Consider the following 60,948-nt stretch of genomic DNA (forward strand, 5'->3'; position numbering starts at 1 on the left):
TGTGTTGACACAGTCGATTAAGACTGCTGGTATAACTGGCTGACAAGCAATGTAGATGCCTCTACTACTTTTATATAGCTCATATAAAGCTGTTCAAGTTACTGTATGTGGACAACATACTGACTGAGTGATAGATTATAGAATGTAAAATGTAGCCGGGTGGTAAATTTTGGTTGAATAAGTGTACTGTTTCAAAGTGTTGATTTTCTTTTATATTACAGTAGTAATGCTATTGAATTATTTTGGTTCAGTTAGGTCATTTTATTTGTTTTTTACATTTAAATATGTGCAGATAATTGGTCTCGAATGCTGCACATTTTGACCACCAGAGAGCAGTGTTTCAAGGTGATTACTGTTTCCCAAGACGGGGCAGAAAATGCATCTTGTCTTCCTGTGTTGCTTGCTACATGTTGAACGTGGATGTGAACTGTTCGTGTTTTATCTGCGGGAGACAGATTTGGCAGAAAATCGGTAAATATATACATCACTTGTTGAAATATGTCGGTACATTCTCATTTATGTGATAAGCAGTCAGCATTTTAATGAGATGGTGTGTTTCAGAAACGGATGGTTCAGGGAACCTGTGTGTGCGGTGCAGGGCGGCCATTTTCTGCACATGACGATAAGACGTCTGATCGTCGATGTGCTCCAGCATTAAGAGTGAACTGAGACGTTACCGTGGAATGTAAGTGTTGATAAAATAAGCCATATCACAATTACATGGGCTCTAAATCAGTGTGGTGTAATGCAGCTCTCTGTATTTTGTTTGTGTAGCCAGAGGCCACTGCCGTATTTCTTTTCTTGTCTTTTATATACAGCGATCCCTCGTTTTTCGCGGGGGTTAAGTTACAAAACAGAACCCGTGATAAGCGAAATCCGCGAAGTAGGAACCTTTATTTTTATTAACAATTATTATACAATGAAATACTCCATAATACATTTAAAACAAAGAGCAAAACCTTTTTTTACAGGTTCAAGCATTTTTTTTTAACAAATAAAAGTATTGTATAAATGTTTTTTGTTTTGTTTTGTTTTGTTTTTTTACAAATAATTACTAGCCTATACTGAAAAATAATAATTTTAATCATCAATACGAAGTGAAGGCTTCAAATTGCGGAGATTAGCACCGCCCCACCACGACCCGAGTCATTGGATTAGAACGGAAAAAAATGATTATGAAAAATAATACAAAGTGCAGTTGGACAAATAGTGATTCACTTGTATTTCACTGCTCCTCCTGACTCCGCTCTGTCGGTGTGTTTTTTTCGAGAGAAGAACATAGTTATCCGTAGTTGTTGTCGCTCTTTTTTCTTCTGGGCAAAAGAATTCTTATAAACCGACATGCCACCATCGATTATGTTAAATCTGGCAAGCTGTTTTACGTACGTGTACATATTACCCACAAAGTTATTGACACACAGGTAGAGAAGAAGCGGAGAGACTATTTAGGCAATCAGAATGCAGAACACAATGCACGATGCAAATCCACGAAGCAGCGAGACCGTGAAAGGTGAACCACGAAATAGCGAGGGTTCACTCTATTGTATTTTCTTTTTTGTGCATTTTCTCTGTTATTTTAGAGATTGCCACATTTCAACAGTAGTTACCTAATGTTTGGTACACATATGTTCTGATTTTTGAACAAAAGTAGGAAACAAGACAGCTTTGTTTAATTTGTCTGAACTGAAAATAAAATATACTGCACATTAAGAACCCCAGTTATTGTGTCCTCTGAGGCTAAGTAATTCCCGGGCTACAGAAATATATAGAGGGACATTAGGGATACTTTGGTATTGGACAAGAGAACCCGACCTGTCAGCTTAGAAAAATACTTAAATACCGTATTTTCCGCACTATAAGGCGCACCTAAAAACCTTCAATTTTCTCAAAAGCCGACAGTGCGCCTTATAATCCAGTGCGCCTTATATATGGACCAATATTGAGCCACAACAGGTCTCGCAACTACGGTAAGCAGCCGCCGACTTCATTTTCCCCCGTAGAAGAAGAAGCGCGCGGTGCACACTGGGTTTTGTGTAAAGACCCCAAAATGGCTCCTATTAAGAGACACGCTTACGACGCAGAGTTTAAGCTCAAGGCGATCAGTCACGCAGTAGAACACGGGAATAGAGCAGCAGCGAGAGAATTTAACATGAACGAATCAATGGTGCGGAAGTGGATATATATTGTGATTGCACTAACGTTTGATTTACCGTAACAGTGTCAGACTGTTTTTTACGTGTTTATTGAATCGAGGAAACATTCCCCTCCACTATATGTTATACCTTGCTGTTGTTAAAAGATAAACTGTGTCACGAAAATACCACGTCACTTACTTTACCTCGGGGAAAATAATAAAACAGCTGTTTATTCATTTTGGGAATGAACGGAGTTTTCAGAACGCTGGTTTGTAATCTATTAATAAAGTTTGACTGACCTATCTGACTATTTTGTTGACATTCTCTTTATCGCAGTTCCATCTAATGGATGCATAACGTAACTCCAGCCTCTACTGTAGCGTCTATTCTATGCGCCTTATAATGCGAAAAAAGTTTTAAAATAGGCCATTCATTGAAAGTGCTCCTTATAATGTGGTGCGCCTTAAAGTGCGGAAAATACAGTAATTGAGACAAGTGTCTGATACCAGAGAAGCTTGAACATATAAACATTCATGCTCAAAACTGTAGGAATGTGTTATAGTTTCTGTCTGTCTTTATTAGTAAGAATACGAATAAACTGAATTATTACCCCTGGATAGTCTTGTCTTTCAGCGTGACAAAAGGAGAATGTAATTTTTAAACTGGTTCACTTTCAATTCTAATTGATTCTAACTACATCACGTCTCTTTCAGTATTGAGGCGTGATTTCTGTACCCACTTTATGTCTTGCATCCACGGGTTTAGAATTTTGTTATAGTTTACACACCTTAGCCAGGCTTATCTCTACCTGCTATCAAATTTACTTGTGCTAGTTTAAACTTAAAAGCTTTAGGGATTTTAGCTAAGAGTATTTGAACAGCGAATCTTCAATATTGCAGTTCCCATTGAGAGTAGGGCCTGTGTAAACCAAGACAATTTTATTCCTCCACATATCATCTCAAATGAACAACTATCGGAGTGGAAGATACAGCTTAACTCTGGCACACATGATTCTTCAACTTTTGGAAAACAGATGTAAAGAGAAGAGGGATGTAAAAAAAAAAAAGTTTTCCAATAGCAATTAGATATTATGGGATTATCAATCAGTGTGGCAGAGAGCAGCAATTGGTATTGATAAACTTTTACAGTGCGGTGTAATTGTAAAGTTACACAGATAGCAATTAACATATATCTACTTTGAAAGCAATGATTCTACTTCTTTGTGCAATGACAAATATTTGTAATGTAATTAGGAAGGAACTTCCGAGACACTTTAGAAAATACACACTGGTCTACACACATTCAGTAAAACGATGCAATAAAAGGCTTTACTACTTGCAAAGGTTTATAATAAAGCCAACAATGAATTTATCTCACAATCAAGAGACAGACTTCTCATCAATAACGCGTCATTCAGATCTTGAGTGAGATAGGGTCATACTCACTGCTGAAACATGCAGGTATTTTATGGAAGACGAAAAAGAATAACAAGCTAGGTTCACGTAGTTCTTGTTTAAATGATGACATACATACAGAGTGGATTAACAGAGTAAAACACCGATCAAATAAAAGTAACATTTACATGCTGGGAACAAAACTAAAATAGAATTTATTCAAACACAACTCCAAAAGTTGTTGTAGTTCAATATTTTTGACACTCGTTTCATTTATCAGTTAGATTTATTTATGTGACTGTATTAACATTTTTAACTGGGTTAATTGTCTGCAATTAATTCATCACAATTAATCAAATTTTAATCAAAAACATATTTTGACAAAATAATCACTAATTATTATTATTATTCAACCACACAGAATTTCAAGGATGTATTAAAATATTTTTGGCATAACATTACAAAAATTAAGGTTTGAAATATTATACTCTTTAATTGTCTATAAATTATTATTATTATTTTAAGATATTCTTTTTAAGCTGCACTTAGTACATTGGAGGTTTTAGTAGGGGATTCTTATACCATGCTGACAATAGATATGTGCATGAGTATTTTCAGAACAGGTATCCAGGTAACCAACACTGTAGTGCTGGTGTTATAAAGTTGTAGGCCTGTCGCGATAAACGATAAATCAATTAATCGTACGATAAATTAAAACTATCAACGTCATTTTAATTATCGGCACTATCGTCTCTTCCGGCCTTTTTCTCTTTCTGTTGATGACACTAAGTGAAAAAGGCTCAACTCTGGCGCTCTCCACTGACTCCTCCCTTCCTCATTTCCTTAGTTTAATGCCCAGCGGACACAACACGATCTTAGAGCTGCCAGCCAATTGTCGGCCCATTTTCAAAACCTGACAGAGCACATATTAGCAGACAGAAATCCTAGGTATAAGGGTTCGATCGGGTTCGGTCCTGCCGTGTGGTGTCCAACAATGGGCACAAAATAATGGCTACAAGTTCAGTTAACTAATTTTAAAACCAGGCATTAATCCATGCTTTACTACAATCTACCTGCAATTCATGTGGCTAGTGTCAGTCCTGACTGAATAAAAATCATTATAACCTATTTATGTCACGTTAAAGAAGAACAACTGAAAAGTTACCAGGTTTATCAATTTCGCTCCAACTCCTCCCCTTGTCATTTCTATATTCTTTGCACAAAATGTTGAATAAACATTAATGTTGTTTCCACGTATCATCTCCAATGTCCGCTGGACTTCGGGTTGCCGTGTCAGCTGTTTGGGATTCCCCTCTCTAATTTCCCCTTAGAAATTACGAGGATAATCCAGGCTTTCTGATTGGCTACCTGTCACATTCAACAGGCTGCCTTAACGCTCCCAGTTGGGGAAAACCCCTGATTTAGATCGGAGCGGCAACGACCATCTACCGCAGGGTGCTCAAACGTTTTGAGACCAAGATCTACTTTTTCTCTCACCAGCCGGTTGAGATCTACCTCATGACACGTGTCAAGAAAATCCGAGCTCATCCCACTTCCCCATGCTGGAGATTTAAGTTTAACAGTAATAATAAATAAAGTTATCTTTAAAATGAATCACTCAAGTGACATCTAGGCCCATCAGTAGACTTAGGTGTCAATAAAATAAATCTGGTTGTGTGTGTTGTTTTTGTCTAAAGCAAACTTTGCTTTAATTCTACTTTTTTCTATCTAATCATAAGAAATCATAGTCAGTCAGAGAGAGTCATGAAACAGGAAAAGCAGGTTTCCTGGAAAAAGAGGAAGTAAGTTTCCAGCCTGCAGATTTATAAAAAATAGCTGAGACTATTTCTTATTTTAAAGCATGAAAGTTTTAAAGAATTAAATCTAAACATTTTGGTAATTTGATAAGATTCAAAGTAAAATACTTATATTAATATTGGTTTACTTGTAATAATATTTACACGAACATTTGTGAGAACACTTACAAGAAAAACAAGTAACTGTAACTTTAGTATCAAATAATTAGAATCATGTATTATTCTTGGTTTCTTTTCAGAAAAACATCTGTAATAACTCACATTAGGATTATAATGCGAGTGATTAATAAGTTATGGTTATAAAATCATAAATGAATGATAAATCAGAGAAGCTGAAGAAAATAAATGTGATATAAGTTATGGTTATAAAATTATAAATGAATGCTAGATCAGAGAAGCTAAAGAAAATAAATGTGATATAAATGTGATTTTGACATTGAACTTGAAATGGTGTAAAAGGTGTAACTGCAATTAAACATCACTGATATGTTGTAGGTAGAGAGTAGGTGAAAGGTGAAAGGCAAGGAACTAACAGGAGAGCAGAGATGATCAACGCCTTATTTAGGTGAAAGGTTGTGAAGACAACGGACATAGGAGGTTGAGCAACCCTGAGACATTAGCACAGACATCAGGAAATGTCTGTAAGACAGTGATGGATATGAGATCATCTGTCTGAGCAGTCAGAAACCCTATAAAAGGTGGGTGCAAAAGAGGAACCTTTTGTTGGATCCTCCGGGCAGCTTCGAGCCAAGAGATGGACAAAGAACTCTGCAGCTGAAGAAGAGCCGGGGCCACGGAGCCGAAGACTGTCCTGCCATGAGGACCAACCCGTCAGCCCTGCAACATGTGGCTTCGAATCGCACTTCTCTCATCGGCTGGGTTCAGACCCCAAAGACAAAGATGAAGACAAAGGCAAAGACAAAGAAGAAGAACTGGTGCCTTTTTTCCTGCCAGCACCAAGTCCTGTGTGACCTCACCATCCATGCGGAGAAGAAGCTCATCAGACCTACAGAGATTCCTGCCTTCGCCGATCAACATCTTCCTCCTGCTGCAGCACCTTCTTCATCTTCAATCATCACAGAGATTCCTGCCTTCGCCGATCAACATCTTCCTCCTGCTGCAGCACCTTCTTCATCTTCAATCATCACAGAGATTCCTGCCTTCGCCGATCAACATCTTCCTCCTGCTGCAACACCTTCTTCATCATCAGGCCAGGTCTGGGGTTCGAAACACCAAACTCCGTCCGTCTCTCTCAAAGGTTCTCTTTTTTAGTTCTTAGTATCAGCAGTAGGGAAAGATAGACTAGATGATTGATTTTACTTATTTGATTATTTCTGCTACTGAATTAAGCTGTACTGACCCTTGCAAAACTGCCTTACTAATAAAATATTTAGCATAAAGAAAATCTAAAAGATGTTGTGGACATTCAGTTAATGAGTCACCTTAAAGTTCTTTGATGGTTGTAAAATAGCTGTGATGTTTGATTCTGGAGAGGAAAAAGTTTAAAATGTTTTTAAGTTGCTGGTAGCCCAAATTTAAAACGTCATCCTTGGGACTCGCCCGAGTCACTAAAACCTACCTGGTTCAATAACAAATGCAAGTTGTAAAATAGAGAACGAGCGACCGTTAACAGGTGTGCTCTGTGAAACTAGTTGGCTGTAGGCTGCTCAGTCTGGCTAATTCACAGGGGGAAGAAGGGTGGGACACCTGGATGTAGGCCGTCAGAAAACCAGGCGAATCGTTTCTCGAAACCAGCTTAAACAGAGTTTACTTCAGTTCTGGACAGGGTAAATCCCAGCAGATTTAGGAAACTCAATTAACCCGTTAGAAGGAGAGCTGGTAGCACATCTCCCCTCTCAGAAGAGGAAGTAGAGAGTGAGAGAATAGAGACAGAAAGGAGGGGGGGGGTGTTGCGCAACAACACACGAAGACATAAAAATTGTAAATTAAACTCTATTGACTTATTTTATATGCGAATATACATCAGTTATAGCAGAAATAATAAAGTGATAGAAAACCTAATGCAGTATATTTCTTCCTCAGTGAGATTCTCCTACCGTTTTACTCTTTCTCTCTTTGTCGTTAAGCACACCCGTTGCCGTGGCAACCGCCTGCGCCCCGCAACGGAGCAGCGGTTACGTTAAAAATTTAACATTCAGTCCGTTACTATGTCAAGTTTCCAGGCTTGATATTTATTTCTCGATTATTGATTGATTAGCTAATGTAAACTCCTGCTCTGCTAGTCAGTCGATCTTTGAGTCGCCTTTTTTTTGTTAATGGAACTGAAACGCACTGAATTGCGCAACACCTTGTTGAAACAATAATTACTGAGAATATAAATTTTAACAGGTTTTGTTGATTAAATAAATAAATAAATATATATATATATATATATATATATATATATATATATATATATATATATATATATATATATTCTTATTCTTTAATGAAGCTACAAACGTTTAGGATCTTAGTGAATATTTTGATAAGCCTGTCAGAAAAGGAAGTGCTGGTCTCATCGTCCTGGCGGCGTTCAGTTTGTCACCTACTGTCGAGACCAACTCAAAACCTTCCCGTGATCGACGTATTGAGCCCCCTGATCTACCGTAACACACCAAACACTACAGGACGATTGGTTACGAAATCGTAAGCGACAATCTTAGAACGGCCGGCGTTCTAAGATTGTCGTAAGGGGAAAAAGGGGGGCAAAAAAACCTTGTAGTGTGAACTATTGCATCAGGTAGTCGATGTGCCCATTTTCTCTATTTAAATCTAATTATTACTGAAGGGCAACATAGTATACAGACTTCATAATCTGCACTCTTTTGGTTGAATGCAGTATTTATTTCCACTTTGGCTTTATGTTGTTTAGGTTTTTTTCAAGAAAATTTTTTGTTAATGGAGACTGAGAATCCATTTTATTTTTGTTTTTGGTTGTTTTGTTTATCAGTTCCAGTGTTTAGTGTTCTTTTGAAAATAAAGTGTATCTATCTTTGGCAGGAAATCGCATGCATTATTACATCATTTCCATTACATCAGTGTAAAAAGGTCTTCAAACAATATTATCGTTTATCGCAATAATTTTTGAGACAATTAATCGTTCAGCAAAATTTGTTATCGTGACAGGCCTACTGTTGATATTACTTTTTATATGTCTTGCTTTCCTGTACTTTCGGTTATAGTCAAGACTCCATTTTACTATTTGTTCTCTCTGCCTGCTTCATGGCAGAACCTTCGACATAGCTGCAAAATACATGAGGAATTTCTCATTGGAAGCAAGCCCAAATATGTAAGAGAGGCTTGAAAATGTTCAGATACTTTTGAAGACATTCATGGCTCTGTGTGGTTATGAGAAGCAGTAAATATTAAAAAACACATTCTATTATATATCTGCCAAGGTACGGAGAAGCAGATGAAAGCTAAACCTGTTGGACTTTTTCCATTATGTTTAGCCCAGGTCTGGTAAAAATAATAATAATAATTAAAAATACTTCAATCAAAGACCAGGAATTTCAATCAAAGAAATGACTCACTTTCCTTAAGGTGTGTCAAAGAATCACCAATAAAGCTTCAAAGTGAAACTATTTAAAACCCATCAAAGTCAAGTTAACTTATAAATAACAGACTGCACCAGGGCAGCTGTGGCTACAATCCTGTAGTTTGTGTGAATGGGTGAATGACTGAATGTAGTGTACAGTGGTTTGGGGTCCTCTTGACTTGATAAATTGCTATATAATTACAGGTCAGTTACAATTTATGTACTTTTGCACTTTGTACTTTTCAGTGACTTAATAATAGTTATTATTATTATATTGTTGGCATGGTTGCTTGCTTTTTTCTCTCTTCCTGCAGGTGTAGAAGCAGACTTTTAGGTTGTTGACATGTATTCTCTCTTTATGCTTCTTCCTACACTCCTGTCTTCACATTCTTAAAAGAAAAAGTTGGTTCAATATCTTCTTGTAAATAACAAAACATTTTTACTCTGTAGTGGTAAAAAATCACCAGCAACACTTTAGTTGTCCTGCTCAAGAGAGCTTAGTTAATTACGTCATCAAATCTGTTTCCAAAATGACCAAATATTGACTTCCCACAATTTCTAAACAGAGAGTTTGTGAAAACCACAATGAAAGATGTGATTGGACAATCCTTACAGTGCTGGAAATTCCTGTTACTGGCTGTGATGCCATAAATCAAAACCACATGACCCTCTAAAAGCAAACAGCACGGCAGGAGCTCATTACTTGCCTCAGGGTGAGAAATACCCTTCTGAGCTCTTGTTAATCCAAAATTAATTGTCCACTGAAATCAATTACACTGTCTGACCACAGACACACTCCACAGTGATGGCCAGTAGAAAACAGATCATGAAATACACCTTAAAAAGATGTGTGCTTTAATATTTAACTATAAAAAAATTAAACTTTTGTATTTTCAGTAGCCCTTCAAATGCTTTGACACTCTGGCTTAGCTCTCAAATATGCCATGTTCTGTGAATTTCAACAGACATTTCTTCCGAAATTGTATTTTTTTTACACTTTTCCAATATTGACAAGAACGAAGGATTTTTCTGAATCAGATTTGATGGGTTTTTTTTAATGACCTCGTTGGGCATTTTCTCATGCACCCCAGAAGTCTGAACATGGTGACCAGATAAAGCGTGTGTCTGCTGGAGGCTATGAGAGTTAAAAGTCAGTCCATATCAAGGCTGCCTATCTCTGAAGAAAGGAGTGAAACAAAGACACTGATATGATACAAATCTAGAGAGCTCTGGTGTAACTTTGCCATTTTTCATGTGAAATATACGCACTTACAGAGCTTTGGACACAACTGCATCAAATTCAGACAAATATGGAAGTAAGAATTTAGATTGGGGGGAAAAATAACTAAGTATAAACCTAGATTCAGCAGTAGCAAGTTTGATCATTTTCAGCCTTTGAGCCAAAGTGTGAGAAAGCAGGTTAAATGAGTTTAAGTGCAGATCAAAAGGCCTATGATGCTGGATATTGATTACAGTGAATATGAACAGTGCATGACTGCCTGCTGGTGTGATGATTTTGTGGATGGGAAAGGACTAAGTAATGATAATTCAGTGCGCATGCACATATACTAATCACATCTAGATTCATCTAGAAGGGAATGAAGTGGTCAATATTTCAGACTTTAATAAAATCTTGATGGGCCTATAGACAGTTAACGTACATAAAAAATGTAGAGTCTAATGTGTCTTCTAACATCTATGTAATAAAAAATGAGTTCATATCTAGTTCCAAAAGCATATTTTATTGAATCTTTAATGCAGAGTACTTGTATTATACAGTGTAATCAATCATTTAATGCTGACACATGCTGGTTCATGAGGAATGATTTTTGCATATTTAGTGACTTGATGCAACCGGCTGAGGTTCCTTGGAAAGTAAACATTTTTCACTAACAAACTGAACTTGACTGCATTGGTGTACAACTAGTATTAAATTGGAAAATATCCAATAGAACTGAATCGAATGGACTGTTTCTTTCTACAATCTGGACCCGTTTGTTTTGCAAAGTGCATTTTTAAATTTATTAATTTATTTATTTTTTTGTGTGTGTCTGAGTTAGCACTATATAAATTAACTGAATTAAACGGAGCAACTGGTTCCAAACTCTGAAACAGCATCCTGGTAGAAACACACATCTGTTCAGAATCATTTCCTCATTACTGCGTTTTTCATTCTGTTAATGTACACCACATAAATATACCCAACAAATGCATGTTTTCTCAGAGACAAGCTTCAGCATTTCACGGTGGCTGCATTAGCACGGCGAGTGGATTTCACTGGATCTGTGAGGATTACAGCATTTCTATGGCACTTTGTGAGGCTCAGTAATACGTCAAAACAGACAATTTCTTCCCTTTTTTTTTAACAGCAACAAAGCCTCCTGTGTTTCTTTCTGTGACCTGCTCCATCAGGGGACAGGAGATTGCTGTTTTCTGTAGCTACTACAGATATTAATGTGTATAAATGAGAAATGAATATAATATTTATAATGATGTAAATATCTTTAATCTATTCTTATCTGCCTATATTTGGTGATATATTGAATAAAATTTAACAAACACATTTAAATGAACATTCTTGTTATTTGTACAAAAGTATGGGGTAATGTTAATCTAAAGCGTACAGTCAGTGTTTTTACCAGGCTAACAAAAAGCTTCAGACGGATGTTTTGTGACAGCTTGCTGTGTAATCCTGACGCCTGACTTGTTAATGCGGTATTTCTCCATCAAAGTTCTGCCGTCAAATGGATTCTGAAGGGGAGATTTTATTATGGCAGGGGAAGGGTGAATTCCTGATTCATATTCACCTCAGTACATTAAAGCAGATCAATTCTGCTTAAAGGGATCTACCCATCAATATGTATCTGTCAGAACCATTTTCAAAGTAGCCTAACATCAGTAGTTTACAACGAAGCCTCAAACTTCCCCAGTCCTTGAACTCGGTGTCATGAAACTCTCTTCCTTTATTAAATGAAGAACACAAGGTGATGGATCTCACTTTCGCTATCTACATAACCGGCATTTAAAGTCCAGAAGCAGGGTTTATCCACTGAGAAGAAATTCCATGCATTCCACAAATATGCGCAATGTCAAAAAGCGCCAGGCTTAGATCGCACTCAGGAGAAAGAGAGCGCACAAGCTGAAAGTCAAATACGCCATTTACAAAAACACAGTCATAAACCGACAACAGAGATAGCGCACAAACGGCTTGTGAGGCCTTGTGGCAGCGTACACACCTGAAATGAAGCTGACTGACGTCCAGCCTGCGGTGATAGCGTAGATTTACAGCCCACCTCTGGCAGAAATTTACGATATTGAGTTTGAAATGTACAAGGTACTTTAATGCACCTTCAAGGATTAAAAGCTAAAGCCAAAAATGCTTCTAAAGTTTGTAGCTGAGGCAGCAGTCGATCCCAAACTCCGACCAAGTCTGCCAAGGCTGAGACAGATCGATGAACAAGCTGTGATTTCATAAGCTGAAATATATGTGTGGGTGTTTAAAATAAAGGCCATCAGGAGTGATTCAAGAGCTTTGTATAAATACTAAGTGGCTCACAAAGACAGTATTAAAGGATTGAAGGCTTTTACAGCCTATTGTTCACAAAATTGAGCCATACGTGTTTTGTTTTTTTTACATGGTGAAGTTAGGAGAATATTTTAAGAAGAGTATGATTTTGATTACTGTAAGAGTACAATTGCCTCCTAAAAAAAAGCATATACAAGTAAAGATGTGTTTCTGCGTTCGCCCCGTCATGGACTCCGGGACTCACAACTGTTTAGAGGCCAATAACCTCTGGCACCGACCCCGTTCAGGACCCTGCAAAGATCGAGCTGGTGTAGAAAACAGATGGACGGACAGAATTTGATTCCAGGAAACATGTAATAGTAGGAAGCCAGGGTTTTGATATTTTTCAAAACTATGTTGAACAAAACAAAACTGAAGAATTATCTACCTAGCTTTTTAAGAAGAAGTACCAAAAAAATAAAGATTAGCTGAGATCCAGCAATTTCAAGCATGCATAGTGGCTTCATTCACAGTTATTGTACTTCAGTTATATACCGGTGTGCTGTCGGTCTGAGCTTCCCCATCAAGGAGCAAAGTTCTGACAAACGCAACGCTCCAATTTCCTGTCGTACAAATTAACAGGGCAAAATGTTAATCAGCTGACTGCTCAGTCAACAACTAAATAGTGACAAAGGTGAATGGTGGAGCCAGAAGCTGACTATTAGAGCAGGAAAAAAATAGTAACCCATAGCAACCCACTTTGCTGCTATAGTTTATCACAAAAGAAAATAATCTCCAAAATTACCAGGAAGACTGAAATTGCATTGGGCTGCCGCTGAATACGAGTTAAAGGGTCAGGTCCTTGTTTGCACTGTAAAAACTATGTTTTGTGTGCGTCGTATCCATGTTTGTTTTGAAGCACAATCTTTGATTTGTCCCTCACCAGTTAAGTTTATTTGTGTCAACATGCAATTGACAGACATGGGAGCACAGTTTGGCACACCGTAATTATAATTTTGTTGATGAACGTAGATTAGATTAAACAAATTTTTCTAAAGAATTCCAAGCTAGAGACGTAAATCGTGGATTTTCCCACTGGTGTGCAGTGGGCTAAACTACTTAACTCTTGATTAACACCAAAATAGCCAGTGATTATGTTCTGAATATGTTGTTACAATACTGACCACAAAAGAAGTATTATAAATAGAAACGGTATGTCCTGAATAAATGGCTTTTAAACTCATGTAATATTGATGATTTTCTTTTTTTGTAATTACCTTTTAAAATTTGGTGCAGAAACTAACTTCCCATTATTTTTTGCGTGTGCTACTGAACATGCTTTTGTGTGACAACTGTGCAGAGTCTGCCTCAATCCTGTCATTGCCATACAAGCTGATGGAAAACTGACATGCCAGACTGACAAATGATCATGCCAGTCCAGGAATTCAATGACAGACACACAACTGTCACACTAATGAATATTATTTAAGAAAAAAGAGATGGCGAAAATGGTCTGTCTGGCTTTAAAATATGACATGTCATGTGGCAATTTCCTCTGAAAAGTTTTTTTTTGAAAAGCTGCTAGAAGACAGATAACAAAAATTACGAGCATGGTGTAAAAAGCAACATCTCTAGATATACAGTATATGATATGCTTAGCACTTTTCTACAGTTCACTTTCCTACCCGACATGATTAGTTTGGAAGTAATGTACAGAAAACTGACAGATTTTATGTCTTTTTCCCCAACGTACAGTTGTTTGCTGTCCAACAGCCTTTGTTGCATTTTATGCAAAGGGATGATTTATGGATCCTAACTGTTTTTCTGTTTTTAATTGCCAAATTATGCACAGCTAAAAACGCAACAAGTATATATTCCATATAGCATGTGGTAAATGTACAAGTGCAACATTTTCATTCTTCATATACACAACGAATTTTCCTTTTATTACATGACAAGTTGTTCAGAATCAAAGTCAGCACTCATTCTCATTATCAACTTTCATCACTGACATTTCAAAACGTTAACACCATCACGTTTTACACTTTCTGTGAAGCACGGCTAATATGCAGTCATTAAACGTGCCTTCAAAGAGGTGCATCATAAACTGTAACATAAATCAATAATATTACAGCTCCCACGTGTAACTTGCCTTTTTTTTCTTTACAGTTCACGACCTTTTGTAAATTGCTTGTAATTTTAAGTAAATTAACTGCAACTGTATAGTTCAAATAGGTTTGTCTGCACTGCTGGGAATACAGACATAAAATTTAACATTACCTCTTACAGCTTAAGATGTTTCAAGCAATACACCTTTCACTTTTGTCACATTTTGTCATAATGCAACCACAATTTCAGAAGAACCATCGATTCCATTTTTAATTGTGAGATTTTACAATAAACACATTAATCAATTGCTGGGTTGTACCTGATTCTGATTCTGATTCTGTACGTCTACAGATGGAAAAGTTTGGCATTGTTCTGCTGGAAGGTGACCCTCAAGACTTCAATGCCTTTAGCAAGTTTCCCTGCTGTGTATTTTATACCATTGCACTCTCCTATCCAAACTAAAGGAAATCATCCACACAGCATGATGGTGCAGCCACCGACGGTATGGTCCATTCAAGTGATGTACAGTGTCTTATAGTCCCCAAAAGTCAATTATTAGCCATGAAGTTCATGGCTAATATCAATTTCTCCTCTAGAGTTAAACCCTTGGCTGCTTCTCTGAACAATGTTTTCTTGGTCCAGACTGTGAGTTGGTATGCAGTCCACACTTTTTAGCAGTGTTGTATAAAGTACTGAAATCTCAGAGTCAAGTAAAAGTACAAGTACCTCTCCAAAATACGACTTTGGTAAAAGTCGAAGTCACTGACTGAAATGTTACTTGAGTAAAAGTCTTAAAGTATCTGAAACGTCTTGTACTTAAGTATGGAAATTACTGTAAAAATGGATGTACTCAAGTAATGTAATGAAAAGTACAAGTAAAAAGTAAAACAAGGCAAGTGTGAATGACATTTCTTATATTTTGGTAAACTTGTCAAATAAACTTAAAATAATGTACCCAACCAAGTGCAGACAAAATTAAACCTGCTAATAAATTGTTCCAGTTTTAAAGAGTAGCACATGTTAATGGTTTGTGGTTTTGAACTTGCATGCCTTTCCTATATTCGTTAAATTTAGTCTAAATTGCTATCGCTATGGCTTCTGTCCCCCATTGAACTAGGGTGACCAGACGTCCTCTTTTTCCCGGACATGTCCTACTTTTCAGACCTAAAAAGATGTCCGGGGGGAATTTAAAAATTGTCCGGGATTTTGGTCAACTGCCTCAAACACATTACATAGCTTACAGTGCATTATAGGGCACGGCGCTGCGTGTCACGTAATCCCTGAGCCGCGTCAGTGCGGGCAGCACTCTTCTGTGTTCCTCCCACCCGCTGTACGGTGTTCTGATTTCTGATTTCCCCAACAATGGGAGAAGCGAAACAGGTGTATCCTATTGGAGGTGATGAACAAGCCCAGGCAAGCAGGCTACGGACTTTGTTCGGTAGCCTACTTGCTAATCAGTAGGTGGGGTCAAAACACTTTGTTTCTCTCTCTCGCTTTTTTGTAACGAGTAACTAAACCACACATTGAAAATGTATCGGAGTAAAAGTACGCAATTAAGTTCGGAAATGTAGTGAAGTAAAAGTGAAAGTCATCAAAAATTTTCATACTCGAGGAAAGTATGAAGTACTCCAAAATATACTTAAGTAAAGTAGTGAAGTATTTTTACTTCGTTACTATACAACACTGCTTTTTAGAGTTTCCTCTTTCTTTTTCAAAAATAGACGATAAAACCATGTACCCTATTTGGTTCCATTCATAATGTTGCACTACTTTCCTGCTTGTTTATCCACTGTATTTTCATGCTTCCTTCCACTTCATTCTCTTCAGGTTTTATTGCAACTGCAGTTTCTCACCCATCCATCCATCCATCCATCCATCCAGCCATTTATATATGATATGATATGAAACATACCTCCAGCTACAGCTATTTTTAAAGGTTTGCCTGTGCTACATTTGGTCATGTTTCAGCTCCATTTTCATCCATTGCAACTCTGAAACGTGCGGTACAGTTAGCTGTCAACGAATAAGCAGCATCTTCCCATCTCTGACCTTAATTTCTGAACTATTTCTGTCCTTGGTACAGCCAAATACAGTTATATCCTCTTTGTGACAGAAGCAGAAACACATGCGCCTGCAAACGTTTCAGTGTAGAAATGATTCTATAACAAAAATTTGCACAAGGACATTACATGAAAATGTTCAAATAGATGTTAGGAAACAAAAGGACCACTGAAGAATAAAAAGAAATTCCACTTTAGTTGTAATATATTATCATAAACAATTAATTGCAAGTGCTGTACTTAAATCTGCATTTTGGCTCGGTGTGTATCTAAGCATTTTAATAAGCCATGAGCTGTTGTTCTTCTGAGCTTGTATTTATAATGCTTTGCAAAAGCATTTCCCCCCTTTCAGATTGTTTTTTTTTATGTCACACTTAAGCCTGAGTAAATAGCAAGTAGAGCTTTCAAATTAAGATTTAGCTGGTGTGAGTTGTATCTTTGTCTCCATAACTTGTAGCTGCACCTGTAGCCTGTGCTTACGGTCACAAACGAATGACTGGACAATCTCCTATCTGGTGGGGAGCAGAGTTTATGGCGCCATCATTTACTGCAAGTCATCTGGATTCTGAAGCAGCTGCAGACCATCACGCTACAACCAGCTAGCTCTTTTTTGGGAGGAACTAAGGATTCAGGTCCAGTCGGAGATGCACTCCTGGTGCAAAGCTGATAGAGGTGAACAGGGAAGGTTCACCTCTGTGCAACGTCTTCTCCATTTGTGGATAACGAATCTCGCTGCGTGAGTCTCAAGGCATCAGAAATTGCTTTGCAACCCATTTCAGACTGATAGATGTCAATGGTTTTGCTTCTTGTCAGTGTTGAAATTTCTTCCTGAGAGCAGGATGGAGCGTGCTGTGCTTTGAGATCTCGACATGTAGCCAGGCACATTCTAATTAGCTGAATCACTGAGTAGTCAACTCGGGTTTCTAAAAAGAAAATGTTTGTCACATTTAGTTCATAATCTAGGCGAGCATACTTTTTCACACTGGTCTGGATAGTTTTTCTTACCGTTCTTTTTTATAAACTCACCAATCACGTTACTAAGTGAAGTAATTCATTTTAACTGTAACTCTTAAAAGCTACTCCATTGCAGGCTCTACATGTACACCTACCGCTTCTGCCTTTTAGCTTTGTTTTTGTTAAATACAGAATGACGCCTTCCAGTACGCCATTCAACGTTGTTCATCTGAGATTGTACTTCAAAAGCTTGAAAGGACTGAGCTGAATGTCATACATTTTTTATGTTCTGATAAATGAAACCTGACACCTGAAGAAGACTGAACAGTGTTTTCAATACAGCTGCAACTTCCAACATGAGCAGATCCAATACAGGAACAAGTGTAGCCTGAGCTGAATCAAAAGCACACTGATGCTTCACAAAGCCTGTCTTCTTATCTTTCTCTGGGGTTGAATGGCTTTGATTGCATAGGTCTTCATGCAGTCATTATTGATGTCTCCCATTTCAGAGCACAAGTCATCTGAACTCTTTCTTCTTTTTTTTTTGCACCCTCTCAGACCGAGCAAAAACATACCATTGTCTTTTCCATCGCTTTTCATGTTTGTGGTGTAATTTCCTGCAGTTGACTCCGTTTTCCAGCCAGCCCCTGGAAGGGACTCTGCATTTTCTACAATAAGCAGTGACCCAGGGACATGAGAAGAGGGAGGGGGAGGCTCGTGAAATGTGCAAATGAAGGGCGCAGCGCCTGCAGTCAGCAGTAAGATTCATATTTCTGTTGCTTACGCACACACACACACACACACAGTGATATCTATATGCAGTCTGCATGCACGGGGAGATAAACATGCTACCTCCTCCTCAGAGTGGAGATAGAAAGGCTGAGTGTAGCCCTATTCTCCATCATCATTCAGCACCAGTCGGCGTGGGTTGTTTCCCCTTCTCGTCTTGTCTCTACCGACATTCTTTTTACGTCTCATTTTTTTCTCCCGTGATTTATATGAAGAATTATTTTGATCTATTATTTTACTTTTTTTTTGTTTGTCTATTGTACTCGGTGCCCTTCAAAACTATACATTTCCTTTGAACTTTTTTTCCACTTTGTCATGCTACAACCACAAACTTTATGAGTTCATTGGGATGTTAGTAGATTGACCCACACAAGGTGAGTGTATTAGTCGAGTTAGGTTTTGTGAAAGCATCTCCACTGTAAACCCTGATAGTGGCAGCATTATGGTGCAGGGGATGCTTTTCTTTAGGTGAGATGGGGAAACTGGTCAGAATTGATAGCCCATAGCCTACCCTAACCCAGAGCTAAAATGAATAAAAAGCTGCATAAAACTTGTGTATTTAACCTCTAGGATGAGAATGGCCTTAAAAATACAACCAGCGCTAAAATGAAATGATTCAGAACAAAGTATATTGATCAATTCATGCATAAATGTGTAAAAAAAAATTAAATTACAACCTTTGAATTGAGGTTTGCCAAGAATACTTGGTGCAGTTTTCCTTCTCTAGATGTGTGAAGCAAGTAAAATATTTAACTACTTTTTGTTGGTTTGCTACAGAAAATCCCAATTAAAACTCAGTCAGGCCAGTAGCTGAAAGGAGGAAAATGTGTTACCATTCAAGTGGAACGAGCACTTTTGCAAGGCTCAATAATCAAAGTTGAAGTTGCAAAGTAAAAAAAAACAAACATTAAGTACCGCAGTCCATCTCCAATGAACAAATGCAACACAATCTCAGGTTGTATACTTTATTTTTTATCTACTTTACCAAACCAATTCACCAGGATCAGCAATCTAAACAGACATCCTCAAAAACCTCTGATCCACAGTCGCTAGTAAACCCAAGTGTTGTCAAGTCAGCCTTGTCATAACCTCTAACCAGAAGCCTAAAAAAACCCTCAAGTGACTCTTTTTGATTCAGATGAGTAGTTAATCTAATCTGACATAAAATGACTGAAGATCCAGTTTCATGTCAGAGGAAACTATTTCTGGCCACTTCTTTCATTCATTCGGTTTCTGACTTTATGTAAGTGCTTGAATAAAGACAAGTCACATCTGACAAATTACTAAGATTTTATAATTCCCTCAATGTCATAGCAGTTCTTCTTGGGGTTTTTCCTCTCCTAATCTCTGCTTCTGTGATATCAACATCCACTGAAACTATCTCAGTTTCTAAAGACAATTTCTGCTGCATATAACTAAAGGTAGCAAAAAGAAATTCTTCACAGCAACAGAGAAAATGTCAAAAGTTAACTTTATGGCACTGATCACCTTTGACACCTTATCAAACTATTGAAATCAAATTATGCAACAGCAAGAAGAGTGTATCTACTACAACACAGGGGGGCGCCGTCTCCCATTGATTGTACACCAAAATATGCAACAGCAAACTCATTCTACCTGGTACTCTTACGCTGCTGACGTCGCCCTGGGCAACAAGCCATAACGCCGCTGTCAAAAACCACTGAACAAATGCAACACAGAGACATAATCAGTAATCTTTTGTTGTAAATCAAAATTTAAAAGGAAGAAAACATAAGTCAGTGTATAAGCATTATTTTTAAGCTGTTTAATCAATACAGCCCACAGTGCTGCATCTGGTTTCTTTTTCCATTATAAATCTTCTGCAATGCAATAAAACTCCATGTCTGTCCGCCGGTGAAGCAGTGAGTGATGACTGCCGGAATGTGATACTGGGTCAACGTGATGAATTATTAGGCCCACCTTGTCCTTTTGAAGGAGACGTCCCCGCGTACAGCTTACAACAACACGTCCATGCCAATTCTACTCTGTCCTTCTGTTCTCAAATCACAACAATTTCAAAATGTTATTCTGATATTTCGACATCCTTTGGCTGGCCCCTGACCTCATCCTACTGACTGCCACAGGTGTAGGACAAGCTTGTGGTGATGTCTCTGTGTTTGTATCCTTTCTTTCCTGTTAATGAAAATATCCCAGGAAGACACAGACAAATACAACAAGAACGCATCCTTGTGAACCCGACATCTGTTACCAAAAACTGTGGCTCTCCTTTTAGCTGGTAGTCTAAATGCTGCCACGGCAACAAACCTAAACTAATGAGCGTACTAACTCCCACAAAAGGTGAGAGTTAGTACTCCTGTCCCAGCTGTACAAGGAAGTATAAAGGTCCCTATGGAGAGAAATTAAACTTATTCTTCCTAATATCTTTCTGTTTTTTTTTTTCCAATCTTAAACGTGTGTGTCACTCCTGTCCCTTTATGCGTTAATTATTCATCTACAAATTGACTTGTGTGTACTAGAGTTTTATTAAGTAGTGTAAATTTACTTAAATTAGGATCACTTGTGAACAACTTTTAATCAGTCTCTAAGACTTTGGGAGCTCATTGCCGTCTCTTGCACAGTGTCGGCTTTACGCTTTAGAACAGTTTCCTGCAGGCGGGTCAGTCCAATTTCTGCTGAGCTTCCAAAGTTTTTTTTTAGTTCACTTCTCTCAGTGCAATAAAGAGTTCCAGTCTCGCGCCGCTCCCCGCCTCGCTCTCACCTAATGGCAGCTGGAATAGTGTTTGGGCCCCATGTGTCTCGACAGAATACACCTGCTCTAAAACAGTTGTCTAAAAAGCAGCAATGAAAGTAACCATTCCCCATGAACTTTATTCTGCTGTGCAGACAGGTCAGGGATGTAGTTCAAGGTTAGGTAATAAACAGTATCTCAACGATTCGACGTCTGACAGAACAATCGCTCAAATCTGGAAGGAGTATGGCATAATTGCAATGAATGTGCAGCTCACCATATTTATCCACTTATGGATGGATAAATATGACTCTTATGGATAATGAAGTTTTAAAAAAAAAAAAGTCCTGTTTGCAGGTTTGCTACAAGAAATGTAGAGAAGACAGAAGAACATGAATCTTGTGAGTCAGATGAGTCGCAAGTTAAACTTTCTGGCCTGCATGAAAAACACTTTGTGCTCAGAAATAACTTCCCTGCTATTGAACCTACTGGGTTCAGCATCGCGATGGGGAGAAGCCCTCCAGCTAATCCAACTTAGCTTGCGTTATTGCGAAAAGGAAAGTGGGAAAAAAGGTTTTATCCCCAGACGTGCAAGGCTGGAAGACTCATACTCTAAAACATTTGCAGTGACAATTACTGTGGAATGAAGTTCACAGAAAGTAGTTACTTAAGTGGGGTTGAATTCAAGTGCACGCCACACACTTTAGATCTTTACTCCTGAAGTTATTGTAAAAATCTTGTGCCATTTTCCTTCAAGGTACAATTACGCACTCAGTGTTAAGCAATCACAGAATTTTACAAAATGTTTGAGCTTTGGTTGGATGAAAAAGCTCAAGTGCTGTAGGAATACTTTTAAAGCACAGTACCAGATGTATATTTTTATATAAAAGGTTTCGATGAGCGCCTTTGGAAAGTAGATTTCTTTTACTGTTCCGAGGGTTGTTTTGTTTGACGTTATGGTTCTTTTTTATGAGAGAAAGATACATGTAATGAGAAACACAGCAATCTGTTTCTTATCTGTACAGAACTTTTGTTTGTGCTGGTACAGTTTGAAGCTCAAGATGCCAGCGCTCACCTGCGCTATATTTAACATTCTGATTTGTTCAGTGGGAGGAAGTTATGACACTTGTTCCATCTGCAGGGGAAACAAAGGCAGAAATATCTGCTCACAACCTACTGGCTGATTAAACCAAAAGATCGACATTTGCAATCAGTCGTTAATCTTAATATCAGCATTTTCCTGCGGAGCTTAAGTGACTGAAGCAAGATCTTTTTCTAACAAATATGGTATACAGAAGAAAAAACACTTTAGTGTTAATCTGGAAGATTGTTTTTTTAATGAGAACATACTGACTTTTATCCTCCAACATCCATGCAGACAGAAAAATCCCAACCATTTAGTTTTCCTTTCCAAATCTCATTGCTTGATGTCCAGTGATGTTTGATTGATGCTATGAATGAGAACGGCTGTCGAACCACAGTGCAAAAGCGACACAACGCTGAGAAATCAACGCTCACGCTGCGCTCTAAGACCCAAAATTCCTTAATCCTTTTTTTCCCCAAAGCATGGACAAACAAACAAATAAAAAACCCCAACACATCTTTTTACAGCGAACAAGGCAGGCGAAAATAATTACTCATGAATCTGTGCCAGACGATTAGCACTCGGCCCTGAAGCTACATTGCAGCAGCCTAACCCTTATGGCATTGTGAGACGGCGATCTGTGGGTCTGCAAGCTTCCCGCATGAGGTCTTTACCGTATGGTGGGGGACTGTGGTGGAGCACTCTTGAGAAAAGTATTTAACCTTTAACTGCCTCCTCTAATGTCACTCTGTCCCAGATAAGGGCCACAAGCAAAACATAGGAGAAGCAGGAAAAAAAAAAGAAAGAAAAATACTGTGGAGCAATGATGCCCCCATATGGAGAAACGGAAAAGAAAAGAAATGAAATAAATAAAAAATAAACAAATCCTTCTGGGGACAAACATTTTCTGAGTCGCATTTAAACTCGTCGACATCAATATATATATATTTTTTTCTTTTTTGTTTTTTTAAAAATGTATCAGCACAAGCATTGTTCAATAATTTGACAAGAAAGAGAACGGAAAGATGTGCAGCAAGTGGCCCAACACCAAGAATCGATCTGAGAACACGAGGGGTAACATTTTCTGCTGCTTCTGTATGCCTCAGACATCTCAGCTTGATACATACAGTACCTTGCAATTGTATAGCTGAAGATGTTGTATTTATAAAGCCGTGAAGAAGTATTCATTCCAATGTAACTTTTATAAATTTGTCATATAAATAAAATATAACTTTCTGGTCCACATTTGTGGAAAACTAGTGCTACACATCACCCTACACCCAGCATTCCTAGCATAAAACATAGTGGTGGGGGCATCATGATCCTTCCAGCAGGATAACAATACTAAACAGACAGACAGATGTACAGCGGATTGAATTACATCAAAGTTTATTTGTGTGCTAGAATGGCCCAATCAAAGTCAAGACTTACAGTATGTTATACTAAGAATCTATGACAAGATGATTCCATGCATCCATTGACCTCTGGTCAGTAGTAGATAATGAGTTCACCAAATACTTCATCTTATTTTCTGCTAAATTTGAAACTTTAAAACTTACTCCGAGCAAAGCAACGGTTGTCATTTTATTAACTGTGGCAGTGCTGAAGGCGCGCTGCAGTTCTGCACAAAATGCCTGCTTCGCTGGCAGCCATATCAACACGAAAAACCCTGATCAAAAGCTCTTCTTAGAGCAGTTGTATAATAGATGCAATCCATCAGATGTTCTGGAAGCCAGGTGGGGATCCAGACACGTTAATGTGACGACGCCGACACAAGTATTAAATCTCACCTAAGAGGATTTAACTTCATTCCTTCAAAAGGCATATTGTGTTGTCTATTCGTTAAATTTATTTGGCAGGAGTTAAAACTTTTAAGGAAAATGTAAAATGTATTGATTGATTCGGTGCGGCTGGGCCAGCATTTTTAGTCTTCTCAAACTATGGATCGATGTTCCTTAATCTTTAATCAGTTATGCGCCATGTATATAAAATTAAATGGAAGAATTTTTAAATGATTTATGATTCATTCATACATCCATTTTTACAACACATTTTTGGTCCGTTTTTTGGATTGGCCCTTTTTGTGCCTTGCAGCAAGATGTTCTTAGGTTGAAATCCCTTTCTGAACAGAGTTTTCGTGATGCATGTGTGGGTTCTCTCTTGGTACTCCTGCTTCCCTCTACAGCCCGAAAATATGCATGGTAGGTCAGTTTGTGCAAAACTACCCCTAGGAGTGTGTGTGTGTTTCGTAATGTCATTCAGTCCGTATTTCTGTTTTGAGTTATTGTTTATTGGACATGATGTAATAATCTAACTTTAAATGTCACTTTTTCATTAACTCTAATAGGAAAATCACCACAATTAACAGAAATATAGGTTTTCAAACATCCATCTGTGTGTAGTTAATCTGCATCACTCAGTGATAAAGTTCCTGAAATAAATGGGCATCCAATTTTTTTAATCATTCTGTACTTCACCCTTTATTTGTTATATCCCAAAATACAGTTAAACATCCAGTTGCCACTAAAACCCAACCATTTTTAGATGAAACTGCATGTTTCATTTGTGTTTTATATAAATATAAATTTATTTCCAAGACAAAGTAAGTGATTATAAAAGGAAAACAAAGTTTTTGATATTACACTTGTGCAAAACAAATGCAGTTCATGGACAGTGCAGAAGACATGTTACCTGTCATCTATAGTTGCACACACTTCTTAGCTGACTTTATGCATGCGCACACACACACACACACGCAAATCTCCTCTAGGAACATCAGAAAAAGCTGCGTCAGAGAGGAGGAGAGTGCTTTTGTCAAGGCAGGAAAGGAGATTTCTGCTAAAATATTTACAGTTAATCTCATTGTTTTGTATCACATCTGACATGTGACAAAAAAAAAATGAAAAAGATGTTTGCCTTCATTTGTTTTTCTCAACAGCTTAGAGAATTACAAAAGGAACACAACACATTTGCGAGAATGACGTCCAACCAAAGGACAAACATTCACTGGAAGTTTGAGGAGGAAAAAAATTATTTTTTAAAAAATTGGAGATGAAAGTGTTTTTCTGGAAATGTTTCCAGTGGTTTGAGCTGCAGGAACAGAAGCAGGATGGCTGTAGGTGTCATGTAATCCCTAAATACCTCCAAAGATGTGCGAAGTGCTTTGACCTTGGGTCACGCTTGTTTTGATGTGGCAGAATGAGCTTGCTTCACCTCAGAGGACACTCCTGTCAAATGTGTGGTTCCTATCTGGTCTGATGTGGCACATCTGACATGTGTGTGTGTGTGGGGGTGTGTTAGTGGGGTGTTTGAGAGAGGCTCTACGCTCTGACCAGATACATTTATCGAAGGTCTGTCCTCCTTTGGGGACCAATTGGTGCTCAGAGGTTTCATCAGGAAAAGCTGGCCATCAGTCAGATTCTAAATCCATTCATTCAACATCGGATCATTCGCTCTGACTTGGTCCAAGATTTACTCATTTATTTATGTTTTTTACCTAATGTGATTTTGTTTATACATGCTGTTTGTTTGATTTCCAAAAGATTCCTTGTTTATTCTATTTAGATTTTGCAAATATCATATTGACATTTTAATCTAAATCACGCCTGCTGCATGCATAGCAATGGTGCTACTTTGTGTTTTTATGATGTAAAGCACATTGGAATGCCTTGTTGCTGAAATGTACTATACAAATAAAATTTGATTGATTTAAGCCTCTGGAGATTTCGACCCACGATAACAAAAAGTAGTTTTCTGAAAAATCGCTCCTGTGCTTGCAAAACAAAAAAAATCATTTCTTATTAGCTTAATTCAGCACTATTTTGTTATAAAATTACAAAACTGTCCTGCTTCAGTGCTTGTAACGATGCATAACTCGATCAATTTAGATTGCTGTGACTTCTGGGTTTATCATACATTGTAAACCAAAGTCCATCCTGCTGGAAATCGGTGCTGTATCACGTTTTTATCGAGTTGGATAAAAGCCTGAATAATAATTATTTTTGTTCTACTTTCACAAGTTGTTAGTTGGCTGCAGTAAGCCACATAGTTTTCTTGCACCTCAATATCCAGATGTGTGGTTGGCATTTATGTTTCACATGTTTTCCGCCATCTATAGGACTTCCTGTCAGTGTCGGCGACACTTCCAAGACGGTGTTGATTAAATACCGAGGTGTTGGGAATACTTCTGCCAATATGTACTCACACATCATGTATGTGGTTCACAGACTGTCTATTTGAGGGCGATTTTTTTTTTGTTGTACAAGAAAACTGCTTTTGAATGTGGCAGAATGCCACCAATGAGACAAAAACACAAATGCGCTCAAAAACCTAATATGGAAAAAAAAAAGTTCTTATATAAATACTATGTATAAATACTAGTGAGTGAAAAATAGTCTTATGCGAAATTTTAAAAGGCAATAATGCAAATGTGTTTTTGGAGTTTCATTTTTCTTAACATAGGTGCAGGGCGGTCAGTGTTTACATCCTCACTGATAATTTCGACTTTTGCATTTTTTTTTTTTTTTTTTTGTCACACTCAAAACTTCAGACCACCAAACACATTTTAACACTAGACAAGGATAACCTGAGTGAATACCAAATTAGACTGTAATCCTTTTGGAATATAATCATCCATGAAAGCAGAAAAAGAACAGTGGAAAACCTTCTCCCCAATGGACACATTTATATTCATTTTGCCTTAACAACCAATCCGAGATGCTACAAAAGAAGCCAGAACAACGTCTGCAGCACTGCAGGTGTTGTAAATTGTAAGTTTAGAACATTTGGGAAAAGTTGTTTTAAAATAATGTATTTGTCTAAAGCAATAAGTAAACATAAAAGGCAGTTTTTTACATATCCGACCACTTCACTTGTTTATTTCTATTAACTGTTCTCTTTGTGATTCACTGTCACCTGAGGATGCAAACTGTGCAGCATGTGTGTGTGTCTCCTTGCAATTTAGATGTTATTTCGTAATATGCTATTTATGCTATTACAAAATCATTCCTATAACAATATAATTCACCAAAAGGGCATTTTTTGTACAATTTATGAGCTCTATTTAAGGATATTGAGTTTTTTGCTAACAGCTGGAGGAGCCTAGTTACCATGTCAATATTTCATTCGTGACGTTCCGTTGTGTTTATCTAGATATGTGATGTCAAACTTCCCAGAAGTCACCTAAGATCACTTCCCAGTTTGCGCCTTTTGCCTTCGCAGCACTACGATTAAATCCATTTTCCTAATTTTCCTTCACACTCCACCAAGGATGTAATCTTACCAGCTGCTCAAAAGATCAAAGCACATGATAGAGAGATGGCAGTAACTATGGAAACCGGTTGTGTGTTTTGAAAAGCTGTCCATTACCGCTCAGAGTTCCTCTTGCTCTTCAAGGAACACTTCTCACACTAAAGCTCCTCTGCCTCCCATCAGGAGGCACAAAACCATAAATCACAGCAGCTTTCTGCTGAGCTAAATGATGACAGACAATGCATGCTTTTAATCTTCGCTGCTGAAAGATTTATGTGAAAAGGCCTGGAGGATTCCGCAGGTAATTTCTTCACACGCATCTGCCCTGGCACAAGAAACGCTTAAAGGGAGTTAAGAGCAGGGGGTCAGAGGCAATAAATCACGCACAGTTCTGATAGAAAGTATCTAGAAGCTGAATATAAACGATGGAAAAATAATTTGGCCCTCATGAAGTGACAGATGTGAGATAACTGTTATTCGTTCTTGTGGGAGGTTTTGGGCATGAATGGAGCTTTAATATCTTAATTTAATACGGGACACAAACTCAGAAGAGCTGGAGTAATCAAACACAATTTACACAGGCGCCTCGGCAACGGCTCCACAAGACCGGAAATTCAGCAGAGGTCAAAGAAACGATACCGAAGCCATAAATCAAGGTGGCTATGGATTTGGTGCCCACAAAACAAAAGGAATTATCAGCAGAGAATGACAATCTGGCAATAAGAACAAGCAAAATGACTGATGACAAACATTCCTGTTGTTGAAGAAAAAGAGAGGTGCAATAGCCAGAACGCCACATAAGAGCAGGGAGCTAGCAGGGCGATTTTTGAAACGCATCCTAACAATTTGTTTTTCCCTCATCTTAAGCATAAAGAGCTTAGAAAAACAGAATGGGATTTATTTGAAGGATTCAGTAACACAGTTTGACCAAATTACATCAACATAAAACTTAGCTACACAGCTAACATAATGAATTACCACACAGAAAACATATAGACTCGCGAGGAGACTTTTCTTTTTCAAAAAAGTAGCAGAAGAGGTCAAGCAGCCTGTGGATAAAAGGCGGCACTCTCTACTCTGAGATGCTGGTACGGTCTGCTACAGACGTTTCCTGAAAAGTATAAGACCAGTACGGTTCTTTTTATCATCGCCACAAGTTGTGAAATCCTCCACTGAAGACATTAAATATTTTTATCTAACTGGCCACAACAGATCAAGTTTTCATCAATGTTGAATTTTTCTACTAAAAGTTAGATGAAAGTGTATTTTTTTAAAAATATAAAGCTGCGAGTGAGCAGATCTCCCAGAGAACAAAAATGTTATTTCAGACACAACACACTATTTCAGTAACACACCCATGAATCACTCTGTTTGTAAAACTACTACGGAAAAATAATGACACAGATGTTGGTGGTCATTGAAAGGTACTTTTCCCCATGGCTCTTCACCCTATGAAGTCGCTGAACATGCAATGTTACACATGTAACATTTTCAGTAGTTGCACAAAACAGCTTTCTCCGGTAAGGTGCAGGTTTTCCCTCTAAAGGTACATGCACATTTAATCCTGTAACTCCAAATTACAAGCTAAAATCAGAAAGTCTGAGATAGTTTGACAAACTTTTTTGTGTGTGTAGTATTCGCTAACTCAATGTTTCACTTATATTTAGATAGGCAAACCAAATATGTTTGCAAATTCTGCCACCGGGGGAATAAATTTGTCCTAACCACCCAGCAGTCAGACACAAAGTCAGATTAATAACTAGCTTGGGAATCGTGAGTTTTGAAGTGAGGTTGTGTTAGAAGATTATGAGTCATTTGATACCTGCAGCCTATTGGTATTTCTAACAGGTATAATGTAGTTGGTCCTGCAGGTTAATTGCTATTACAAGAAGGGATGAGTCTAAAAAGATCCCTGCTATCTTGAAACAAGAGTTTCATTTTATGAGAATACTATTTCCGAAATCTTCATCTCAAGTTTGCATTGGGCAGTAACTCCAATATAGACTATAATTCTGTGCGCAGGGAGGAGAGGTAGGAAGAAATGTGCCACTAAATATCTTCCAACAAATGCTAAGAGCAATACACGACTTTCACAGTCAGAATTTCAGCTTTAGACGCTCTTGTTGTTTTTCCAACTTTGCAACTCAGAGAATCCGACCTCTGGGTGCAAGAGAGAGAAAAAAGAGAGTCATAAATGAGGACTTCAAGAGACTTCTACTCCAGGTAGAAAATGATGTGCTCATAATTTTTCAACAGAGCTTCACTCAATGGCTTAGGGGCAAGACGGGGTTCTAATGTTCAGAAGTAAACACACTAATTATGTTGCCCAATAAAAATCCTTAGAAGGAAATTGATGAGACGTTATTAACGCCACAACTAATCAGAGCAAAATGCTCGTTCTCTTAAGGTGTAATGAGTCACTTTAGGTCAGTCTCTTTATGCATTCATGCAAACGTGCGACGGAAAACTCTCATTAGGTCTGGTCTGAGGTTTTCACAAAGCGCCCCTCCCTACTGGCTGGTGTGTGCAAAAAGGATATTTGAATGGACTTTCTGCATAAACAACGTTTATGATTCTGGCCCCTGATTTTGTTTTATAATGTGCAGTAGAGGACCCCTGGGATGAGTTGGCTGATTGAAGATGTCTAATGCTTCTCTCTGTGTGTGTGTGTGTCAAACCAGTTTAAAGACTTTATCATCTGTTTACCAAGGACAGAGAATGTGATTGGAGTCCAAATAATGAATGTGCTCCATCATCCTCAGCCATAATGGAAAATAAGTGGCATGGTATCAGGAGTCAATTCTTTTGAGAAAGATGATTAATCAGTATTTTTTGATGGATTTTTATCCACAGGCGAGGCAGACAAATCGCTGTAAGCCTTGAATCGGGCTGAACACAAAACTAAAGCACGTCTTGTTTACTCTCGTCTGGTATCTGAATAGCAGAGCATGAACAGAAGTTGGTGCATCGTGTCATAAATGTGATCTGCTCCTCACAAATGTCCTCTCTTCTGCACAACATTAAGTTTTTATAGTTGCTAAAGTGTCCGTGTAGTGTTAGAAAACGCATAATTACTGGAAAGAGGCAGACTCGTTCATATCGGAGTATTTTCATCTCGGAATTGTAGCATGCAAATGGTCAAGTGTGATGGCATCACCAGTGTAATAAAATAAAAACATATGTATCTTGTCCCCTCGCAGGGACAAGCGGGAGAAATTCGAGGCGTTGAGGCGAGGCTTGCCTTTGAGCTATATGTTAACGTAATTTAAAACATGGGCGAATATGTGGTCCAAAGAATACCGGAGGAGCGTAATGTCATTGGTTGGCCTTCTGCAATGTTAACAAAGAAAGATTAGACACATTCTTTTTACAATCCCCAAATGCCACATTAGATTTCATCAACTGAGTTAGATTTGTTTCTTATATTCAGTACCTCCAAAGTTAAATTCTTCTTTATCATCAGTGCTGTCTCAGACTTATTACTAGCACTCTGTCTGAAAAATCCTGAGGAGAGGCCACTCCATAATCAGGACTTCATGATAATCAACACTCATCTCACAATGACCTTCATGATGTTCCTGGAAAAAAAGGTGGTAAATTACATCACATTACTTTCAGTATACTTTCAATAATTCATATCTGTATAGAATTTTCTCTATTAAAGTTAAAGTTAGAAAAATAAAAGATTATAATTCAGGATTGTTTAATAGACAGATATGTGTTGTCCCTTCCAACCAAACAGTTGAATTATGTAACAGAAATTTTAAAACGTTTTATAATTGTGTTTGTGCTTGTAGTTGACAAGAGTTATAATTTCCATAAACAAAGTCAAAAAATTGAGTAAAACAGATTAAAACTATGCACACTGAAGCAAAATCAACAGAAAGATGGAGTTACATATACAACGCTACCAAACATGAACATCAACATTATCACATGACACAATTAAACTGACTAGAAATGCAGTTTGAGGCCAGTAACTTGGAGACCTAGTAAACCGGCACCCTTTCTATTGATTTAAAGACACTCTGTGGTGAGCCCGGTCCGCCTTTGTTCTTCCAACATTATTAAATAACCAGCTGTGACAAAGATTGTGATCCAAAAGAACTCAAATTCTACCTGCATTAGAGTACATGTTGTCATTTCTGCTCTGACCCAGCGTGGTTACTCTAATGCACACAGCTGGGCACCAGCACTCCCATTTTTTGCAACAGCTGTGTTGCTGTAACGCGAGCCGTGAAGTGCTTGTCTATAACATGGCAGTGCAGGCGAGAACATAAAAGTCCCAGTATAAATCTATTTTGTACTGACAATAATAGGGTATCTATTTGCACAAGATTTCAGTCTTGTGTAACAACAGTTGCATCAAAGTCCTTTGCAAAAAATATATATATATATAAACAGTGAATCTGCTTTTGATTTGTGAGAAGATATCCACCTCCAAAAGTTCTCTTTATGTTAGAAAAGTACATTTAGAATTATTTATCTGCTTTGAAAAACAATGATAAGACACTGAGTGTGATTAATTCATGGTTCACATGTTGAAGGCAACAAAATTTGCCTTTTAAGCCGACTGCATTTTTAAAATCCCATCTACAGTGGCAAAGAACAGAAAGCAAGAACAGAGTTGGTGTGAGTGTAATTTTGCATTTAGATACCCTACATTACAAAGCCGGATGAATAAACATAACCTTTTCCCTCGTGTCAGTTCATCTTCAGTTCTTGTATCCTCTGTGGAGGGGCTGGTCAGGAACAGGACAGAGTGGGCAGCAGATTGTATTTCTGGATCACTGTTTAGGTTAGAACTTCTTGCGAGATGGTGAGAAAGCCCCAGTGACACAGCCATGCATTTGGAGTATACACACAGCTGCAGCGTCAGGTTCCAGCTGAGGCACAAACCAATATAAGTTCATTTCAGATTGTTTGGAGATGTGCCCAGGGCAAAGGTTTCATAGCTTGGTGTATATTTTAGAGGGTGGGTGATTCTTCTGAGACGGACACAGTGAGCAGGAGATTGTTCAGCGAAGAACAGCCTGCAGCCTCGGGCTCAGTGTACATTTATGAGACAGTTAAGGGAGAAGGATGGGATGGAGAAATAAGCAGCACTGAAAAGGAAAGAGAGCCAAGAAGCAGGGATGTGTGAATGTTTGCTTTCCTTCAGATGAGTGGGAGCTTGTAGGTGTGTTAGGAGTCTGTTCGCACAGCCTTTGGGGCACATCATATATAGAAGCCTATTACCTTTCTCTCATCCCTGCTTACTTTTCAGGCCAGTGCATCGTCGAGTCATAGGGGGTCTGTAAATATACATCCACAAGACAGAGAAAGGATGGATAAACAAAAGTTTGCGGTGAAAGCTAAAACCATCACCAGGCCTAAGTATTCACATCTCTTCTTTTTTATGGAATTTACTGCAGGCCTGAAAAAAATCAATGACTTGCTCTTAAAATCTACTCTTTGTTTAAATGGACTTATATTTTAGTTTAATTTAGACCAACACTGCAGAGTTAGGAAAAGAGGAGCTTCACATGATTCTAGAGCCAGAGCTATTGAAATAAAGGCTATTTTAGCAACCACAAAAAAATATATATAAAAATGAGCAAAGACACTGAAGATAAGAAGGAATACAATATACAGTATCTCTGCCCCGGGTATATTGATCTACATCTCTCTGCTAAACTGTCCATCATGAGCCCAACTGTGTATTATAAATCAATGCAGCAGCAGTGGATAAAACTTTGGGATTTTTGCTCATTTCTAGTTTGCTCTGTTATGCAGTCATACTCAGACAAGAAATACTCTAATACCAGGACTTGATAGTACAGTACAGAGCAGCTTGATGCTCAGGAAAAGCGAGGCAGATGTCACGGTCAAACAGTGGGGAAAGCAATGGGGCTGTCCCATCAGTTCCCAAAAACACAGAGGGAAAAATGAAACTCACATAAGCGAAGGTGGAGTCAGTGTGACCCGTCCAGGACGGCACACATGGTAAAAAGCTCAGGCAGGATCCACTCGAACCTGATGATCATCTCACTCAATGTTTTTCGGCATATCAAAAAAAAAAAAAAAAACATCTTCCTACACCAACGAAATGCAAGGTATTTAAAATACAAGCTGATGGGGGTGTAGCAATGATGATCGTGCTTCTGCTGACGAGACGAAGCTGGTTAACGACTCTGTAAGTCAACCCTGTCTAATCAGTGAATTACTTTAAAAACCAGCCAATTTAGCCAGACATTTGACTAGGATTTACACTGGCATTAGCATTTCCCTTCATCTTCTTATGCATGTTTATGTCTAATTTTCCTCTCTCTGGTTTTACATGCCCATGTTCTTTACTCTATCTTGTACAGCACTTCTTTACTATGTTTGAAAAAATAAAGATCTTTAATAAATAAATTCTTTAACCAATATATATATATATATATATATATATATATATATTCTAGCTGGGGGAAAATATTGAAAATGCATATTTATTTTTTGTCATTCAAACTCTTCGTGTTTTCATAAAAACATGTCCTTGTTGGTTTATGATTTTTAAAAAATGGCAAAGAAATGAACAAAGCCAGAGGAAAAAGCAACAGTTTAGAGGGCATGATGCACTCTGGGCTCATATACATCTGATAACATTTTCTCTCAGAGGTAAGCTTTTAAATTCTCAAACATGATCAATAGAGTAATCTTTTAACCGGCACAAACTATAATTAGTCTTTGATTCAGGTACACAAGTATTAGTTGTGCTGAGATCTATCACAATGATATTTTGGTGAAAGTGAGATGTAATCATAGACCCAGATAAGAAATGAAGAAGCTTCATGTTACTGAAAACAAAATTTAAAAGAAAAGGGAATTTAAAAGGTAATGAGAAAAAATTTCAGTCAGTGAGAATAGAGCAGTTTATTAGCCTGTGGTAAATAATCTGTAGAGAAAAGAACTGAACAGTAAGTGGATTTCCCAGGATAAAAGCAGAGACATTTATGAAGTTTTAAATAGAACAGTTTCTTTTGTGAGGCAACCACAGTTATTCAGACAGCATTTTGTTTTGTTAAGCAACTGACAGCATGAAATATATGTCACAACCACAAATATACACGTATGGCATGCTGCAGAGCCCATCTTCAATGTCGGCTTAAAACAAGAAAAAAAAAACAAAACCCAAAAGACAAAAAGGCAGGAAGTGTTTCGATTCAAAAGTTCAAGTGAGCTTTCAACAGCATAAACGGCTGGGGTTTATGCTGAACACCTGCTTGAAGGCCAACTCTACACGTCAACAAACCGCTGAATATTCACATACATTCAGATTAGGTCCTTCTCGCACAGAAAATTGTGTTTAAAAATAACTACACCTGCCTGCATCCGTTTCAGTCGCGGGCGTGTGTGTGTTTGTGTGTGTGCGCTGGTTGAGCGGAACAGAGAGCAGATGAACTGCGTGTAACAGAGCGAATCCCAGCAAGAGTTTCTCATAGATGATTCCAGCTCTAAAAATCCTGAAATGTCTCATTTCCAATTTAAACTTTTGATCATATTAAGCTCCTCTTTGAAATAGAAGCCTCCCCCAGCTCCCTACAAAACAAGTTTTAAAAGCAAAAAGATTAAAACTGGAACACAGTCACAGTGCAATACATGTAGCCAAACCGCTTTTCTCATCTATGCTGGCTGTATTTCTTACACCGAGCTGAGATCAGCGACTCCTTTTGATTTAGTGTAACATACTATTTCTCCAGTAGGTGGCGCCACTGTTATCCGCAACTTCAGTTAAAAAAACAACAAAAAAACAAACAACTAAACAAGGAGCAGACCATGGTTTTGTGCCATAAACGTTTATGGTTGTGTAAACCAATATCAGAACCTTTAGTGCTACTTTATTCATCACTTTTACAGAAACTTGTTTTAACCGCTTTTAGAACAAATGTGTTAAAAAAATAATGCAACACAGTTTCCGGATAATGGAATTGGGAACATTATGGATCTAAATGGAGATGGATAATGGTGTGCCTGAATGAGTCTACGGTAACCCAGATGATCCAAAAGAAGGCAAAACAATGGTGTCATTTCTTAAAATTATCCATGTTGGTTAAGATTTTTCACGCCAAGCACTACAATTCCCCCCCTGGCAACTTTAATGTTGCAAATGTTTTACCTTATTACCACACCAAAAAGGAAGAATCAATTCTGACACTACAGACTTATTCTTCAAGTTCTACTGTTTTCCGCAGAAAAAAACTATTCAGCAAACCAGAGGCATCCTGCTGAATCAGGTAATATAATCCTTCATTAAGTTTTCTTTCAGTCAAATGTAAATTATTCAACAGCAGAAATTGCCTGTTTTTATTTGCTAAAGATAATAGTTTTGGGGATTTTTTTTTAGGTTTAAGAACAAAAACCATCAGCAATTTAAGGTAAACTCATTTCAGACTTTGATTTTAAAAGTGGCTGCTTACTTATCGAGGTAAATTCAAACATTTGTCATCTGAGACAGATGAGTTGTGTGGGAGGTACTTAAACTTAATGTTCATGTTAAATCACAGTTATTATGCCTTTAAGATTCAGCCATGGAATTGCCTAAAAATAAACAAAAAAAACAGTGACACTATTTGATGACCTTGGTTTCTTTTCATTCACCAACTACACCGTTTTAACTTAACTCTAGAAATGGTAACAGTTACAGTCCATTTACATCGTCTTGCCTATTGCATCCAACTGTACAGGCCTATAACAATTTATTGTATTAAGTTTCAATCCCGCAAAACATGCCAGAAGCTGTGAGGCCACAGCTGAGGTGCAAGTTTAAAAACTACAAGAGACAAAGCACAAATTCGCTCCTGACAGTCGTGTGCACCGTTGTCTCTTGAAGACAATATTCTGGTGACTGCCGATTTGAAAAAAAAAAAAAAAAAAAAAAGTCACTTTAGGTTGCCACGGTTCTTACAAACTTCGTCTAGCGAACCAGTTCTTTCTGACACCCTTGTTCCTCTGGAACTCGCAGATCAGATTATGTCCCTCCGGTATCAGTGATGTGCGTGGCGTGCTCCATCTGTCACACATGCCGATTCAAACCCAGACAGTGAGGCTTGGACGACGAAAACTCCTTACGCTTCCGTCCAAACTGGAAGCTTAGTGAGGTTCTGTAAACTTTGCTCCCTCTGCAGTTTGCAATGAGCATGGTTGATCAGAGAAATAATAAAATCAAAACAGCCAGGATGAACTTAATGACCTCCGAGTGACGCTTGGGGATGAACCAGAGTTCCAGATGCTCACTCCCACGTTTCTCTTATCCTTGTCTCTTTTAGAGGCACAAGAGCTGCTTAAATATCCATCGAGACGCCATGAGAAGTGAAGGTATGCGAGACGAGCGACGCATGAGGGGGGCGCCGTTACCATATGTGAGATTCACAGTGAGTCATTTTGATGACGCCCACTCCTCCGCCTAACCGGCGGTAGTTCATTCCACCGTGCAACCTGGAGAAAAGGTGAGAGTACAAACACCAAGTTGACGGAATCAAGTCACAGAAGACATGATGATGTCAGTTGAATAAAAAAATAAAATAAAATACAGCTTCTTGCAAAAGTAACCTTGATTTTCTTTTTACATTTTAAATGCTAGAAGCTTTAATGCATTTTAATTCAAGATAGAATTAAAATAGCACATACAATTATGTGCTACAAAGTAAAATTGCACATCACTCAAACCACACCATCCCCACAGAGATAGAAGGTGTGGGCAGCGTCATGCTACGTAGATGCTGTTCTTCAGCAGAAATCAGGAAGTGGATCAGTTTCATAAATACCTTTGCAAGGAGCTGTAATGATGTTGCTATATCTCCCAATTTGTGCCTATCAGTCCATCAACAATCACAATAACGTTTAGCCACAACTAATTTTTTTTTGTCTTCTGCAACTTTAGATCACCATGTGCTTTAGATGGCAAAGCAGGAAGCTGCATTCAGATAAATCATCATAGGTGTGAGCTGCATAGACGGTTATATAAAACATCCATGTCATTGTTTGATACTCCAAACAATCTCCTGCCTACAAAGGTTTCCATGTAAACTCATCAAAATTGGTTTCTGGCAGGCTTAATCCGTTCTCTGACGGCAAATTTAGAACTCCACTTAAACATCAGTCAGATGAAATTTGAATTAAAACTCAAAACAAATAAAAAGACATTTAAATAACGAATCCAACATAAATTTTTGACAAACCTACTGATTTTTCTCATTTTAAAGATGAAATCAAAAAGACTTACCTCCATGTGTTGGCGTCCGGGTCGTATACTTCTATAGTTTTTAAATATGTTGTCCCATCGAAGCCACCTACCGCCATCAGCTGACCATTCACTACTGCCAAGCCCACCTACAGACACACATTTACAGCTTTGTATCACACAACAACAACCCAAAGTCATCCAGTGTTTATTAATTTAGTGGTTTAAACTCAGATACAAACCCCACTACGTCTGGACGTCATGGCAACAACTGGCGACCACTGGTTGGTCCTGGGGTTGTATCTCTCTGCGCTGCTCAGCTCTGTGGTGTCGTCCCTCCCCCCAACAGAGTAGATCATGTCCTGGTAGACCGCGCATCCGAGGTGCTTTCGTCTCGTCCCCATGGGAGACACCGTGTGCCAGCGGTTTTCTTGAGGGTTGTAGCGCTCCACTGATGACAGAAAAATGGACGGAAATAGAATGGTATTGTTTCAGACGGTAGAAACAACAACATTTGTAGCTTAGTAGCTTTTAGCAGTCTGGAAAAGGTTTTTTTTTATAAAAATGTATTCCTGTTGTAGCTGTTGAAAGAGGTTTATATTGCCTTTTTACGAGGTACAGTACCCGTGTTTAAAGGAGATGTCCCATCAGACCCTCCTACAGCATAAAGAAATCCTCCCAGCACAGCGACAGCTACACCAAGCCGCCTGGTGCTCATTGAGGCCACACGAGTCCACTTGTTTTCCTTTGGATCATACCTAGAAGGAAGTTATGTTAAGATACAGTTAATCAATTACACAGTAAATTAATTCCGGTAAAATAAGAGATGAGGCAAAGTCAATTTCAATAACTGCTTCCAATTCTCATTATACAAACAAGAATGTCTGTTTACCTGCAGGAATTGAGAACAACTACAGGATTAAATATTTAATAAAGTGTAAAAAAAAAAAAAAAAAAGTAAACTGAGCTCAATTTATGCACAAGGGCAAACCTTTCAACAATGTTGAGACAAGACACTCCATCTTGTCCTCCGACAGCATACAGAAATCCACCCAGGACAGCGACACCCACGCTGGTTCGGCAAGTGCTGGTGGGGGCAACGTCGCTGCTCCACTGGTTGGTTTTAGGATCATATCTGCACAGGTGGAAATCAAGCGTTGGTTTAAAGAGAATTGCATCCCTTCCTTCATCAACCTAAACAATAGTATTTTGGGTGATCGGCTTGTAAAGAGAACATGAGCAGTTGTCGCACCGACCTCTCCACGGAGTTGAGATAGGAAGAGCCGTCGTGACCGCCCACCGCATACAACAAGTCGTCGAGGACGCTGACGCCGACTCCACATCGCCGTTTGCTCATCGAAGCCACCATGCGCCACTCGTTAGTCTGCGGGTCGTAGCGCTCCACGCTGGAAATGGCGTCTCCACTGCACCAGCCACCAACTGCAGAATAGCATAAATAGAATGACTCAAACTTGTACAATGAGGACCTAAATACTAACATTTTATAATTTCACACATTAACAACATATCAAATACCGTGAGAGATAAACAACTGCATTTCGGGATATTTTTTTTTTTTGTTCCTGACCTGCAAAAAGAACTTCTCCGCATCGAATGGGTTTCCGAGGGCGGGTTCTGGGGCCCTGCATCAGCGGCCGTTCTTGTGGAAGCAGAAGGTAGTTTTTGGCCTCATCAACCAGGTCTCTGAAACAGTGGAGAAATTACATCATGTCTCTGTTTATTTTATTTTCCTTCAGATCAATGGGAATGTACAGTATAGTGATGTGGAAAAGTGTTTGACTGCTTCCTGATTTCCTAGTTTGTTTGTTTTTTTGGCACGTTTGTCACACATGTAGGGTTTTCTTTTTATCCTACCATCTTCGTTTAAAAACTCAATTTTGTGTTTACTTGTGTGGCTTTCACTAAAATTTAAATTGGTTTGCTGTTCTGAAACACTGAAGTGTGACAAACTTGCAAAACAAAATAGATATCAGGATGGAGGCAAACACTTTTTCACACCATTGAATATCTATGTTACAAAAGCTATATATTTTGTCAAGAAATATTAATAAAAGTAAAAAAAACAACAACAAAAAACACCCACCTGCATTCTTCATCGCTTTTGATCAGGGGGTCTGAACCAACGGTCCCAACCAGAAACTTAGGGCTTAATAATGGCAAACGTACATGCTGCAGAACCTGCAGAGAAAACATTAGGAGGCATCATGCATCTCATCTGAATATCAACAAGGAAATAATGAAGCACATATGAAGCCTAAACATACTGAAATGCAGACATTATTTTTGAAATAATAAAACATAAAGAAATGCAGCAAAACTACCAGATTTATCTCAGGATGAAAACCAACTATCAGACGTTTTAAATGATCCAGAACTTTCTGAAATGCCACTCGCTAACTGCACGGCTTCCTGCAGTAACAATATTCCAACAAACCTGGGGCAGCTGGGGTCTGCGTTCCTGGATGCTGTATTTCACCCATGCCATAACGGCGTTAAAAACCTGCTCCTCGCTCCGCACATTCAGCTCATCGCTGGAGATGATGTCAATCAGCTGGTTGGCAGGAAGCAGCATGAACTCCTCACTTTCCATTACCTGCGATCACACGCAGAGGAGGATTCAAGTCTCAGTGAATCAGCTTTGATTAGTGTGAGGCTCTGAAATAATTTCAATCTTGAATTTACATACTCAGTTACCATTTTAGGATTTGACATGTCATACTTCTCACAGTGAAGTAAAGACACTGTGTGTAAATCCAAACAATAAAGGCAGCAATGTCTTATAGGTTCAAGGACCTAAGAAATGAACAGCAGCACCAATCATGTATCATTATTAAATTACCAGGACATGTGAGAGCACCACACCAGAGGCAAACCACTAGTTTCTATAAATGTTCTTTTTTTTGTTGACTAATTGAAATGGAAAACGGACACCTATATTCAATTAATTCATTCATCAACAGAATTAGTCTCACAACAAGTCTGTCATTGTAATTATGGGAATAGAAAAGTCAAAGTAACAGTTTCTGAATTAAACATTCAACATATTTCACTGTAGACTCTAGCAAAGTCAGAGACATATTCTCTTCTGCTGCTTCCCTACCTTATGATTTTTGCAGAGATTCACAACAATAATAATAATAATAATAATAATAATAATAATAATAATAAAAAAAACATTAAGAAAACTGGTTGAGGAGCTATTTGACCAGATCTATTCTACATCTGCTTGAAACAGCAGAAATAATGATGGTGTATTAAAAAAAAAAAAAAAGACACTGAATGCCATTTCTGCACATTTGTATTGTGGATGTTCAGCAGATAGTTTAAAAAAGTATTTTCTCCTAAGTGGAATCCAGTCCTCTATAGCTCCCATGAACTTGTCCTCCTTTAAATAGAAGGAGTGATACCTCCGTGGAGAAGATGTCCAAATCTACATCACTACTGTAATGTGCTACGGCTCCATTAAAAGTAATTTTCTTGGCAGAGCTTAGGACAGGATCAATACAAACAACAACAGCAAATTTAAAAGCGCTTTTCCTCTTCTTGCATCTGTTTTTACCTCCTGAAAATTATGCTGTGTGAACTTGTCTGCAATTCGCAGCAGTTCCCGACAGGAGTGGGTGTCGGCAAAGGCCCTGATGCCCAGACAGTTGGATGGATCCAGCTGTCTCTTTAGAAACTCGCAGCAGGCCTCCTGGATCTCAGCCAGCTGGAGAAGACAGGCGGCAGGAAGCAGCGTCTGGACGTTCCCCTCCTCCACTGTCACCTACAAGGCCAGACACGAATAAGGTTTACATAGTTTTTCGTATCAAGCCAACATAGGTCGGGGGTTTTCCAGGAGATAAACTCTCATAACTCTTTTATTTAAAACCTAATTCAAACTAGTAAGAAAAGAAGCCACTTTAAAAGCATCAGCGGATCTAAACTCAGGAGAATAAACTATAAAATCTCCAGATTTTCAGCTTCCACCAGCATGTGTGCGCAAGTATTTTTGTACCATGAACAAGCGCCGTCCTTCCTACCTGTGAGGTGTAGGCAAAGTCAATGAGCAGCTCCATGGCTCGCTCATCAATGTCACGGATAACCACTTCAGTCTGCCTGCTCTCTGCCAGCTCCCCAGTAAACATCGCCCTAAGGAGACCACCGAAAAACAGATTCAATACTACTGAAGCCAATTCTCAGGATCTCCAGATTTTTGACCTTTAATTTAATGGAAAACGTGCCGGGGGGGGGGGGGGAAACCGCAGAGCGCCTTCTCATACCTAAAGTATGGGCTGCAGGCGGAGAGGATCACACGATGAGCGTAAATCTTCTTGGCGCCCACCACCAGCACCACGTCGCACAGCTCCCTGTGTTTCCTCAGTAGATTGATCACTTCCAGCGTCTGCCGTGGGTGTTTGTCCGATATGTAAGGCATGCGTGCTGGCTGGGGGACCCCTTCAGGCAGCTTGTTGGGGTCCCCCAGGGTACAGCGGCTGGTGATGTCCATTCCAGTGGCGTCCTGACGTGCGCTGGTGGCCCTTTGATTTAAAAATAAAAGAAAGGAACAAATTTGAAAGGAGAAAGAAGAAAAGCAGAATTACAACTTGGCATCCTAATTAATCGATTTTGTTTTGCAACAGAAGGACAAGTTTTGTTCTTTTATTTTTCACGTGTCTAACCTGGCAGATCAGGAATTGCACAAGCAGTCTGGTTAATTCTGTCTAGCGTGGGGCAATTTAGCAAAAAAAAAATGATTACACATAATTATAAATGTAATGGATTTTTTTTCTTCTTGGAACAATTTGAGTTTTTATTAAGATGTTTTGTCTGATTATGCATGATCTTTAATTTAAAAAAATAATAAGTACACCATAAATCACATAACCTATTTCTACAAAATTTACAAAATTTACAGCCGTTACTCAATAATTCAAAATTTTGTAGCCTGTTTTCCAGATGTATTAAAGCTCTCTCCAAATTCTGAAATGGCATCATATAAAGTCAGATGTTCTTCTGTTAACCTGAAGTAAATTTACACAAATGAGAAGCTTGAAGTATAAAAAAAAGCAAAGCTTCATTCAGTGACGGTTTGGGCAGATGAAAATGAAAGAGCTGAAATTAAACTTCAGCTTGGCACTTTGCACAGGAAATGCAGGCCATCAGGTTTGGAATGACACAGCATTAATAAGCAGAACTTGATGGAGAAAACTCTAATGACTGAAGTCCTCTACAGCTCACCTCACCTTGTTTTAACTGTGTATCGAATCCAGTTGGATATTTTATACCTCCCTGCTCCTAAAAGTTCGCCCCCCTCTCCGAATAGATGTGTCCATTCTATGCTGTCTCTACTGCCACTGCAGAGACCTGGGCAAATTCTAAGTCAGCTGAACCAAATATAGTGAAGTCGCTGACCTATACATGTAGCAGTCAGTGTAAACGTATCCACACCAGTCGCTTACCTCCGTGTGTCCCCCAGATCTCTTTAGCTCCGAGAACACACAGTCACTTTGATGCCGGGTTTCACTTCAGATTATGTTCGCAGTGCCAGTCAAAGGTCCCTGACATTTAAACACATCCACTTCAACAGATGCCACTGCGGTCGGATCTCACTTTGCTTTACATATCTGTGCAAACCAATTCTGTTGAGCCACGGGCAGGTAAATATTGATTCAGAACGAATGTGATTAGAAAGTGTACCATCCGACGTTGGATGGGACAAATTCAGTAAAGGAGGGGCGATCCTGAATTACAAGTTAAATTGTGCTGTGTGAAGGGAGCAATATTTACCAAAATAAAATAAATCTAATCGGTCATATTCATAGGTCATTAGGATTCAATTCAATTTGGCTGCTGCTTTCATTCTGTCTTCAAAACAGAAAACACATTGCAGACATAAGTTGTCGTTTATACGCTGCACTTGTGCTTAGAGCACTTAGTGTTGCTGTTAAAACAACTCCTTACATTTAAAGTCTGTTGCAATAGTATACTCCTTGATTTGTTTTTTACTGAGTCATGTCATACCCAGAAACGTCAATGTATGTTATGACAGACTAACACAAAGTAGATGAGATTTTAAAAATATATGCAACTGTCAGCTGACTGGAATAAAAATGTTAGACAAATTTCACCCTGGACAGGTCGCCAGTCTGTCGCAGGGCAGAGACAAATTTTTATTCACCATTAGTTGTTCACTTGGTTGCTTCTCTGATAAATGATTTTTTTTTTTTTTTCCTGGCTCGTCAGTTTAGTTGGACAGCAAGGTTTAGACTTGTGTCTTACAACTCTTTCCAATTCCAAGTGATGGATTGACCACTGCTCTGTCAGATGTTTAAACCTTTTTTTTTTTTCCTGGAGCTTAATCCTGCTTTACTCTTCTTTATAAGTTTATCCCTGACCTGTCAGACGCGCTCTTTCGTCTTTACCAGCAATCTCTCTCAATTTTCTGGGGCCTTCAGAGAGCAGCTGTGTTCTCTGAGTTCACTGAGTTCAAATTACACACAAGTGGATGTAATATAATATGTTACAGTGACTGTTAAGTAGTTTTATTTCTACTTCAATATTATGATCACCTTTACAATTCGACATTTGTACTTTGTGTTGGTCTATCAAATAAGACTCAGTATATTGAAGCTAGTGAATGTGAAGTGACAAGATGTTAAAAAAAAAAAAAAAAGTTGCAGAGATGGAAACAACTTTGCAAGGGACTGTATCTACACTCAGTCCTAATCATCCCAAATAAAACAGACCTCCAGAAATACATCTATAACTTTAAAACAACTGACATTATTGACTGATATTAAATATATAGTGGTATTCCACCCTCTTTGGCCAATTAACCTTTGTTGCCTCTTAAACCTCATGCGCACATGGTAATCCAACAAGTTCTTTTTTCAGTCATGGTGATGGCAAAAGTTTATTCATAGCACATGGGCGTGTGTAACCACATTCCTGTTCTACTTCAACCCTCAACCAAGTCAATAAGGCTGAACGATATTAGGAAAAAATGAAATGTGAGATAACGTTGGTGATTGTTGGGATAGCGACGATACGACTTGCAATACACGAGGAATTAAAAAGGTTTTACTGTCTTCCTGCTAGCAAGCAGATCTCAATAAATGAGCCTTTCAGATAGATGAGTCGTCTGTCCAGCTACTGGAACAAAATAGGCTGACGTCTGCTGTTTTGCATTGAAACAACTTAGTTGTAGTTTGTTAATGATGTGTATTAAACCACTTGTGTCACTGACTATTTCCCAGGTATTGACAGCCTGAATGCACGGTACTTCAATATTTATGGAAGTTCTTCACTTTATATGTATTGCATACACTATTATCACAATAATGCAATGTGGAGACAAAAATCTTTTTAGTTTCACTCCAGAGTGTTAAGCCATTAAATTTTCCCCCATAAATCAATTATGGCTAATATGCTGATGTCTGAATAAGTACCTAGAAGCTGTTTAGAATTGTCAGAACTATGTTGGAGATAGTAAAAATGATTTAAATCTTAATTCTCAAACTGCATTAATGCAGTTAAGTGGTTTTCAGACAGGGCTCTAGAGTCCAGAGGCAACAGAAAAATAATTATGTATATTTACACCTACCTGCGCATTGGCTTTGTGTCCATGCACTGAAGAACAATATCTGATTCACGTCGCCCTGTAAAGACAGCAGAATAAATCACAATCTATTGTTCATCAAGGCTCAACATTTTTCTAAAACGTAAATGCAAATAGTTTCTGGATTTACATTTTCTCTTGGAAACGCATGTCATCTTTTCAGTTCTTTTTTTTTTACAACCCTTAAGAGCAGGCCTTTGTAACGTAATGCTATCAAATTCATCTCCATTAAAAAAAAACCTTCCTGACTGCGCTCGTTATCTGTTGAGCACATTTTGTCGTTATGACATGTCATGTTCAGCATTAAAATCCTTCTTCACAATTCTGTTCTTGCATCAAAACAATATAGTTCTAGTCAACATCAGCAGCAGACACACAAAGTCCAGTCAGATCTGGTCTTCGTTGAAATATAAAGCCCCAAAAACCTTTGCAACATTTATTAACTGCAACGTTAAACCAATAACAAGGAAGTTTGAAGCGTTAATATTTAGCTACAATATAATGTTTTGTTCATAAACTACCATAAGGCACTGCCATAATCATCTTAAAAGTGGCGTGCAAATTTAAAGTTACAGCAGACTGACAAATGAAAGACCCAATTTGGATGAGTGTATATTAAGGATGTTGTCTATAGCTGAAAGTATTTCGAAGTATGGCATTTGTGAATTTCTGAATATTACAGAAAAATTTCTTTTTTCAACCACAACTAAGGCCTCATAAAAACCAGCCCCTTGTTTTATGCTTTGCTTTGAGCACTTAAAAGAGATGAGAAATTGCAGGAAGGCAATGATCGGGCTGAAGACATCTCTGAAGAACAACATTCTATCTATTTATGGTAGAAGAAAATAGTGAGAATAATTTTAAATGGCAAACAAAACTCAGGTAAACTTTACTCTTGCCACTACAACATATTTGTTTATCACGCTAAAACAAGGGGAAGAATAAATTGTTAAAATGTCAACACAGACAACAACACAGACATTAATCTTGTCATATTACCCATTTCTTTGTGTTTTAAAATCACTTACAAAATGCCCCTAGTATCAATTAGTCATAGTTTAAAATTCTGTTATAATGTATCAAGGTACTTTAGGGGACATTTCTAAAAATCAATTATATCTGAATGTAAGCAGTATTTGCATTGTGTACGTTTATGAAATAAAAAATGCGGTTCATAAACTCTTCATTTATGTATAGCAGTTTTGATTGTTCTCTGTTTGCTGTGTATGTTTAGGACCACAAAGGGAAACAAGTCAGTCGGATTTAGCGCATCTATTACCTCATAGCAGTAATTTTACGGAACAAGCCCCCTTTGAAATAAGATAGAAAAAAAAAAAAAACATCTACATAAAAAACGCCCAGTAATACGAGATGCACTTTTTTTCCCGACAAACGTAGCTAAGCTAACACAGGCTAACTACTAGTTTATCTAAAATGCGCAAAACAAAAAGCTATTAATGAAATATCGGTCATTTTTAGACTGCACAAAATGTTACTGAATAAATATGGTTTGGGTAACCTACTAAAGCCAATGTTTCTCTTAGAAAACTGGAATAAACGAAGCAACACTTGCTGACGGACGTTGATCAACTTCCCAGTGTTTGGGAGGCTAAAATCAGGAGCTAGCGTTATAAAAAGCTACATGTCGTCACTGTACAAGAGGCAACTTATTACAGCGAGATGAGTTGATTGCTATTTGAAGCAGACCTTTATGAGTTAGCTTACAAGTTCATGCATATGTGGCCGTTTACGCCTTAGCTTTAGATTAGGACAAAACCTCACTGGATAAACTGTGTGCCAAGGTTTGTATAAGCCGATGTATACACGATGTAAGGAAAAATAAAATCACAATAAGCTACAGTGGTGAGTATTTAAAGAGAGGGTTTACCTTATATTTCCATCCCAGTGACTGAGAGAGAAGTAGCCTCGGAAGATAGTGTTTACAGTTCCCAACTGCTGGTACCCGCTGAAGCTTTTCCTCCTTGTGAACTGCGCATGCCAAATGATAAAACCCCGCTTCCGGGTATGTTTTCAAAATAAAACTACGAGATTACGTAATCTTTTCCAAGCACCAGAAAACAGTATCAGCGAAAACAAGCGAAACATACACGAAGGAATATAGAGGAATGAGGTATATATATATTTTACAATAAAATGTGGTCATAAAGCATTTTTTTTTGTCTAAAATGTGAACATTTCCTTTAAGATAGAAACTTCAGTACTCAGATAAATTTTTTACTCTCACCATCCACCAGAGCGCGCTGATTTCCATGAGATTTCTTGACGTAGTGTTGTAATTTTTATTTTTCTCTCAAGAACCTAAGTCTCTCCCTGTTGTCTATTTTTTTAAATCATAGAGAAGGAAGAGATTTGGAGTTACACAAATAAGTCTCACAGACGAAAAAGAAAGGTTTGTGTTACATTACAATTAAAATAAAAAATAATTTGTTTTTCCAAATCTTTTTGTCTTCCTTATTCTTTTTTATCTACATGAATGACAGCGGGCTCCTTTTCAGTTTTTCCTTATCCACATTCAGAAATAAAATAGTGTTGCTAAAACATCGGTCAAATCTGTACTTTGTTTACTGTTGCAGTCTTACTGTATTTTGTTGGAATTTTATTGACCAATACAAAGTGATACAAAAATGTGAAGTGTATATGGCTTGTATATGGTTACTAAAAGTTTTCAAAGTTTCAAAGATCTGTTCATCTACTATGAAAAACTTACACACCAAGATTTGTCCTGAACTTCTACTGTCTCAATTTTTATTTTTGTTTTATTTTCTTTCTGTATCTTTACCTGTTCTTTATTTCTAATTTGTGGTGGGCCATAAAATGTCATGGAAAATATACAAATTGATTTATTACAATTTAGTTTACTTATTTATTCTGTCATATAAAATCATATCAGTTCCGTGTGATTTTTGATACATTGGATGTAATCAGCTAAATAGCTTAGACACTTTTAATATGCAAAGATAAAAAAAAAAGTCAAGGTTATTTTATGCCCACATTTGCATGTTAGAGACCATATTTAAGAAAACAGCATGAATTCTGTTTACGTGAACATTTAGTGCTTTTCTTTAGCATTGTAAAAAAAAATGTGTCCATGCAATGAGATATGTAGTGAAATGGATGTTATGTCCACGCACTTATTACTATAAATTTGATCATTCTATCTGCCTTTCAAGTTCAATCACAGTGAAAGATCTGATTTTACATTTTTCAGTAGTTTTTCCCGGTGTTGACATAAGTGGTTTGTTTTGGTCTTACAGAATACTACATGCTTGTAAGATTTGCTGTATATTGAGTCATTTTTATCAGACTAACACTTGATATCTTTCCCACAATTTTTATGACTTGATTCAACTAAGTGTAACATGTATGAATATTCGGTAAGTATTTTTGAATCCAAATTAATCTTTAATAAATTAGTATTTACTTTATTATTTAGCAACAGAGACGATTTGTGACTTTTAGTGCAAATACATTATTTTCACAACTGCATTCTTAGGGGAATTTAATTTATAAAAACAACTGATTTGATTAAAAAAATAAAACAACAAAAAATGTATCCCAGTACCTCTGATCCAGTGTAAATGTCATTAAATTCCCTCTATGAATTGTGATGGCTTGAATATATGTCACCTGCTAAAATAAAAAGCTTTTTCACATGGAAATGTTTTTTTAGCCATTCAGCTTTTGTTCTTCAATTTGCACACTTTAACATCTTAGGAACTTTAAATCTGGATGCACAGACTATCAGACAGGGCTGCGCAAAATTAGAAATTCAATAACAATACTAACTAATGTGATGACAAGAAAAGACGTAATAATTTGTGACAATTTTCTTTTCTTCCGCATCTATGCTTCCATTTCTCTGTGACATTTATATCCTTTTAAGTGATGTCATTTGTGTCTGCTGCAAGAATTTGCAGCCAAAGAGCCTGTTTAACTAACTGAACATTACATTAATATATATAATGCAAATATTTGACACTTGGAATACATTAGCCAACAGTTATAGCACACTGAAACAATCTTTGCCAAATAAACGGAGCCTAAATTTATTGTTCCATTAATTGCTCCTGCATTGTGCAGATCTACAGTTTTAAAAAGAAAAACAGAAATGTAATTTTCTCCTCCTGTACATTCTCCAGTGGTTTCAATTTGTAGTGCGAGATAGTCCAGTAACTGCTGACACAGTTTCAATACGAAGAAAAATCAAACCATTTAATTTCCACATTGTAACTGCTCACATTCTCTTTACATTCTTAGCAAAAGCAAATGCATACAAAACTAAAGTAATTTTATATTCAATAACAAAGTGCCAGATTTCATATATTTTGATAAATTAAATACACAAAAATTCATAACATACATATAAACAGAAGTTTCATCTTGAAAACATTAATATTTTAACAACTTCTCATGTGACTCCATGAATAAGTTAAATTAATTCATTGACTTTACCAGTTTATTCTTTCTTTCTACAGTGACCAAGTGATATTGGCAGTTTAGTGCTCTTATTTTATACGGTAGTTACCCATTCACCCCTTACACACCTGTAAAGACATTTATAGACAAATAACTGATTTCCACTAGAGTATCTCTTCAACCTCTTAGACTCATTTTCTATGTAATGGTATTCAGGAGTGGCTCATTGGGAGCTGTGTCAGTGAATTTGACATGAGCGGCTGAAGCAAAAGTTGGTCCGGAGTTTGAACTGGAAAAGTGAGGAAAAAAAGAAAAAAAAATAAGTCAAAGAAAGCAGATTTAACTGGTGTCAACTTAAGATTTAGTAAGCAAAATTGTCATTTAACTGTGATTGGCTTTTAATTTGCCAGATGTGGGTGTCAAAAAACAATACTGTTTATTTCAAATCAATAAATATTAGCCAAATCCAGGAAGAGGAAGATCATCTTATGACATCCTGTTAAAATAGATACTGTAGATCTGTTGGCTGTTTTTAGCAGTAGGAGTTTAGAACAGTGTTAAGGGTTTGCATAGCTTCATTACCTTCCATATAAGTCAGAGTAGTAAGAAGTGGTGTGTCAGGAGAAAGATAGGTTGTATATTGTAGATCCTCCATCAAAGGTGGAGTAAGCTGAGTAGGACCAAGTGATGTCATCATGGCTGAAGAGGGCTGAATTGGGCCAATGTGTTTCTTTTGACGAGCTCGGCAATTCTGAAACCAAACCTGAAGACGGGGAAATAAAGTTTATTACAGGGCAAGACATGTAGTTTGTTTTTGTTTGGTGTTATGATACTTTTCTTAGAGACATGCATGTTTGTATCCTGTAACTTTATTTTGTTGTAATTCAGTAAAACAGGGAAATTTACATTTTTAATGCACAAAACATGCAAGGCTACAGAGCCTAAGAACTAAAACACGTATAATACCTACTTAATTTCAAAGGTCAACATATTTTGAACACTATATTTTTGCAAATATATCCAACATCACAAAGGCCAAAATGGTCATTTTGAACATGTTGAATAAAATTACCTGAATTACTCTGCGGCTAAGACCTGTCCTCTCTGCCAGCTTCTGCAGAGTCTGAGCATCTGGGTTATTATCTTTAGCAAACTGGGTTTGCATCACCTACAGATAGAGTGACAGAGAAAGTTTTAGTAAACACTTATCAGACTTTATTGAATATATACAGTTAATCTGTTTCCAAAATGATCTGCAGAAACATTAAAGGACAAGCTAGACAGATCTCTGGGGCTTGTGATTTATAATACCAAGAGAGACTTCTGTTTGCATTCAGTATCACCAAGAAAGAAATGCTCTGATAAAATCTGATGCAATAATTAAAATCTCCACATTTTGTGTGGAATTGTTGCTGCTCCCAGTAAAAATATTTGGGATAATTAAAAAAATGAAAAACAAAAAGAAAAAAAATAATAATTCAAAATGTCTTAATTGAAGTAACATTTTTAATGGATGCATCGCAACAATTCTTAGTTTTTCTCTATTCATGGGAAAATGGTTTAGGGAACCACAACTTCCAGGTCAAAGTACCTGTAACTGGTCAGCAGTGAAGCTGGTCCTGGCCCTCTTTGCTGGTCGGGGAATTGCACTCGGATCATCTTGGTTGGCCAGGTCATCGTCCAATTTTGGTTGCTCTTTAGAGGAAGACACAGCAAAATAGAGCAATTGAAGGGAATATATATATATATATATATATATATATATATATATATATATATATATATATATATATATATATACAGTACAGACCAAACGTTTGGACACACCTTCTAATTAAAATGGGTTTTCTTTATTTTCATGGCTATTTATAAGGCAATAAATCCCACTTATTAACCTGACAGGGCACACCTATGAAGTGAAAACCATTTCAGGTGACTATCTCTTGAAGCTCATCAAGAAAATGCAGAGTGTGTGCAAAGCAGTAATCACAGCAAAAGGTTGCTACTTTGAAGAAACTAGAATATAAGGGGTATTTTCAGTTGTTTTACACTTTTTTGTTTAGTGCATATTTCCACATGTGTTATTCATAGTTTTGATGCCTTCAGTGTGAATCTACAATGTCAATAGTCATGAAAATAAAGGAAACTCATTGAATTAAAAGGTGTGTCCAAACTTTTGGTCTGTACTGTATATATATATATATATAGTATTTAAGAGAATAAACTGTTTCTCTTAACTTACTTCTCAAGCATAATCCCATTTGTATGCTCACCATTCTCCTTAGCACGTTTGAGATTCTCCATCATTATGTCATAGTGACTTCGACAGAAGACCCTGTTCTCCACCAGTCCACATTCCTCTCCAGTAGAGAGCTGCCGCTTACATGAGGAGCAGGCGAAACACGCCAAGTGGAAGGTGCTTCCTCTTGCACGACGCACCCAGTCAGCAGAATGGATGTTCCGGCCACAACGTGCACAACGAGTGCCATACCTCCTAAATGAAAGAAAATAAGAAGCGAGGCAAATGGTTGAAATATTTAGCCATGTTAAAATTTACACATAAGATATATTTCACTTTCAGGCTTTCCTTCTAGACTGTTAATCAAGGAAACACAGGGACTTATTAATATTTTAGCAGCTAGGTTAAAAACAACAAACATTTCAGCACTGTTTGCTATGATTACTGCAAACTTGTTTTTTATTGGACAAAAACATTAAAAATACAAACATTAGGCCTTGATATTTTAGTCACTTCAGTTTTCAACATGCAATTTAAAATTTATAGGAACACAATTCCTGTCTGCTGATTATTTAAATGCACCAAACACATATTTGTGACCAGTTTAAACATCTCTTTGTTTTGCTACTCAAACAATATTGTTCAATGAAATTCTGAAAACAAAGACTGCTAGGACCAACACACCTGAAGTAGTCAAGTTTGCAGAAAACCTGCTTGTCTTTCACATAACAGCTCACGTGTCGCCCCAGTGACGTTTTACATACACTGCACGCGAGACATGTCATGTGCCAGCACAAGTCGTTCACCTGAATGACGGGAGAGGAGGGAATGAATGACATTTGAAATCAACAGAAGCCACACACTATGTGTGTGTAACAGGAAAGAAAATACATTTGGTTGGACATGCAAAGGTTGGATTTGTTTAGGGAAGAAGGGTGTTTGTTAGCAAAAATAATTCACTACTGATTTTTTCTAGGATACCAGAGATGTCAGTATCAGCAATGATGACGGTGAAGGAATGATTCGGACCTTGAGAAGGTATCTGTCCACAATTTCTTGCCCACAGGAGGCGCAAGCGATCTTCACCTGGTGGGATGTAGATGGAGGGACCGATGGCAAGGAGGAAGATGAGAGAGAGGAAGGAGAGTAGGAGTCTTCTTCAAAAATATCATCAGCCCCAGAAGAACCCTGTTGGTGACAAGTAATCACAGATTGTGAACTTTGACTACACAATTATGATACAGAGTACTAACTTCTTTATGGGGCTGAAAAAACTGAAGAAAGTAGTTTATTTTATTTGATGAGTGTTCTGGTAGTTTACATTTCTTGCACTCCTGAAGAAGCACAGCTTAAGAAAAATTTCTCTGATGAAATCAAGAACAATTTTATCTCCAGAATTGGAACCATAATAAACAGACAGTATAGGAGGCAGAAACTAAAGCAATCTACACAAACCCCACACTGACAAAGGAAAACACAAAAAAAGGAATTGTGTGAAAATATGTATCTATCTGACTTTAAAGGCTTTAAAAATATATTAAGATAATTCAGAATTGAGAAATTTTCAAAAAATATGCCATCATTCTCTTTAGCAAAGTGGGCACATATTGTATGCTTCAACCTGACTAGCTGAACGATTCAGTTGTTGAAGTCATCATACAAGTGAATAGTCAGAACCCAAATCAATTTAATTACTGAACAAAATCTTTTTTTAATGTACATATTCAAGCAATTTTATTGAGTCAGTTTATTTAAAAAATTGGTTGTAACTAACTTACCTCCTGTAGCTGTTAGATTTTCATAGCTTCCACCCAAAAATATGCTATTTATATCCAAATAAAATGAAAACATTACATGATTTTCATTAGCCTAAATAAATAATCCAAAGATGGAAAGTTTAAAACAGCAATTCTTTTGATAACTTGAATAATTAAGACTTTTCAACAAGCCCTGTTTCTGCTGTGTTATTTTTAAAATGAAATAAAAAGCAATGAAGAAGTCTCCAAAAATTTACTAAATGTAAACGTGTGTATGGCATTTTTAACTCTTTTTTCCCCCCCAGGACTGTATTTTACCCTTTTTAATTGATTGATTAATTTCTACTTATGTTGTCTTACTTTTGACTTTTTGTACAATTTTAAATACTAACCCAATATATCAATTGCAACTACAATTTTTTTTCTGTAGCATTTTAAACACCATACTCCCAAAATACTCTGCTTAAAAAGCTTGATGAAGTGTATATGAGAGCGAGTAATACTGAAATGTATATAAAGTAGCCTTATCGCTTCATTTACATACGTTTTCACTTTTAAAACAAGCTTAATAGTTTTATAGTACAAGCTCTTTATAATTAAATTAAAACAGAAGTCAGAAAAAGTTAAGAAGCAATGCTGTTTATCAAGTATATTGTTAGCCTAATTATCTATAAAAGTAAAGAAAAAAAAAAAAAACTAACTTAAATATCTGTAACTTTGTGTGATTTTTCCGGAGCACTGGCATGCGAGCCACACAGTCCGTCTTTAATTCCCCTATCGGGCTCTCTCACCAAATATATAGGGAGAATTGTTGTGCTGTTAATTTGATATTGAAAACACCTACTGTGTCGTAAAAGGCGTTCTCCTGGTGCAGCTGAGAGAAAATATCCTCCTCTGTGAATGTGTCTCCCTCCGACATGGTCTGTGTGCCACAAGTCCAGAGGACGTACCACCCTAAATGAACATGTACGCTGACGTCCTCCTAATGTTTCCTCTGTGACCTGGTCGCTTACATTAATTAATAACGACCCATAGTGGAAAACGGAAAAAAAACAAAAAAAAAAAACAACGTGAAAGTGCTTATTGCTGTCGTTTATTAACAATAAGTAAAGGCCATTGTTTTGGTTGAGACATTGACCATACAAACGGTACTAACTTATTTCTATTGTTTTTTCATTATTATTATCATTATTAAATTTTATTTGAACCAAATCTCTCTTTAAAAATGAGAACTGGCGTTCAATGAACTGGTTCACGCACACCTGAGTCTGATTATCACTGATTGTGCGCGAGCTCGCACGTGCAGCCAATAGCAGGAAGGTGTGTTCACTTCTTCTTCTTCTTCTTCTTTTCTATTGTGGCGGATCGCAAAGGTGTGTTCACCTGGTCAGATTGAACATTTAAGACGTTCTGCCATCTCTAACCCTATTTGAGTGCACTCTTCGATCCAGGAGATTTATGTATATCTGTTTACATGTCTTTGTATTTTAACTTATATGTCCTTTAATGTGAATGTGAAGTCACACATAAACACCTATAACTTACATTTGAAAACACCAACGTATTTCTACGTGATATTTTGTTACTGAAACAAAACAATAGCAAAAACTTTAAATAAACCGTAATCCTGCCCATTAATGTTCTTAATGTAAGGTCCGACAATATTTGTTCATAAAATATTTTTTATTAAATAGACGTTTAAAACGACAACATTTTTTTGAGAATGTAGTGTTTAAGTATTGGCCTTTTTTTTTTACTGGTCATTATGGTCCGCTTTATAGCTGTTATTTTAGGTTATAACAGCAGAGTTTTGAACTAATCACTAAATGTCTGGACGGCGCAGTCAAACTATTCATAATACGACAACGACATTCGTAGACTATTCTCTTATAACAGCTATTAATTTAAGAAATAGAGAAAATATAAAAATGTATGAAGTGAACATTAATTGTGGCACAACTCGCTCTATAATTTTCGACATGCTTACCACGCTGTTAGAGTTAAACATTTTCGAGGAGCATCCCGTTCCGGCCAGATGTTGGCAGCAGGCAGAGGCCGGTTTTCTCCTGTGACTTTGTACCTGACCTTGTCTGATAACTGCCTGTCCAAGGCGCTGTTTGTTGAAGCTATAGTCCGTCAGGGTCCCGCTTATCGACGTGACTTCCACTTACTGTTTGCTGTAAGAGCTAAGATGTGTTTTGTCTTGGGATTTTTAAAAAAAAAAGAGAGAGAAAAAAGTGCACCTCCTACTGTGGGGGCCTGAGCCCGCCTTCAGCTTCACATTTACAGTCTTCCCATCATAAGAAGGGAAATCAAGACTTTCTGTTAAGATGTTGAGACTTTATTTTTCCCCCACTCTTTTGCTCAAATGTTACATTGCATTGTAGAGAAAACTCCAATAGAAGTAATTTTATCTCAAGATTGTATGGGGCCAAAAGCTGAATTATTTGGGACATGCTTCCGATTAAACCTATGCCGCCTGACTGGACAATAGCAAGGGCTTCACAGGGACCTGAGGTTTTGAGGGCCTCAAAATTAATTAATTAATTAATTAATTTACAACATTTTTATTTGTTTTCAAACAAGTGAAAGCAAATATCACCGAGGTGTTTTTTAATTTGTTGGTATTTCCATAGATAATGATCATGTCACAGCCTAACCTAGCTCTCAAGAACACAAAATGTGCCAAATATTATCTTTAATTGGTTTGTAATTACCTTTTGTTTATTTCAGTGACATGTATTAAAACTTTACATGCTTTGGTTTATTTTGGGTGTGGATTAAGATATTCCTTGGAATTATTCTGGGTTTTATGATGGTTTGTTTTATTTAAAATAGATTATTTTTGGAAAACCTCTATTATTATGATTTATCAGCATGATTCACGTATTTGATCTGATAATCTTGTGTTGGATGCGATATTTTAATCCACACTCTGAGAGTTAGAGAGTAGGGACTGCCTTTCTCTGTTTGCAAAGCATTTAAGAGCTCATTATGAGGGAGGCTGGTGCAGATATTCAAAGTTAAACTTTGAACTTTGATAGATGGCTTTTTTCATAGAAAAATACTTCTCATACCCCCAAACACACAAAAACATATAATCATCTTTTCCTGTGCGATGCAATTAACTTAATATGCTCCGTTTGGCTCCTATCAGCATGTTTCATCTTTTCCTCTGCTGCCACCAGGGACCTTGTGAAATAGCACAGGTCTCAATTTGGAGGCTCAATTCTATTTATGTAGACATCCACACCATCTGACTCTCATCAGAAAAAAACAGAAACCTGGCTACAGTTTAATGTTATGCTACAGAAGAGCAGTAAAACAAATCCTTCAAGCTAAAACTATTTATGGACGAATATTTATAAAGAACCTGATAAGACAAATCTTTTTTCTCACTGAGATAGTTTATGTTGTTAAACAAACAAACAAAAAAAACAACAACATTGATGAAACAAGAAATTCAAATTAATTTCAGAGACAACCAGCGCTGCATTTTTCACAGTTTTAAGAACTGGTGAATTGGATAATTTTATTGTGAAGCTCTGATGAACTCATGTTTCAAGTATAAAGCTTGAAGTAAGTACATGACAGCATTTTTCCCCTTTTTTTTTTAGATGGTTACTTTATAAGAATTGAAGTGAAGACTTCAATTCTTGAAGTTTGGACTCCTTTTCAATTAAAGAAAGGACTTCAAATGCATGAGTAAAAGCAAAAATTTAAATCACTTTGTGAATAGAGGCAAGAAGAAAGGTTGGGAATCCCTTTGGGTCTTATCTGTGTTTTTGACATCCAATACCTCAGGCCCCTCTATAACTGACTCTTTAGGATGAAATTTAGTTGACCTCAAACAGAAAAGTGTGAAACAACCTTTAAAGCCAATTTAAACACATTAGCACTAAAACATATGAGCTAAATCGGAGGCTGCAAATAGACAGCAAATTTTACATATAACTTATCAAATCTAATATTGTGCAATGAAATGTTGTCTAGAGCTGACAGGGTGGAGTGGTTAAACTGTAAAGCCAGGCAAGTGTAAAATTTAAACAACAAAAGAAAGATGTCTCCCTTTTCCTACATGTTATATGTAACTTTTATTTAACACCAATCATCTTCCCATTAAGTCTGACATGTCACTGTTGACACCAATTTTGCCGCCATGTTTCACCATGTGGATGATGCGCTCCAGGTTGTCTGAAGTGACAGTTTATGTAAACTATGTAACTTCAATATGACAACAAAACTTTCTAAGAGTTAGATGGACTGTTTTTTTTGTTGTTGTTGTTTTTAGCTTGCTGTCTTCTGAAAGCAATTAGCTCAACAGAAGTGTATTCAGAGGTGCCAAAGTTAATTCCTGAGTAACCATATTTAAACATTTCTGGTCCCAGCACAATTATGGACTACTATATGTCAGTCTTTCACATAAAATCCTTTTTTAAAAAAAAAAAAAAAAACCATTGTCAATGGTGTGGTAACATGACAAAACAGAGATAACAGACTATTAAAAAACACAAAATATATCAAAAACATGTAGTACATATTAAAAACTTGAAAAAGATGTTAAAATGACAATTGTGTGCCGACATATATGTAAGATAGTGGAAATAATATAATAAAGCAGTGTTTGACCTACATTGGGTGTGCCTCAGGAAAAGATGATGTTTTTAGCTCTGATTAGAGTTTCTTGACATGTCAGGTTTTCAGGTACCTGGTTAAAGAGCAGAGCAGTGTAGAAATCACATGCTAACTCCCCTGGTTTTGTTCTGGTCCTGAGAACAAAAGATGAGCTGATCTCTGATGACCAGACAGGTTTACTTGGTTTATATCTGATCAGCATCTTTGGAATCAAGGTTTATGAACCAGAAAGAAGATCTTTGTACAAACTGGAACATAGTGAAGTGAGTGACATAACAACTGGTATAATGTTATCAGTTTTCATGAACTCTTGATGCTTTTACGAAGACCAGTCAATATGTCATTACAATAATTTAACCTATTAAAACCATAAGCATGCATCGGTTTTTCTGTCCTGTATTAATAGAAAGCCTTTAATTCTGGCCATGTTTGTTTTTTTATGATGGCAGTAGGCTGACTTAGCGACAGACTTTATTTGGTTGTTAAAATTCATTCTCTTCTCATAATTATGCATAGATCTGCATCTGTTCTGTGCTCTTTACTCCCATCGAGGCTTAGAGGAAGTTGAAAAGACAATGATTTGTGTCTCTGTTCCATCAAGTTGGACAAAATTCTGACCCACCCATTCGTGAAAATTCTGGATTTCTCCAATAGTTGGAGTCATTTCTTAGCAATCATAAGTTTTTGCTCGTAACATCCACTTACTTTCAAGACTTGTGCTTGTAATGACTGTTAAAAATGATACCAATACCAAAAAAAACAAAAAACGTTTGCTGTTTTCTAGACTTTAAACTGCTTATCACTATGATGTCAAGGTTCGTGACCAGTGGCAGTGTTTGTTTCTGGGTTTGGTTTCCCTCCTCTTTAAAAAACAAAAAGAAACATCCTAGTATCCTGCAAACAGTTTTGTTTGCAGCAGTTGCTTTTAGTTTGGTCATGACATGCAGCGGCTTATCTCGCTCTTTGGAAGTGTGACAGTACGGGTGTGTCAGCGTCTCCGGGGGTGTGTGTGTGTGCGTGTGTGGGTGTGTGTGTGTGTGTATTTATGTGGAAGTGCATCTGAGATCACTAAGTTGTTAGGGAGAGTCACTGGTGAAAGATTGGACTTGTGTGTGTGCGCTTTCTCCTCTGTGTGTCTTTGCCCAGTGCAAGCTTTCCCTTGATTACCTGAGCTCTGATAGAAAGTGTGTGTGGCAGTGATGGGTTTGAATGGTACAACAGAGCATGAAAATGGGGATCCTTTTACTCTTCACAAAGTGACACAATAGAAAATATTAATTAACACCAGAACTCCAGCAATGTTGCTGGGTTGCTTACAAAATCTAACTGTAACTCCTCTTAGAAGCTGTCTATTTTAAATGTGCAATATCTCTTGTTTTCTTTACCCTTCACTATCTCCTTTTTCATCTCGGTGCCAGAAGCCCATCACCATGACAACCACAGTAAACACCAAGGAGTTTTGGGTCTTGCACTGTCATAAAAAGTGAACCTCCAGCAGGGCCTGTTTGGATGAGAAGCAGTACCACATCTGGACTACATAAGCTTCAGTGGCCAGTGACATTAGACTTCTACGCTACACAGTGACACAGTCGGGACTGAAAGGAGAAGATGCAAAAAAAAAAAAAAAAAAAAAAAAAAAAAGCTTCAGAAAAAATACATTTTGTTGAAGATTGAAGGAGATAATGTCCACTTCTGGGAGATTGCAGGGCAATCCTAGATCAGAAGGGAGATGTGCCCCATTGAGCATGTTCTGTGTCTCTCCAGGGTCTCCTTCCAGTGACGTGTTGTAAGACCTCCAAAGAGAGCCACCAAGGATGCATTCCTGTCAGGGTAATGATTACCAACTCTGCTTTTGGAGACTATGAGACAATAATCTCCAAAGGAATCATTGCATCTTTTTGGGGGGTTGGGAGAAATATGATCAGCTGGGTCTTTGTTCATTCCCCCTCAGCTTCCCTGAGCCCCAATGAAAAAAAGCTTTTGTACCTTTTGATTCTAGTCTCAATATAGTCAGCACTTTGCAATGCAATATAATTGAAAACAACATGATTTTGCACATCTGTCCACTGGGTTTACAAGTGTTTGAGCTGACTAAAAATTGTTTCTATAATGTTATACCTGTTTTTATATCCTTTTGGGTTTTTCTTTCAATACTAACCTTCATCGAAAGGATGACGGTAAGAGTACACGACAGCAACAAGGAAAAGTGTTTTTTTGTCATTGGTTACAGTACTAGAAAAACATTCCTTTTAGTCGTAAAACTCTAAGCGCCGGTTGATTTCCCTCCTCTTTGTTTTAAGGTTTTGCTCTGATCACTAGAGCGCAACTTTATCTTCAAAGCTGGGTCTGTCAGCTGACTGACTAACACAGTTAAACAAACTCCAATCTCTTTTAAAAGCCTGCTGTTGGTGTTGACACAACACTTTCATCTCATTTTTGTATTTTCTCCTGGCAAACGCACATATGTTACAGTAAAGAGTGCGTGCTGGATTCTTTCTCGAGCTTTGCTGAAGGATCCACAACAGACATGCAGTTAAAAGAAAAGGGACCCTTTTTCAAGTAAAGGGTTTTCAGGTTTGAATTGTTCTGCAATTACCTGAACTTAAACCCGTACCAAAGAATACATCACTGATTCCCCCATTTCATTAATTTTATTCTGAAGGTGAAATAAAAAAGATGCGGAACGGCCAAGTGTTCTCCCAAAGCC

At 37.5% G+C, this 60,948-nt stretch overlaps 2 protein-coding genes across 2 annotated transcripts; both read right to left on the reverse strand.

The window, feature by feature from the left end:
* Positions 1 to 34,226: 34,226 nt before the first annotated feature.
* klhl20 (kelch-like family member 20) lies at positions 34,227 to 47,165 on the reverse strand. The gene is made up of 14 exons (XM_032566124.1): positions 47,062 to 47,165; positions 45,159 to 45,213; positions 41,836 to 42,093; positions 41,596 to 41,704; positions 41,133 to 41,339; positions 40,008 to 40,166; positions 39,657 to 39,751; positions 39,141 to 39,256; positions 38,809 to 38,992; positions 38,544 to 38,687; positions 38,177 to 38,310; positions 37,795 to 38,003; positions 37,595 to 37,701; positions 34,227 to 36,807 (listed from the first exon to the last, which is right to left on the reverse strand). The coding sequence occupies exons 2-14, from the start codon at positions 45,179 to 45,181 to the stop codon at positions 36,723 to 36,725; spliced, it is 1,830 nt and encodes a 609-aa protein (XP_032422015.1). The 5' UTR covers positions 45,182 to 45,213; positions 47,062 to 47,165; the 3' UTR covers positions 34,227 to 36,722.
* A 2,214-nt stretch (positions 47,166 to 49,379) lies between these two features.
* LOC116721894 (LIM/homeobox protein Lhx8-like) lies at positions 49,380 to 54,525 on the reverse strand. Its single transcript, XM_032565923.1, has 8 exons — positions 54,451 to 54,525; positions 52,879 to 53,037; positions 52,534 to 52,655; positions 51,884 to 52,104; positions 51,202 to 51,305; positions 50,683 to 50,778; positions 50,193 to 50,373; positions 49,380 to 49,899 (listed from the first exon to the last, which is right to left on the reverse strand). The coding sequence occupies exons 1-8, from the start codon at positions 54,523 to 54,525 to the stop codon at positions 49,823 to 49,825; spliced, it is 1,035 nt and encodes a 344-aa protein (XP_032421814.1). The 3' UTR covers positions 49,380 to 49,822.
* Positions 54,526 to 60,948: the final 6,423 nt, after the last annotated feature.

The sequence above is a fragment of the Xiphophorus hellerii genome, chromosome 6 (assembly GCF_003331165.1).
Source record: "Xiphophorus hellerii strain 12219 chromosome 6, Xiphophorus_hellerii-4.1, whole genome shotgun sequence".
NCBI classification, from domain to species: domain Eukaryota; kingdom Metazoa; phylum Chordata; class Actinopteri; order Cyprinodontiformes; family Poeciliidae; genus Xiphophorus; species Xiphophorus hellerii.

Bases quoted from the DNA above. Each gene is read 5' to 3' on its own strand.
- klhl20 (XM_032566124.1), bottom strand. From the start codon at position 45,181: ATGGACACAAAGCCAATGCGCAG. The intron at 38,688-38,808 runs GTCGGTGCGACA...CCACCTGTGCAG, and splicing joins TATCTCAACTCCGTGGAGAG to ATATGATCCTAAAACCAACC. The intron at 36,808-37,594 runs GTAAGTCTTTTT...CCTTTTCTCCAG, and splicing joins CCGGACGCCAACACATGGAG to GTTGCACGGTGGAATGAACT.
- LOC116721894 (XM_032565923.1), bottom strand. From the start codon at position 54,525: ATGTCGGAGGGAGACACATTCACAGAGGAGGATATTTTCTCTCAGCTG. The intron at 50,779-51,201 runs GTACTTTGACCT...CTCTATCTGTAG, and splicing joins TCACTGCTGACCAGTTACAG to GTGATGCAAACCCAGTTTGC. The intron at 49,900-50,192 runs GTAATGAAGCTA...TCACTTTTCCAG, and splicing joins TACTCTGACTTATATGGAAG to TTCAAACTCCGGACCAACTT.